At 36.0% G+C, this 72,089-nt stretch overlaps 1 non-coding gene across 1 annotated transcript; it reads right to left on the bottom strand.

Moving 5' to 3' along the window:
* Positions 1-32,939: 32,939 nt before the first annotated feature.
* LOC129061091 (U6 spliceosomal RNA) lies at positions 32,940-33,046 on the bottom strand. Its single transcript, XR_008528065.1, has one exon. It is a non-coding gene; the product is annotated as a U6 spliceosomal RNA (small nuclear RNA).
* Between the last annotated feature and the right edge of the window lie 39,043 nt (positions 33,047-72,089).

The following is a 72,089-nucleotide window of genomic DNA, read 5'->3' as shown; positions in this document are numbered from 1 at the left end:
TGGGAAAAATCTCTAATTGTACTGCTCTGGAGTTAAGGGTATGGGCAGCAGCTTGCTCCTCTTGGACTGACACCTGTGTTTTATGAGTTGGAGGCTGGGTGGCTCGGAGACAGTAGCTCTGGTTTTCTTTGCATGTCTCTCCCCGCGTGGCCTCTCTGCCCTGAGTGGACTGGGAAGAGGGTGATTGAGGACCTACAGTTCTGGCCTGTCACTCCTAAACTAGTGACTCCACCTTGAATTTAATCCCTGCAACACAGAGGTGAGAAGGTGGTGGGCACGGTCTGCGTGGGCCCACTCACACGGTGTGGGACTGCAAGCGGGAGGGACAGCAGCCTGTGGCTCAGCTGCCGCCGATTATTGCTTGTCTTACTGAGAGAGAGCAGGCTTTAAACGAAATGTTCTGCCTTTTGTGTGTGCCCTTATGACAATTTCTGGAGACTTTAAATAGTTGTTTTTAAATATAATTTTCATCTGTTATTAATGTTTCACTGGGGAGAGGGTCTATATAGCCTCTCATGCTGTCATTCCAAAAGCAGATTCTTTTTCATTTCTCTTCATTGTCTTCCATTTCCCTAGTTCCCTATTTAACTGCGAACAATATTTTTTAAAGATTTTAATTGCTGTGTGGTGTTTATTTCTCTAAGTTCCATACTTCATTTTCAAACATCTAAGCATTTTCTCATAATTACTAATCTCTACATTTTTTTAAGTTAGCTTCTAATTTTTTAAAACTTGATTATTATAGTTGTTCTATAATCTCTTACATATATATATTTGTAGTAAAATATAAATAACAAAATATTTACCATTTTAACCACTTTGAGTGTATAATTCAGTGGCATGAAGTATATTCATATCGTTGTACTTTCATAATTTTAATATCTCCTTCTCCCTTATGTTATTTGTTTATGGTGTCCCGTATGGTTTTTGTTTATAGTGTCTGTTTCATTATGTGTTTGATGAATTTTTAATAGAAGCCACTGGTTTTCTTGTAAATGTATTTATGAACATTGAGGCCTACAATAAAGTTCTGTTTCTCTACAAAAGTTTGTATTAGCTTCTTCCAGGTGCCTAAGAAAATATGCGATGAAGTACTTCCTGAGATATAACCACTTTAAATGAGTACACTATTTGAGGTTTGTTTGTTTTTTTTTTTTTGGTTGACGTCCTATGATTGGCGCTTGCAGACAGATGCCCCTGTCCTAATCCCTGGGAACCTGTGAATATGTAATCTCATTACCTGGGAAGAGGATTTTGCAAATAGAATTGATATAGAAATTCTGAGACAGAGGAAGTGTTCTCAGTTATCTTGTTGGGCTCCATGTAATTACAAGGGCCCTAATAGAATGGGGCAAGGGGATTAGTTATAAAAAAAGATGTGAGGATGGAAGCAGAGGTCAGATGAAAGAGATGATAGGCTCCTGGCTTTGAAGATTGAGTCAAGGAATTTAGATGGCCTTTGGAAGTTAGAAAAAGCAAGGAAACAGACTTTTCTTTTTTTTTTTTTTTTTTTTTAAATATATTTAAATAATTTTCTTGCCTTCCCTTCTACCTTCCTCCCTCCCCAATGTTCAAGCAGCACAATTTACAATAGCCAAGTGTTGGAAGCAACCTAAATGCCATAGTAGATGATTGGATCAAACATAAATGGAAACATGGAGCCTGAAGGAAGACCCTAACCCTCCATATGCCTTTTACACTTAAAGGATATTTAATTTGGATTCCCTCTAACTTGAAAGTTTTTGGAGTTCTTAAGTATTCTGAGGAAACTTCTCCTATGAAACTCTTCACTTGATCGGTTCTAAGATTTTAGCCTCCCCCAACCGGCCCCCCACACCCACTGAACTTTAAAATGCAGCTCATGTTTCATTGGTTTGGCAACTGTGCTCAAGAGAAAGTTCTTTGGGGGCCTTTCTTCATTCTTTCATTCTATTGTATAGAGACTGGCCCCCCTCTTGTCAGCTTACTGACACTTTTAAACTATTGTATTCTTTTGTTGCAATTTTGTTTTACTATTCAGCAGTTGTTTCATCTGCAATATTGGTATGGATAACCTAAACTGTCATTTTATCAGAAACCAGACAGTTGTATTATTTCTTCAGTCTTTCCTCCACTCTGATCTTTTTAAAGCAATTTTTTTAAAAGACTCTAATAAAATGAGTATTGGAGCTATTGTGTCTTCATGTCTCCTAACCCTTTTATAATTATATACCTCATATTTTATTTGTTTTTTAGGGAAATATCTGAATTTGGTTTTTAAAAATTTATTAATTTGCTTTTTAGTTAAGCATGTCTTACATATTTAAATATTTAGCTTTATTGTTAATATATTTTAAAATATCTAATATTTAACTTTCATATCATCCTGTAAAAAAATTTTATATAATGCAATGTTATCACCAATCTCCATACTTATTTAAAAGTCCTGTTCTGCTTGTCAGCTCAGTGCTGTGCTCTTGGCCGTAAATAGTTCCTTTTATTATTTGTTATCTTTTCCTTTTATGGGGATAACTCTCCTGGAATGGTTGTTGATTCTTTGCACTCATCACATGTTCAGACTGCTAACATTTGCTAAGAAGAGCTGCTATACAATGGCCTTTTTGGGGAACAGTAAGTCATGCTGCTGGTCTTTTCCCCATGGTGTTGGAGAAGGAAAATAAATGCTGATATATGGGATTCTCTAGTGGAGCCTACCTACATATTTGCATATGCAGTTTAATCAAACATTGAAAATTTGAGTCCAATGCCCCCATTTATTGACCTCTCTTAATTGTGGCACCTTAACTCTACTGTCAGTACCAAGGGGGCAAGACGGGGGCTGCACAGGGGATCATTCTCCTGGCAACCCCACGGGAACCCAACCTAAAAATAGTAAGATTTTTCGTCTGTGTCTCCTCCTATTCCTACAACCTACATCTTTAAGAAGGAAGGGAGAACTTGCTTGCGTTGGTCAATGGATCCTGTCTTCTCACCAACTTTTAGGAATTTTGAACAATTTCTGAGACACAGAGAAGTCTACCTTTTGCTTTCCAGCAGAAAATGATAATTAATTCATGTATTTTAATAGCTTTTGGAAAATACAAGTACAATATAGCATGTGTCTGGTCCAGTATCTTGAAATCAATGTATAGCATATTGAAATCAATATAAGATAAATTAAGTATATAAGGTATGACTTTGCAAGTCAGTGAGGTAAGAGTAAATTATTCAATAAATTGTGTTGGTACAATCGTTTAACTGTTTGAAAAAGTGGTAATTTGTCATATCATCATGTTTAAGAGGTCATGTTAAGAGTTCCTTTAATCATAAAAGAAACAGGAAAAATGATATATTGACAACATAAAAATTGAATATTTCATACATCAAAAAGACTATAAATAATCACACACAGAATTGAGAAAGATAAATTTAGAACCTATGTTTTCATTTTGGAGATGCTTAAGACACACAAGTATAGTGAAAGGTACAAATATCATATTTGAAAAAAATTATTCACAGAAAACAGTTGAATACAGTGATATTGTATATTGGTACCAACAGATGAAAATAGTTGAAATAACAATGGTAATTCAGTAACAGGTCTAATAATATTAATGTTTCAGATATTAACTTCCCTGTATATGATTCAATTTAAACATACTAATAAAGGAGCCCACTTGACCTAAGATCAAAAATATAAACTACCCAGTAAAAAATATTTATTTATTTATTTTAATATTTTTATTTATATTGTTCTATTACAGTTGTCCCAATTTTCCCCATGTTCTTCCCTGCTCCACCCACCCCCACCCCCGCAGTAAACCCCCACCCTGTTGTCCATGTCCATGGTTGATTTGACCCTTCCCTTTCTTTCCCCCCATCTCTCTCCCCACTCCCTTCTGGTAAATGTCAGCCTGTTCCTTGCCTCTGGTTCTATTTTGTTCATTTGTTTTGTTCATTATATTCCACTTACACGTGAGATCATATTGTAATTGTCTTTTGCCTCCTGGCTTATTTCACTTAGCATAATACTCTCCAGTTCCACCCATGATGCTGCAAAGGATAGGAGTCCCTTTTTTCTTTCTGCAGCGTAGTATTCCATTGTGCGAAGGTACCACATTTTTTTGATCCACTCATTTGCTGATGGGCACTTAGGCTCTTTCCAGTACCTGGCTATTGTAAATAATGCTGCTATGAACATAGAGGTGCACAGGTTCTTTTGGATTGGTGTTTCAGGATTCTTAGGGTATAATCCCAGCAGTGGAATTGCTGGATCAAAAGGCAATTCCATTTTTCATTTTTTGAGGAAATTTCATACTGTTTTCCAGAGTGGCTGTACCAGTCTGCATTCCAACCAACAGTGCACTAGATTTGCCTTTTCTCCACATCCTCACCAGCACTTGTTCATTGATCTGTTAATCATGGCCCTTCTAACCAGTATGAGGTGGTATCCCATTCTGGTTTTAATTTGCATCTCTCTGATGACTAGAGATGACTATGGACCCTCTGTATGTCCTCCTTAGAGAAGTGTCTATTCAGGTCCTTTGCTCATTTATTAATTGGATTGTTTGTTTTCCTGGTGTTGAGTCATATGAGTTCTTTATATATTTTGGAGATAAAACCCTTGTCCAAGGTGTCTTTTGCAAATGTTTTCCCATACAGATGGGTTCCTTTTTCACTCTGCTAATGTTTTCTTTAGTCCTGCAGGAGCTTTTTAATAGATGTAGTCTCATTTGTTTATTCTTTCCTTTATTTCCCTTGTCCTGGAGGATGTGTATCAGTGAAAACATTGCTGCTTGGGCTATCTGAAATTCTACTGCCTCTGTTTTCCTCTAGGATTTTTATGGTGTTGCAGCTTATGTTTAAATCTTTTCTCAATTTTGAGTTTAGTCCAGCGTATGGTGTAAGTTGGTGGTCTATTTTAATTTTTGAACATCTTAGATTCCAGATCTCCAAGCACTATTTGTTGAAGATCTATTTTTACTCCATTTTATGCTTCTGCCCCCTTTATCAAATATTAATTGACCATACAGACTTGGGTTTATTTCTCCGCTCTCTATTCTGTTCCATTGATCTGTGTGTGGTCTGTTCTTATTCCAATACTGTTTTGATTACAATGGCCTTGTAGTATAGTTTGATATCAGGTATTGTTATTCCTCCTATTTTGTATTTCTTTCTCAAGATTGCTGAGGCTATTATGGGTCATTTTTTTGGTTCCATATAAAATTTTGAAGTATTTCTTCTAAATCTCTGAAATATGTCCTTGGTATTTTAGTAGGGATTGCATAGAATCTATAGATTGCTTTAGGTAGCATGGACATTTTAATGATGTTGATTCTTCCAATCTATGAACATGGTACATGCATCCATTTGTTTGCATCTTCCTTAATTTCTTTCTTCAGTGCTCTGTAGTTTTCTGAGTACAGGTCTTTTACCTCCTTGGTTAAGTTTATTCTTAGGAACTTTATTTTTCTTGTTGCTATAGTAAATGGGATTTTTTTCCTAGTTCCTGTTTCTGGTATTTTTTGTTGGTGTACAAAAATGCCTTTGATTTTTTAATATTGACTCTATATCATGCTATTTTGCCAAATTCACATATTAAGTCAAGTAGTTTTTGGTGCAGCCTGTAGGGTTTTCTATGTACAGTGTCCTGCCATCTGCAAACAATGACAGTTTTACTTCCTCCTTTCCAATTTGGATGCCTTTTATTTTTTTTTTTCTTGTCTGATCACTGTAGCTAGAACTTCCAATACTATGTTGAATAAAAGTGGTGAAAGCAGACATCCTTGTCTTGCTCCCATCCTAGGGGGAAATCTTTTAGTTTTTTCCCATTGAAGTGTACAGGACCCATATGAAAAAAAAAACCCTGTAATTTATCTGAGAGAAATGAAAGAAAAATAGAAAAAATTAAAGCACTTTTAGACAATGAATGATACTGTAAATATATTAATTCTTCAAAAAATAAGACTATTTCCAATATTATTGCTTCTACAGTACAAGATAAAAAGAGATATTAAGGGAAGAAATGGAAAAATATTATTAAAGATTATCCAAAAAGATATAAAATCCTATGAAATATTAATAATGAAGGGAATTTGTTGTACTAAATATAAAAAAGTTAATGGTACAAAAGACAGTTAAAGCAGATTAATAAATCAAAGGATTGAAGAATAGATATATGGGAACTTAGAATATGCACTTTGCATCACTATGGTAAAGAAATGTATTCAATTAATAATGTTGGGGCAAGAGACTAACTCTTTGGGGAAAGATTATAAAGATAGTACTTCTACTAAAATTAGGTGTAGATGGCACCAAAATTTTAAATTAAAGAAATATGGAATAAGCAGAAATAATTGAATAATTATTTAATCTTCAATATTATACTACCTCTGTATCTTTGAAGATGTTGTAAAACTTAGACGCTGTAAGAATGTAAAGCTGCATTGAGATATACATAATAAAATCATCTACCTGGCCAAAATGACACCCTGATTAAATTCAAATACAAATTGAAAAAAATTTTTAAACACATAATGAGCAATGTTGTAATATCCAAAAATTCTTAAACATCATAAATAAAATAAGCTTAAATTTACCAATAAAATATTGAGAAAATTATATATTAGACAACATAGTAGGCAAATATCAATAACATTTATAAGAAAAAATCATTCAACTTTATTAAAACTTCAAAAATGCTAAAAGTAATGTTTAAAATATATAATTAAAACAGATTTACAATTACAATATGCAATGACACAAAAATTAGGGAAGGGAACAATCTCACTGGTATGTACATGGTAAAGAGGTAAACACAACAGCCTCTGTGGATGGCAGTTTATTCTTGCATATCAAGAAGCTTTAAAATAGTGAACTCAACTGACTCACCAGTTTTACTTTAATTCATCTGAATTAAGAGGTAATTCATCTGAAGGCATTTCAGTTCTTTACTAAATAGCATTTATAGAGTGTGTTCCATATGCCAGTCACTGTGATGAGCACATCACAAACATCACCATATCCAACATTTGCATTTCTGCTAGGAAGTGGGAAACTTGTTATATCCTTATTTGCACATGTGAACACAGAGACCCACAAGAGAAAAATATGTTTCTCAAATGTTGCACAGCTACTTGGATTAAGTAGAAGATGCGATTATATCTATATCTCTCTTTCTCTCTCTCTACACACATATGCACATATGTATATATACATACATACACATATATGTTTGTCCAGAAGGTATCCAGTCATGTGATATGAAAAACAGAGACCTTTACTGAAGGAGATAGAAGATACAAGAAACTTTGTGACCAATGATACTTCAGTGCCGTTCAAAGTAGGCAACTTGGGACCTCACACGGTTCTCCCAATCTCTATTAGCTGCTCTGTCGTATTTTCTTGAATCTCATCAATGGTCTGAAATCTCTTCCCTTTCAAAGTTGATTTTAATTTTTGGAAAAGCCAGAAGTCTTAGGGAACCAAATCTGGGCTCTAGGGGGAGTGAGTCAACTGGGTGATTGATGTTTCCACAAAACATCAAAATTGTGATGCATGAGGTGGTGTATTGTCATGATGAAGCTGCCAGCCACCAGTTGCCCATAAATATATGGCTTTCTGAACCATCCGAATAGTTTCCATGGAGGAATGTTCAAGCTTAATGGAAAATGTGATGCAAATTCATTGCTCTACTTGCTCAGTCATTTTGAATGTGACAGCTACACAGTGCCCATGCTCACTCAGTGACCTCTGCTGCCCCCACTGACTACTGCAGCAAAGTCATCATCATTCACACATGTGCATCCCAGCCCACTCTCCTTGGCTGCCAAGTTACACTGATGTTGCACACACCGTTCTCATTATATTAACAATGGCTGGCCTTTTTCCAGACAGATCTTGTCATGTATGTGTATGTGTATGTATCTTTTGATATATCATCTTGTATCACTTAACAAGCATATGTTCAGAGAGAAACCTTGTTACAGAATTTCAGCATCGTGCAAACATCATAGAGTGCATATATACCAACCTGTATAGCCTACTACACACCTAGGCTGTATGGTAGAACTTGTTGCTCCTAGGCTACAAACATGTATAGCATGTTACCCTACTGAATACTATAGGGTAGTAAAAATACAACATAAAAGATAAGTGATACATCTGTGTAGGGCATGTACCATGGATGGAGCTTCCAAGACTAGAAGTTGCTGTGAGTGAGTGGATGTGAAGGCCAAGGACATTGCTGTAAACTACTCCAGGCTTTATAAACAGTGTACACTAGATTGACAAAAAATTCCTCAGTCATAAATTAACAATTTACTCTAACATTTTTGCTTTATAAACTTTTAATTAAAAAAATTTGTAATGACACAGCTTAAAAGACAAACCCCTTGAGTAGCAGTACAAAAATATTTTCTTTAGAATTCTTATTCTATAAGCTTTTTTCTAGTTTTTAAATTTTTAATTTTATTTTTTACTTTCTAAACTTTTTGTTAAAAAAATACATAAATACACACATTAGCGCAGGCCTACACAAGGTCAGGATCATCAGTGTTGCTGTCTTCCACCTCCACATATGACTCTTTGGGGTCAATAATACACATGGAGCTGTCATTCCCTATGACAACTTACTACTTGTGGAACACCTCGTGAAGGGCCTGCCCGAGGCTCTGCTTGAGGAGGTGTCACTCTTTCCAGAGATATGTCCATGGTGGTTTACTCAGTTTGATTCTTTCTTTCATCATTAATTTGCTTGTAAGCAGATGCACTGTGGACAGTTCTCTCTATTAATGAGAACCTTTGGTGTCCATTTTTAAAACTTTTTAATGAACTTGTTGAGGCCTGCAAAATCTCCTCTAAACCTTTCACTGTGCATATCCTTGGGAATAATCCTTTTTCTTCTCTTGCAGTTTTCTTTTCTCTTGCTTCTTCAGCTATACCTTCCTGTTTCATTCCAACAACTCCTCATTAGTCAGTTCCTCAGGAACCACCTCTAGGAGCTCCTCAATGTCATAATCATCCAAATCCAGGTTAAAGTCATTTGCTGTCATAATCACAGACTTGTTGATACTTGCAACCTCTTCATCCTTGGTAAATAATTTGAAGCTATGGTCTATGACAACAGTGGGCAATAAGAATTTTTCAGTTCCATTATAATCTTATGGGACCACTGTCATATTGGCAAGAGTCCATCATTGACCAAAACATTATCATGATTAATTACAAACTGTATATGAGGAGAAATGCTCAGAGATAGACATATTATCTGAAGTATTATAGTAAAATTTAGGAAAGGAAAAGGAAAAGTATGAAAGCAAACTTGGTAGTTTATTGATTCCCAAGTTAGCAAGACCAGAAGAGTGAAAGAGGGACCAACGTTGTTCATACCCAGGGTTGAAACTGGAAAAGTATCATTCATGCTGCATGTCACAACCAGAACCGATAAATAGAGACGGGGGTTGAATCTTTATGGGTGGCAATCTAAGAAGACATCAGATTATGTACCCTAACAGACCATCTTACATTTCATTTCAAACCAGCCTTTTTTATAAAGAGGAATAAGTGTAGGTAAGGGGTTTCAAATTCAGGAAAAAAATGTGTAGGTAAGGGATTTGGAACTCAGGTTAAAAGGAACTTGGCCTTTTTGGAAACACGTTGATCACAGAAGCTGCAGTCGGGCACTTTCCCAGCATCCTTTCATCCATTGACTGGTGGTTCTTTATCTACATTCTGGGCATCTGTGTCCTGGGTGATTCTTCATCTGTGTCCTGTGCCCTGTGTCTTGGGCTGTGGGATGTTTCTCCTTGGAACACAATGGCTCAGATATCATCTTGATTGCTGACGTTCCCTCATGGGGCACAAAGGCCGAATTGCCTGTGGTCTCCTGGAGTTAGAGGGATCATATCTTCAGTTTCTGAAAAAATAAGTTTTTACAGCTATTCATTACTAAGCTTATCAACTATTACTTAAAACTAAAATTTTCCTAATCTTAAGAACTTCCATCAGGGTAATTACTGAAAAGCTTTCTGGAATATTCCCAAGCATCCTCTTTAATAGGTAATGATACTGAAGCCACTGAATTACTTCTTCCTGAAGACACATATTTAGCCAAGAGTAGGAAAGGGGAGGGAACTATTTCCATGTTTCTTTTTATCTTTACAGGATTCTAATATTTTATTGCAAGAATAACAATGATTAAAGCAATGTACAACAAAATGAAGGCTTCATTGAATTAGCAATTTAAACTTGTGCTATATTAGCATCATGTTGAATTATTACTCATCCTTGCTAATATAGCATTTATCAGGGAATTACACTGTCATGCCAGACTAGTGTAAAAAGAAACCCTAATGGGGCATGATGTAAAAGCTATTATAAAATAGACTCACTATTAGGAATACATGCAGTTTTTCCAATCATACAATTTTGGGTTTTCCCATAGGTATCTTCACTAAAGTGGGGAGCAGGAGTGGGCAGAGAATGTTGACAATGGGTAACAGAATTTGTATAGCTGAGTGTTGTCCTGAATAAGATTTCAAAGGGAAAACTAAATTATTTTTGTTATCCTCCCTTGGGAAATTTCAAGATATATTTCAAAATTAGGGGCTTCTCTTAACCTTTTGACTTTTAAAAAATTTCTCATTTTAAAATCAATGTCTTATTTTTCTATTCTAGTGTCAGGATTGCAAAAGGATTATTCTTAAACTCTTTGGATGTCCCTAAATATGTAGTATATTCTTGATCTAAATAAGGACTTTATGGTGAGCCAAATAACTCAGTGAATACTGATGTAGAGCTTAGTTTGGATCTGTAGCAAATGGTCCTTGGATTGCTTTCATTTATGTACAGAGCAGTTAATGTGGCATTGGATATCTGCTGATGCTGAAAAAATATGCTGTGGCCTCTTTCCAGGTGTTTAAAGGAGAAGATAGACAATGTTTGTTTTCTTTGGTGATCATTTAGTTTTGTGATCTGTATGAATGAAAAATCTTGAACATTTATTTGAATGTTAGTTTTAAAAATCTTGCAATAGTTCAGGACTCAACTTTATCACATCTTTAATATCACATCATATTATCTCCTTTTTTCTCTTTCACACGGTACCGAAGACTGCCATTCTCATTTCTCTTGTTTTTTGTATTTTTATCTGAGCCCCCATTCTTACAACCCTTATTGTCCTCAGAAGTTGGCACATATCTTGCCATTTTTGAAAACATCATCTACTTTTTTCTTTTATTTACCTGTTTCAAGAACTGATTTTAAATGATATTCCGTCAGAGAGATTTTCCCCATTTCTGTTGATTTTTTTACTCGGCACTCATATCCTTTCTCATCTTTCACTTGATATATAATACTTTCTTCTTTATAGGCTTGTGGTTGTCTTAAATCTTGGTCCCTGGATTTGCCTCAGTCTATTTGTTCTCATTGGCACTGATACCAGCCCCTCCCAGAGGTGGACTCGGCTTTGATGGAGCCAATTGATACAATTGCCAGGGGTTGGGGGTGGAGGGCTCCTTAGGAAAGAGAACACAGAATTATGAGTGAAATATTAGATATAAAACTAAGTCTTTATTCTGAATAATAAAATAAACCATGAAAAATATTATACTATTTTTATGAATGAACCACCTGCTATTACTTTATAATGCTTTTCAACCTATTTTTGGCTAAATATTCTTTAATTCTTTGATAGTGCCTTCATATACGTGGGAGTTGTTTTTGTGCTATCATCTGTAGAGGGAAGAGGAGGGTAACGCAATACTTTCTCTAGTATGGTTGCTTAAAATATGTTCTAAGTATTTGCAGTGGTAGTAACAGTATTAGCATTAATAGACGTAGAAGTTTAGGGGAATTTTCCTTCTACTTACAGCTCATTAAGAATAATGTTATTGTTTATAAATGTTGTCAATAAAAGCTTTATTAAATTTCTTTCATATATAAGTAGTAAAATTGCAGTGTATTCAAGTTTCTCATGTAATGATATAAATATGTTTTGAAATGACCACATACATAACCAATTAGTTGCCAGTGTCTTCATTTTACTGGTACATAAAAACTTTATGTTATCTGCATTGATCTTAATATTTGTATCAAATCAGCAAGAAGTTTATTTTTTAAATGTGTTCTCCTGTTTCATGCCTCTTTACTAGAGTTTTCAAACAATTTATGGGTTTAGTCATTACTTCTGTTTCAAAGTGGGGCTCTTACTGAACTGCTACTTTTATCGATCTAATCATTTTATGGGGTTACAATTGCTTCTCTGTTTAAGAGTATTTATCATTTTATTGTTTTGTGGTCTTTATATTCAATTTTTATCTAAGTCTTCTGTGTTTTGTTTATTAAATAAAGATGAGAATAAAAGCTACTCTTCATACGTCCAAATCAAAGTCTTCAAATTCTCATTTGTTCCACTGGAATGTTGACATCTTTCCGTACTGTCATTAAAGCAGTGTAGTTCTCAGCAGCCTTCTGCGGAGGTGGGTCCTGGCAGTGTTCAGTGCCCATACAAAGAGGCAAAAAGAGACGGGTCGTAACAAATTTGATTTAATTATTTTACATTCCAAATTTTTACAAAAACCTGCAAGCACACATGACCACATCCCTAGGTCTCCTACCAGAGCCTCAGAAGTGATCCATGTAAACGAGGAGACTGAAAGTGTCAGGTCTAATATGTCATCCCAAATCATTTGCCTCTGGTTCTTTCCATTTTGTGTGACATGACCTTTTAGCCTGAAGTAAAGAAGACAGAGATTAGTTGGGTTTAAAGAAGTTTAAGTGAACTCCTTCACCTTGTCAAAAATGTACCAAAAGTTTGTGTGCAGGGGATAAGCATATAAATGAACGTATCATTAGGCGAGAGCATGAATTTGTGAGTTTGTTTGTGAAGAACTGACTAAGCAGAGAATGCAAAAATGGCAATATCTAAGAGAATAAAAGTTTATGTGCATGCACTCAAAATGTTTTCTGAAAAATCATAGGATGTGATTGGGAGAATTTGAGAATAAGTCTGGGTATACATGAGAGTGGGAATACATCAGAATTTGGGTAACTGTATGAATTTACAGAAGATGCTGAGTATGGCACAATGTTACTTTGGAATGCATTGTGGTCAAGTAAAACAACCATAAGTAAAATAAAACAACAAATAAACCAAAACTTCCCGCTGCTGCCGAGTTCGTCTTCTGCCCATTACCATGACAACTTACAATACACAAAAAACATCCAGAACATGAGAAGAGATGGGAAGTTCAAGCTGCCAATGCAAATATTTCTGCTACTTGAATATGTATTTCATAAGATTTTATACTTTTCCTTCTTTGAACATCTTTGTTTTTCATTTCACTTATTTCATTATTCATAAAAACTTTATTTTGTTTAAATTAATGCGGCAACTCTTGATGCCTTATCACTAAGGGCATCTAACATGACTAGAGCAGATGAATTCCAAAATTACATAACATTTACATATCAAACAGCAGAGAGTTGCAGGTAGGATATTCCAAGATAAAATGGAGTATCTGTTATCAGTAGGTACGCAGCGATAGAGGGCAGTGGGCACCCCTGGAAGACAAAGGTTGGGCATGCTAAGTAAATAAATCACCTAGACTGTGGTCTCCCCAACCCCCACACACAATTCATACCAAAGTTCTAAAAAATCAGCTTCTGCTGCCTACAACAGAAAACCAACTATAGTTGCTTATAAAAGTTGGAAGTTTATTTTACTGTAACATAAAATAAATTCAGATGTAAGCAGCATAGGGCTAGCTTAGAAGAGTTAAGTCATCAGGGACCCAGGCTTTTTTTGGCTCAGCTCTTTGCTATCCTTAGGTCACCTACAGCAGATTAAAGATGGTACAAATTTTTTTTGCATTTCTCCCATTGTGAAATGAGATCTATGTCCCCACTCCTTCGACCTGGGCAGGATATGTGACTATTTTGAATAATAGAATATGGCAGGAGTGACACTCTGCCAATTTCCAGGCCCATGCCTCAGGCACTGTCAGTTTCTACTTCCTTTTTCTTGAAACATTTGCTCTTAGAGCTCTGAGCTGTCATGCAACAAATCCAGCTGCCCTGCTGGGGAGATTATCCAGACAGGTTGAAGGAAAGGCGCCCGCCACTGTTATCTCAATGCCAAAAAGAGAGTAAATGGTTGCAGTCCTTGCAGACCAGCCCTCCTGCCCCGGTAAATTCTAATGAGAGACCTCAATGTTATATGGAACAGAAGCATCCTCTGATATACAGAATTGGTATACACAATTAAATGTTTGGTTTTTCAAGCCACTCGGTTCTGGGATATTTTATATGTATCAGTAGACACCAGTATCATGTTATAGTGCAGGAAGGCCTTAAGCCATCATATCATGATGCAGGAAGCCATGCAACAAAAAGAAGAAAAGGACAAAAAATTGCATGGTCTCTCCCTTTGGGAAGATGTCCCAGAATTCACATATAACCCTCTGTTTATATACAGTTGGCTTAAACTCGGTCACGTGACCACATGCAGCTGCGAGTACTGGATAATGTAGTCTTTTGGATGGGCATATTGCCAACCTAAACAAATTCAGTTATTTTACCAAAGAGAAAGAGGAATGGATGTTTGGTTAGGCAACCAGACATCTATAATGCATCTCCTCAACTCTCTCATTAATATAATCAATTTTTTTCTCAAAGTGTTTTTTTTTTTAAAGATTTTAGTTTGTAGAGTAGAAATTTGTTCACAGCAAAATTGAAGAGAAGGTACAGACATTTTTCCATGTACCTTCTGCCCCCCACATGCATAGTCTCCTCCATTATGCCCGTCTCTTACTGGAGCTCTGCCTTTGTTACATTGATGAATTCCATAGACGCATCATTACTATCCAAAGTCTGTAGTTTATACTACAGTTCACTCTTGGTGTTTTACATGCTGTGGATTTGGACAAATTGTATCCACCATTATGGTATTGTAGAGAATATTTTCACTGCTCTAAAATCCTCTGTTTTCTACCTAGTTTTCCCTTACCCCCGCACCAACCCCTGGAAACCACTTCTGGAGAACTTTGTAGATCTTTTTACTGTCTCCATAGTTTTGTCTTTTCCAGAATGTCATATGGTTGGAATCATACAGTGTGCAGCCTTTTCAGATTAGAGTCCTTCACATAATAATATGCATTTAAGTTTCCTTCACGTCTTTTTATGGCTTGGTAGGCATTTTTAGCATTGAATAATACTCCATTATGTGAATGTACCACAGTGTGTTTATCCATTCACCTACTGAAAGACATTTTAGTTGCTTCTAAGTTTAGCAATTAGGAATAAAGCCTCTATAAACATACATATTGTGTGTGTGTGTGTGTGTGTGTAAGTTTTCACCTGCTTTGGGTACATACCAAGGTTACCAAACCTTATAGTAGGAGTATGATCCTTTGTAAGAAACTGCCAGATTGTCATCCAAAGAGCTAATTTTGCATTCCCAACAGCAATGTATGAGAGATCCTATTGCTCCACATTCTTCCAACATTTGATGTAGTCATTGTTATGGGTTTTGGCCATTCTAATGTGTACAAATCTAAGGTATACAGTGGTCTTTCATTGTTGTTTTAACTTGCATTTTCAGGATATAAACTATGAGAAAGTTGTTAGGAGCACCTTTTTATATATTTATTTGCCATCTGTATATATTTTTGCTGAGGTATTTGTTGAGGTCTTTGGCTCATTTTTTAGTTTGGTTGTTTTCTTGTTGAGTTTTAAAAATTCTTTGTGTGTTTTGGATCAAAGTTTTTTAAATAAGATTTGTCTTGCACATATTTTCTCCAAGTCTATGGCTGTCTTCTCATTCTACTGATGTTGTCATTTGCTGAACAGAATTTTTAACTTTATTAAAATTCACCTTATCAATTGTTTCTTTCATGGATAATGACTTCAGTGTCGTATCTAGAAAGATGTCACCCTGCCCAAAGTCATCTAATATTTCCCCTGTGTAATCTTGTTGGAGTTTTACATTTTACATTTAGGTCTAATGTCAATTTTGAGTTTATTTATATGAAGGGTATACAGTCCATGTGGATATTTTCTTCCTTCCTTCCTTCCTTTCTTGCTTCTTTTTTTCCTTCTTTCCTTCTTTTCTTCCTTGCATTGGACTCTCCAGTTGTTCAAGCACCATTTGTTGAAAAAACTGTCTTTGCTATATCTCAATGCCTTTGCTCCTTTGTCAAACATCAATTGATTATATTTATAGAAGTCTATTTCTGGGCTCTCTATCCTGTTCAAGTGATCTATTTGCTGTTCTTTTGCCATTACTACACTGTCTTGATCACTGTAGCTTTTGAATAATTCTCGAATTCTGATAGCATCAGTTTTCAACTTTGTCCTCCTCTTTCCATATTGTATTGACTGTTCTGGGATTTTTCCCTCTCCATATGTATTCTTTAGGATCAGTTTGTTGATTACCATAAAATAAATCACTGAGATTTTTATTGAGATTGCATTGAATCTATATATCAATTTTGGAACTGACATATTGACAATAATACTAAATTTTTGTATCCATGAACCAGGAATATCTCTCCATTAATTTAGTTTTCAATTTCATTCATCAGAATTTTATAGTTTTTCTCATATAGATTTTGTATATATTTTATAATATTTATATCTAAGTATTATATTTCTGGGGGTGCTAATTAAATGGTATTGTGCTTTTGTTTTTAATTTTAAATTTCACCTGTTTATATCTGGCATAAGTGACAGTGCTAAGTTTTGCACATTAATTTTATATCCTGAACATTTATTATATTCATTGATTAGTTCCAGGAGTTCTTTTGTCTATTCTTCTGAATTTTCTAAATAGACAATCATGTTATATATGAACAAAGTTTTATCTTTCTTCCCAATTGCTACACCTTTTATTTCCTTTTTTTTCTTATTGCATTAGCCAGAATTTCTAGGATAATGTTGAAAAGGAACGGCAAGAAGGGGGCTTCTTGCCTGTACCTGATCTTAGTGGGAAAGTATAGAGTTTCTCACTACATAGTGTTATCTGTAGGTTTTTGTATATTGTCTTTATTCAGTTGAAGGAGTTCTCCTCTATTCCTAATTTACTGAGAGTTTTTTCATAAATGGATACTGGGTTTTGTCAAACAATGTTCTTGCATCTAGTGATGTGATTATGCAATGATTCTAATTAATCTGTTGGTGTGATGGGTTATATTGATTGATTTTCAAATGTTAGATCAGCCATGCATACCTAGGATAAAAAACCACTTGACCATATTTTTTACATTCTTGCATTCAATTTGCTAATATTTTGAGGATTTTTGCATCTATGTTCGTAAAAGATATTGGTCTTTAGCTTTTTTTTCTTGTAATATCTTTATCTGGTTTGGGAATAAAGGTAATGCCAACATCACAGAATAAATTTGGAAGTATTTCTTTTCATTTATCTTCTGAAATAGACTGTGGATAATTGGTATAGTTTCTTCATTAAATGTTTGAAAGAATTTACCAGTGCACCCATATGGACCTGGTGCCTTATCTTTTGGAAGATTATTGATTATTGATTCAATTTATGTACTAGATATAGGGCTATTTAAGTTTTCTGTTTCATCTTTTGAGTTTTGACAGCCTTTGTTTTTCAATAAATTGTTCCATTTTACAGATAATTACTCAGAGGAATGATGTATCATCATATTCATAAGTTCTTTGTGGATCACAAATGAATATGTTTAGGGTGTCTATTTAAAACCTTCTGCCTACTATATAATTCAATATTATGTTAATATTTATATGAAAGTTAGCACTAAACCAAAGTATATGGCAAAAACAGAAGCTTGGGGAAAAACCTTGTTTTCAAATTTCTGCTCAGCTGGCCTTTGGGAGTACAGAAACTTTTTAGGCTTTCTCCCTCAAGTCTTTTTATTAAATAAAGGGGTCTTTTTAGATGTCTGTGCCTTTGCCACATTACTAAAAATTCCCTTTCCCATATGTGTGTTAGTGGCCATAAGAATCAATTCAACCATTATTTCCTCTACAAATTAATTTTTTCTCCCCCCTTGACCCCAGTCATATTGGTAATTCTCTTGTTTGTGCCTTCCTTATATGTTCCACAGACATTTATCCTGAATTATTACTAAAATTGTTCAGATTCTACTACTTCTATGAAACTGAAAACTTTAAGCATCATTAATGGATGTCTACAACATTTAGCCTTGATCATAAGGGATGAATATTTGCCGTATATTTGTTAACAAAAAGAGAAGCTGTGAGACTTCACGGCTAAATCAAGTGAGCTTTAGGAGGTCTCTGCCCTCCTACACAGATGAGTGGAGGAGTTCAGGGAGAGAGAAGCCTGCTTTCTCAAGCTGTAATTTAGACATTCCTTTGTGTTATTTTTCTACTGCTTGAACTTATTAATAACACTGAGAGGATTCTTGATTTTCTTCATGAATCTAGACATATATTTTATTTTTTCAAAATGACTCTTATACGATGTGCTAAATAATATATATTTAAAATGTTCACAGTTAAATCGAATTGTCTGTGTGAAGAGCTGGTTCCCAGTGCCATCATTTTCACTGTGTAGTTTTGGGCCATCACCCTCACTAAAAAATTAGGCATTGAGTTTCTATTATACACAAAATTGGTGTTGAGAAGATTGGGTAGAAGTTACAATGTATGTACTCAAGAATCTCAGACTTCAATGGGGGAAGCAGACAAGTAAGTGAAGCTGATGTTATTTGGCTTGGTTTTGTAATGGACAACCCAGGGACTATATGAGAAATAGAAATGGCATCTCTGATCTGACCAAAAGTGAGGGAAAGGTTTCTATGAGAAGTGATAGCAAAACTAAGTGTGGAAGGAGACGTGTGAGTCAGAGGGAAGTGTTGTTAGGGAAGGGAGTTTCAAGGAGAGTTTCCCTTCTCTGCAATAAGAGTACAAACATTGGCTGTTTGTAGCTTACAGGGTAATCAAGCTGCACTTGAGGGAGTAAACAGCAAACTGTTACTCTCCTTGCAGCTTTTGTAGTTAAACCTGCACCCCAAAAGGCATGATTATCATATAGACTATGTTGGAAATATTTATAAATAATAGTAAGAAAACATTGCGCTTACTTTTGATCCTAGACATATCTTTTATTTGTTAAAATTAGCTGCTAAATATTGTCCTACATTACTTTTTTTAAATTCCCACAATTAAATAGTTGATCAGGTACTTTAATTGCAAAGGGAAATTGAAGACGACTGTTATTAAATAGGAATGGCACACTGGTTACCTATAATGAAAAAACTCAGCAGACTGAATAATAGGGCTTCAACAGGCTTAAGAAACAATAGGTTGATGAGGCCAGAGTTTTGAATTGCTGCAGGTAATCAACTTTTCTGTAGGTCTGCTTGGAAAAGATTTTTTTTTCTGGCTGCACCTGAAGAGTTCTACGTTTGTCCTCCCTTTGACTTTGAATCTCTCCATGTAGTGGTTTTTAGAAATTAGCTTTTATGTGATCAAGCTGCTCGTTTTTGATTATGGAGTCAAAGCTTTTGCAATTATTTTCAGAACACTGTAAGAAAAAAAGTGTGAATGCATCTTTAATATATGGAGATTGGGAGATCAGTAGCCAAGTGAAACTCTGCCGCACTGGAGAGTGTGAAGGAGGTCAGTGGGACTGTTGAAAAGAATAGAAATGAGATCCTGTCAAAAAGAGTGGAAGAATTGGACTGCTCCTAAGAGCTGCCAAAGAGGAATTTAATAATGTATCCCTTTATTTGTGAAGACAGAATATTAGACACTTATAAGAGTGTGGACAGTTTGAAACTTGGCAATACCTACCACACACATACCCACCTGCCACTACCAAGTCATGAGGAATTCAATTACTGGGTATTTAAAACATTCCTGTTGCATGCACAGCAGTGACTGGGTATTAGCAGAAAGTACAGCAGTTCATGTTATATTTATGAATATCCATGACTGAAAAGAAAGAAGCATGTATGGGTAATATACATGAGGTCATGGGAAAGATTTTTGACCTCCAAAAATTAAAAAAAAAAAGCTGCATAATCAAACACTCCTTTAATTATGCACTATGGTGTGAAAACCAATGCGTGTCTGGGAGAAACAACTGTCTCTCACATTGGATGTATTTTTTAGTTTAAAAAAAATGAACCTTTTTGCAATAACCACCATAGCATATGCTCATTACCAAGGAAAATAAAGCAGTTATATGGCTAATTAGACTTCACCTTATCAGTTCAGGAAAAGCCTGACAACCCGCCCCTTGTTCTCATGAATTAATGACACCTCCCCACGTTACATGAAATGATCAGTGTGGTTCATTACAGCCATGTCGTCGTGCTCTGTAAATGTCAGGAGATTAAAAGTGAAAGTTTTAGCTTCACATTTTTTTTGTTGATGGATTTTTAAAAGTTCAATGTGGTCAGATTATTTTAAGATGACAGGGGCAGTTTCTTTGTGATCCCTAAATGTCTAGTAGAAAAGTCTAAAAACTTGTTCAAAAGCTTCTCTATGTTCTTACTTAGATTCATATCAAATTCTCTGTTTCATTGATTTTTTCACTATAATAATCTACTGACAAGATATGTCAATGTTTAAAGTTGTGCAAAAAAAAAAAAGACAATTTTGTGTCTCTCAGTTTATGGTGAACCAACTTTGTGCACAACAGAGCACTGCACTGTGCCCAGCTCACGCACAGAGACTGGCACTGTTCTTTAAAGATGCTCACAGCTCTCCGAAAGCCAATCACAGACTTGTTTGACTTAGTTTAGTTCAACATCTCCAAAGTTTTGTGCTGAAGGCAATCTCTCTGTGTGGATGGTAACTTTTTGTAGAGATACTGTTTTAGAAACAAACAATGAGAAAAACTGTTTTAGATTACACGCAGTGTGTTTGTGATCTATTCAACTATGTGTGAAAAGTGTTAACATCTCATCAGAATGGATTTTTATAATAATGAATTGAAGAGTCTGCAGTAGCCTTATTGCCAATTTAAGGCTTTTACTGTCACGGAAACACTGTCCTATTCCAGCTCCTTCTGGAATTCAGTAGCAAATTAGAGATCGTAGGGTAGGTGAGCGTGATGATTCTAGTCTTCCCTCATCTAGACAATGACAGAGTTTGATTAAACTATTTCTAACATTTTTTGTAGTTTTCACTCTGAGGTCTCAGCGACCTTACTCTGTGACTGACAGATTAATGACAAACGAAAATCACACTTCTTATATATTTTACCTACTTTATTATTATTTCTCAATATTCAATTATCTCAAAAGAAAGTACCAAAGGGTAAAGGGCGTGGAGTACACAAATCACTGGACAAAATAACTGTAACAAGAAAAAACATTTATTGATACATGTTTTAATATGTTACATGTTTATTTTAAGCGTAACTATACTTAATTGTGACTGGATGCTAAAAATCCTCATATCACAGATGAGACTGAAAAAAGTTTATGTAAACTGTTCTATAGCTTATACCTGGAAACAAAACAGTTTGGATGCAAATCCAGGTCAGGCTAATTTCAGTTTCATTTCTTTTTCATGTTATTATGCTGTTATTAGCATAAAAAATAACCATTTCGAGTTCAATAATGGGAAGGAAATGGAGGAAAATAACATTTTAAAAGAATAAAAATTGCTGAACAGAACCTGCATGCAGGTACCCACTACTGGCCCCTCAGCTATGACCATGGTGAATATAAACACTACTTATAGAGTTAACTTTGGATATTTTCTCATAAAGTCAGAAATACACATAAAATTATTGAGTTGAACACCTGATTTGTATTCAAACAATAAGATTTTAAGAGTGGTTTTTTTTCTTATTCATATTTTCATTTGTTATAAAAACTATCTTAATGTTTGGGAAACTATACATGTCACAAGGGAATAAGAAATATGTAATGGCTTTTTTTCCTGAATTTTAGAGAAAAATTGTCTGCTAGTATGATAGGCTCACACGGGAGGTAGGAATGTTCTTGAACTACAGACATGTAATGTATGATGAAGTGAAAATAATTTTACTGAAAAATCAATTGTTTGTAGACATTTAGTGTTTTTAAAAAATTTAGCTCAAAAATATTAGTGCTGCCTTCCTATTGAAGACAGCAATTTTATCATACTTTTTAAAAGAAATTACCTATAAATTTCCTCTCCATAAGAGAACTTTAAAAAGTGTATCAGTAATAGTGCAACTTTTCAGAGCAAAAAAAAATGCATTTATTTCAGGGGTGATTAGGAATCTGAAGAACCAAATTTTTTACTGTGATGTTATACGTGTTGCTAAGGAAGACAGTGATGGCCATGATGGAATGTGATAAAAGAGTTAAAATAAATGAGAAGAATTAAAAAGAAAATCCAGAGAGAAAAGAAAGCCACAAGAAAATAGGTTCACTAATGAATGAGGAAGGGCATGAAATTAATGATGAGTCTAAAACAGCCGAGTTATTGGACTCATTTTTTAAATCTGCCCTTAACAAGAGAAATGAAGCAAAGAAATATAGACAATTAGAGAGTAATGAAGACATTGCAAAAATTGTTCCAGGCAACATAAAGTTATGGAAACTCCTTACTTGGCAATCAATGGAAGACCTCCATCACCTTGAGTTATCAGGAGACTGGCCAGCATGTTTACCAACCTGTGATTGTTTATTTTTAGAAAATGAAAGAATGGTAGCATATTGGGGAATATGGAGCAGACTCTTTGAAAAGTATTAGAAATTTCTACAAGGGAAGGTGACCATCAGTACAATGTAGAATTTAATACACCTGAAAAATGTTAAGGAAAACTAGCAGAGTGCCTTCAAGAAGGATAGAGCAAACCATAAGAATTTATGGCTATTCCATCTCCAAGTCACTAAAGAAATTGAAAGAAAAATAGGAAAAGTCAAACATTTAGACCTTTGGATCATTTCTGATTTGGTGAGTCATGAAGAATTAATCACAGTGACTCAAAGAAAGGTGATTTAATCAGGATTTTGGAAGTAGGTTAAAGATCGCCATGAGTGATAAAAATACATGGCAAATTTTATAAATGACTAATAGGGCTCATGTGGGTTATTGGTGGTTCTGTTTTGTTTAAAGGATTTATTATTTATGATGAGCAAAATAATTGTTTAAGAGATTTAAAAATAATATTATTCCCTTAAGTCAGGGAAAATTTAAAACCGCCAAAGAGGCAAAGGGTCAAAGAAGGACTGAATCTGTAAGAGGAGCCTCACACTAGAAAAAAAAGGGGGGGGGTATGAGTTCTCAAAACTTCAAGGGTCTTAGCTAACAAACATACACAGCATCTTGCCATTCAACTGAGACAGACATCTAACAATGAGACAAGTACTGGCAAAAGAGATCATTGACCTTTCCCCCCTCGATCTCAGCTATCCTAAAATATTCTCAATGCTGGAAGGACCACTAAGTGTCTTTTCTTACGCAGTCTGTAAGCAGCATGCAAAACATTGCATCCTGAGAACTATAACGTCATAGTTCTGCCATGGAAAGCAGAAATGGACACAAAAGTGCTTGAAGATGAGTAAGTAAGAAGGTAGTCAAAAAATCAGATGACTAATGAGAACCTTAGTTAGCTCTGGGCTCTAAGGGGTTTTTAGAGGAAATTAAAGGAAGTGCCCAAATTAAAAAGTGGTAAGATTAGGAAAAGAAGATGAAAAAACTTTTGGTTAAGTTGGTGCTAATGTATCACAGATTAATGGAAAATACAAAATCAGAAAATCTGAAATGGAGTAAAGGGATGGAACAAGCAGTGATGATTTAGCATTTCAGAGGACTAACTCAACAGACAGACAATGTACACTTGCTGTTGTGAGGGAAAACAAAGATGTGACTGCAGTGACTTAACCTGTTAGTGTGACTTGGTGGGCTTGATACCTCTGATTTCACCCGTGAGATGGAGCGTATTCTGACTGCCCAGTTCAAGTGTTTTCAGTCCCTGCTATTGATGAAAGGCCACCACTTCTCAAATGGGATGCACTATATATTTTCCTTCTTTTACATGTAAACAAACCGCTTCCTCAATGTTAATGACAGCTCAACCCTATCAAACACGTGCAACATCTGACACACTGACCGTTACCACTACCACTCACATCATCCATCCAGGGTAGGCATATTATCCAGACATCACAACTAAGGAAACTGGCAACACCTTTACAGGGCATTTCCCGTGTCACACAGCATGGAAGTTGTAAGGCTGGACGACAAATCCAGGTGACAGGCTCCTGATCCTTTGCTCTTGCTCTACCCATGGCTCCACACACAGACTGACTAAAAAAGGCAGAATAAGCGGTTCCTCTCACTCTCTGTAAAAATCTATGGCTCCCGTGTTCTGGCATTGGCCTCAATGGAAAAGAGCTGAAATGAGTTCATCAGAGTGGGTGATTTGAATGACAGCAGCCTAAAGGGATGGCTAGTCATGAAGACATTTCACTCCCCTGAAAGCTCTGTATTACATCAGGCCAATGGTCATAATTCTCACCATGGCCTTTGATAACCTGCTTTTGATTCAAGGCATTTCCGCAGGTCTCCAAACACAGCCACTGTCTGTAACTCCTGTTTCAGGACTGTTGCAGTTTCTTTGCCCAACAGCTATGTTTTTCTTGAATGAGACCCAGCAAGAGAGATAAGGGAGTTTTGCTTTGTATCCCGTGCATGGCAGGTCTGTATACACTCTATCACATACCGGCATCTCATCTTGGCAGCCTGTGATTTCAAATTCTTAATTCAAGGTTTTGGGGGTTTGTGCCAGATGTCTAATTACTCAGAATATTTGCTGATAGAGCCTTAGATGTCATTAGGTTCCCTAGAAGTTCTGTGTCTTCCTGAGCATAGATGCAAATGAGAATATAATGTTAATTAACTAAGTAGTTCATTCATACAGAGGATCATTTTACATACATGCGCTAAAGTTTACTGATGACTTACCTGTTATATAAAGTAAATTCAAAATCTTCCTTTTAATAATATAGCTTTGACTCCCATGGTTCTAATATGCTTTCCTAAATGTGGAAGCAATTTAGTTATTGATTTAGGATAAGAGATAGCTTATATTATTGAATATGCTCTCAAGAGTATGTTGCATAAGTAAATTTGTGGTAAAAACAGAAAAAAAAATAAAGTTTAAAAACACTGATTATTGGGAAGAAATGCTTATAAATGACAGGGAAACCACCAGCAATGTATTGCATAAAGCACTATAACGCACAGAGCACACTGGGAAAAGTTTCCTACCAAAGGCAGAATTGGAAGTGGTCCATGAAAAAGGAATCAAAATGACAAACTGTACCAGTGCAATAGTGTAGGAGGGAGAAAAGGATTGGCGTTATGGATAGAAACAATGGTTTTCTGAATGGAGCACAAAGTTGATGAGCAAAGCACAGAGATTAGCCAAGTCAGGGGAGGAGGGTACCTGGGGGCATTTTAAAACCATGCTAAGGGTATTTGGCTTGCATGCATAGTCATTGGCAAGCCCACATACAACCGTAGGAAAGTTGAAGACATCACCATTTGTGTAAGGGTTTTTTTCAATTTGTGATTATGAGCTAGGTCATCTGGGGAAGAACAGCTTCTAGATTCTCTAAGTGTCGGCTCTCACAGTCCGGGCAATGTAAACCCCAACCCAAAACTGGTTCTACTTCAAGGGACAGTTGAGTCTAGTCCACCACAAAGTACATCCCTATGTCCATCATGCACTGGTTCAAAGATAAACTCCCAGGCCTTCAGTCCTCCACCACACCATCAACCCAAGCCATTCTAGCTAGATGCTCTGCCTCTCTCATAGCCTTTGATGCCACCTTCCACTCTCAAATACCCTTGAGGCTCTGCTTCTTAACTAGAAAATTCTCTTAGGTTCCTAACTCCTTCTCTGAGTGTTTCTGCACTAACTGAAACATGGCTATTATCCAGTCTACCTTTTCCTGCTGCACATCTTACCTATTTTAGTGAAAGGTGGGTCAGATTTGCAAACTGGAGTTTTAGCTGGTTACATTCAGCCCAGGAGAAAAGATCAGGGAAGTAAATGGGGAACAACCTGTTTAGGAAGGCCAACGTAGGCCGAGAGGGCCTAGAAATTAAGAAATGACATATTCTAAAAGAGACATAATAGTAAACAGACTTGAATCCTAATTGCAAATTATTAACTCTCTTCTTTTTCAGGATCCCATGACTTCTGTAAAAACTCCATATTTAAGGAAGTTTATTATGAAAGACAAGCGTGATATATTAATATTAAAACACTGTAAAATCTGCTGTAATTGATATATAAATGAAATGTAATGTCAATACATATACCCACGCCCCCCCCAAAAAAAGGTTTGTAAAATCCTTGATTTGCTTTCAAAGAGGTCCAGTTTGAACACAGAGCCCTCAAAATACTTGTTTTCTTGCTATAGTTATAGTGAATTCCCACCAATTCCCCAATGTGTCAAAATCTGTGTTTTTCCTTTTCTTCTGCCTGGACTGTCCTTTCCTGTCCAATACCTTTCTCACTGGGCTAACTCCTACTCACTCAGATTGCAGCTAAAATGTTCCTTAATCCTGACGTCACACTGTGCACTTCCCCTCATGTTGGTTCGGTCATGCCATGCTGCCATTGCTCATTCAGCGCTCCTTGCTTTCCAAAACCCAGGACAGTGCTTGGCATCATGAGTGTTCATTACGTGATTATCGGGTGACTAAATTAGCTGAACAAATATTTGATTGAATGGGTGAAGGGATAAAATCATTGGATTGATGGATATATAGATACTTGCTGCTGGCTTCTGACGGTGAGTCATACCACAGAGAAAATTACTGTGTATGAAAAGAATGAAGTCAAGAGAACTCAGTATCTGACCAAGAGAAACATACTGAAGTAATACTTTAAATATTTTTGTATCATTTATTCATCAAATATTTACTGAATGCCTAGCTGTTATGTCAAAAGTTACCCTTATTTTTTAAATTTATTCAAATACTTGTTGGATGTCTACTAGTTATGTAACAAATTATTTTGGCTTCTTTGTTCCAACAGCTTGCTTGTTGTTTTTCATATATTTTAAAAGCCAATAATGAACTAACCCAGTTTTAAAAACTGCCAGTTGTGCATAAAGAACACGTTTAAAAGCTTGATAGATATTTTTTTCTCTGTTCCTTCAAAGGAATTTTAAAGCAAAGAATAATTGTCCAACTAGGCCCAATGTGTGCTTTTCATTAAAAATTAACCTGCATGTGAACATACAAAATCAGCAATTATAAGTGAATAGGGAAATTAGCCCCTGTTCTCTCTGTGTGGGGACCCCGTTGGTAGTGGAACGATCAGCACTCAGATCAGCCATGGGCCTGGGAAGGCGGTAAAGCTCTGCTCATGCACAGGGTGTTACGAGCACTAATATCCCCTAAGAACTCCTTCAAAAGTTGAAATTGTTTATTTTGGTTAAGAATTTTTGTAAAAATCAAGGGGAAACTGGACACATGGAAAACGCAATGTTTATGTTAAATTAAAGCTGAGCTTCTAGATTTCTAGACAAATCAAGTGTGTTGTCCTGAAAGTGGAGGAAGGTTTCTGGGCAGAAAGAGAATCCCTGAAGGTTCCAGACTCCATTCCTCATAAACCCTATGCCTTGTGGCACCAGCACTGATATTCTCCCTGAGTTCGGAGTTGGTTCACTACCTGTTGCAAATGACTTACTGATAATGCTTGCTGTACTTACCAAGGCATTAGCATTTAGGAGAAAATCAGCCTTCCTTTGTGACCTTCACCTTCAATCTGTGGATGTTTGTCTTTGGAGGCCTCCCATTCTTTTTCATGAGAGGTTTTGGCAGCTTAGATCATTATGCACCTACTTAAAATCAGGGAAAATTATCCAGATGGAACTAGGTGTTACCAACATTTTGACATTATGCATATTACTGCTCTTCCTTCTATACAGACTCAACAGACCAGAAAAACAAAATTAAAGAAAAAGTCTTTTATGCTATTTGAATAGCCGAAAGTCAGTGGAGAGTGAGCCATGTTCATATAAAGGAAAAAAGCAATCCAGGCAGGAGAAACCAAGGATGCACGGATGTTTGACAACGGCACGGAAATGGAGGTGGCAGGGGTAGAGAGCGAGGGGAAGTCTCCCAAGTGGAGGCTGTGCCCCCAGGAGCATGTATGTTTGTAAGGATTGTAAGTGTGGGTCTGAGTGACATGAGATCCCACTGAAGCAAATTTTTTAATCCTCACCCAAGGATATGTTTATTGATTTTAGAGAGAGGGGATGGTGGAGAGAGAGAGGTCGGGGGAGTCTATCTGTTGCTTCCCATACTGTGCCCCAACTGGGAATCAAACCTGCAGCCTTTTGGGGTATGAGATGACGCTCCAATCAACAGAGCCAACTGGCCAGGGCTGGAGCAATTTTTAAGTTGAGATGAATCTCACATCTCACATAATTTTGAACATTTTATTGTGAACAATTCAGTGACTTTTTTTTTATATTACAACTATTCTGGATCATTTCCTGTACATGAAGTCCTAGAATAAGTAACATTTTATGACTGGCTTCTTTCATTTAGTAAACTGCTTCTGACTCTCTTGACTAGACTATCAATGTCACATTGCAAAGGGGTCTGCAAAGTCAGGGAAAAATTGTTAGGTTTCTTTTTCCTTTCTTTCTTTATGTTTTCATAATCTATCACATCATGAAAGTGAAGATATTGAGAACATCTTCAGTTACATGCTCCTGACATTCAGGAGAGAAGACTGTGCTGGAGGTAAGTGTATAGGCTGATGAACAAAGAATCTCTCCAAAGCCTTGAGGTTGTCCAATAATTTAAAAACCAGTGAAATAAGGAGAAAACAGAAAAGTGAATTAAATGGGTGAGTGAGGTAGAAGGAAACCTCAAGAAAGTTGTATCCAAGAAATTAAATTTAGCATTGAAATATACCAAAATGGGCATTTATTGTTAATGTAGTAGGTAATGGCTTTTCCTACAATTAAGCATCTTTAAAGTTATCTGACCATTTTGTATTGGCGACTGTTTTCTCTCTAGCCCTAGGCAAAGAAACAGCAGTGGTTTATGTGAATACCAAAATTCTTCCTGTATTAAGCTCATTAAAAGATCTAAATTTCCATTAATATCCAGGGAAACTAGGCCAGAAATCGTCTGCAATGCTAATAGAAGCTATGAATTTAAATTTTCATTGAAGTAATAGGGCCAGGTGTTTCAAACACTGGCAAAACTCCGTGGTGAGGGCAGCTGAAAGACATTTGCTTTATAACCATGTTGAAACATGTAATACTTATTAAACATCTTCTTGTATATAAAATCATTCTAGGTCCTCACAGATATGCAAAGTTGAATGAAGCACTTGATCTCATTTTTCAGATGAGTTGCCATTTAAATAAGACACCATAGCTGAGATAATACATTTTATAAAATGCTAATGGGCAGGAAAGAGCAATGCTGTTCACACAGAGACATGTCTGCGTAAAGCATGGAAAGATGTACTTAGCAACAGAGAGCAGGAGAGAAGCCATAGGAAAGAAAAGAATAAGCAACAGGGGGCCAGAACAAAATCTCTACCAATTAGTAGTGTATGTAAACAAATCTCTTAGTCTAGTAAAAACCCCAGCTGCCGTTTATGGTTTTTATAATGTGCCAAGCACCATTTTAAGTACATCCATTTCAATTGACTGAGTCCTCATAGCAACCTATAAGGCGGGAGCCATTTTTTGGGGCTGTATCACATTTAACTGACCTGCTTGTTTTCAGTGCTGTCTGTCTGCACCTCCCCACAAATGCATCCTATGGTGATTCTGCTTCTCTACCTTTCAGATTGTCCCTAAAGCCTTAGAAAACCAATCAGCTTGCATGCAGATGCAGTTTGGAAGCAGTCCTCAACCACTGGGGGACAGGAGTCAATGGATACATACTTTGTCTTTACTTGCCTTGGAGGGATCATTTTGAGATGCAGTCTGTGTGGCTCCTTGGGCAATCCCCAAGGTGATGGATGGAACTTTCGTTCCACCATAGAAACTAGCTCACAGAGGCACCTTCCATTGCCCTCTTCCCTTCCTGTTTCATCATCCTTCCTTCTGCACTCTGCTTTCTGTAATTCCCTCCCTATAAACTCGCTGCAAGCAAACCCATGTCTCAGGCACTTTTTATGGAGACCCACACTTTTTACACACACACACACACACACACACACACACACTTCAGAAAGGATAAAATCGAGATTTGATCCCTAATATTCCAGGTTAAGTAATACTAACTCTCTTGGAGTTAAGGTTTCCCTTATTTAATTGTTATAAATAAATAAAATACTTATAGAATCAACTATGGAATTCTATGATTCTAAATTATAACTTCTTACACAGAAAAGGAAAGAAATAATTTCTGGTAAGAATTTAAGACCTAGAACACTGAATATTCTGGGCAAGAAAAGTTCTCTTATCCTAATAGTTTAATCTCTGAATGTTTTATTTCAATAGACAATGCATTGAAAAACTCTATTTTTTAGTATTTTATAAAAAAATGTCTGTTGTGTTCTCTGACTCTTGGTTAAGGACCTTCCTCCCAAGTTTATGGGGACTTAGATGACAATTATAGCCTTCATTTGGATGGTATTTTACTGTTTAGAGTGCTTGCACATATGCTGTTCCATTAACTGTTAGAACTGTATTCCATGAGCTACATGGAATCATTTTACAGATCAGGAAGCTTACTGCATTGATTGCATCTTGCCCAGGCTGATGTACTTGGCACGCGGCAGAACCAGGTAATGAATCTACATCCTCTTGTATCCAAGGCAGGCTTTGTCTTCCTCAGCATCACCATTTATGAAGTCTTCAACTGCAGTCAATGCTGAGGAAAGCAGTAAAGAATGAACTCTCTGGGTGAACTGTGTGGAAAGGAAATTGTTTAAATGTATTTATAAATAGCTGCTTCCCATTAATTGACATGTTTTATTCTCTACATTTCCACAGCACATGTAGATGCACAAAGAAGGTTGATTCTAATAAAAGTTATAGAATCATAGTGGAGTACCAAGGAGTCAAGTTAAAGAGCAATAGGCAATTATTCAGCTCCTCTACTGGTGGTTCCTACCACTCTTTTGTCTTCAATCTCTTGACCCTCAATTTGTTTAAAGTAGTATTGATAATCTAGTATCAAATAAGAATATAAACAAACTTACATTGAAACCATAAAAAAAGAAATCAACAGAGACAAGAGGGAAGGGGGGGCAGGGAAAGGGAAGGGAAGGGGAAAGTCAAGGAACATATAGCAAGGACTCATGGACAAAACCAAAGGGGAAGAGCTGAGGGAGGGAAGGTGGGAGGGGGCAAGGGAAAGAGGTGGGGGGAAGGCAGAGACAAATGTATTTAAAAAGTAAATAAATTAATTTAAAAAAAAAAAAGAAACCATAAAACAGAGTCAGATCATAAATTGCTGTTTGACCACCTTTTGCTAATTTCAAGCTGTGGGCTCACAGCTCACTTGAAATGGGGAAGATAAGAATCTGTGTAGGAGGAGTCAGCAATTTGCCCCTTCTTAGTCAGGGAAACCATCTTTTTTTTTCATTAGTTTTTCTCAATCTGAGGCATTTGCAGAGGGTAGGATTTCCTACAGTCTTGATCTCTTCATCCATCTGAGAAGCAACAAATCCTTCAAACCTGCACATTTCCATGTGGTCTTAACAGGTCAACATACCTAACTCTTCTACCTGATGTACAGTGTCCCAAACTCTGTTCTGATCTGTGGATGTCATGTCCTTTTCCTCTCTGCAAGTTGTTGATACTTTTATTTTTTTCATTGTGCTGAAATAAGGCATTTCATAAAAATCTATCATCTTAATAATTCTAAGTTGACAGTTCAGTAGTATTAAGTACATTCGCGTTATTATGCAAGTATTACCACCATCCATTCTCATAACTATTTTCTTTCTTTAAAACTGACACTCTATACCTATTAAACAATAACATACCATTCTCCACTCCCAACAGCCCCTGGCACCAACTATCCTACTTTCTGCCTCTTTGAATTTGACTATTCCAATTACCTCAACCGTTATCACCATCCATTCCCACAATTATTTTCTTTTTCAAAAAACTCACTTCTGTACCCATTAAAGCATAGGAAATATAGTAAATAATATTCTAATAACTATTTGTGGTGTCACATAGGCACTAGACTTATTGGGGTGATCAATTCCTAAGGTATATTAATGTCTAATCACTCTGTTGTGCATCTAAATTTAATATAATATATTATGTCAACGGTAATTGAAACATAAATTTTAAAAACATTAACTCCCCATTTCTCCCTCACAAAGCTTCTGGCAACCACTGTTCTATTTTGTTCATGCATTGGACTATTCTAAATACCTTATATAAGTGGAATCACACACTATTTGTCTTTTTGTGACTGGCTTATTTCATTTAGTATAACATCGTCATGATTCATTTTAATGTGGCATGTAACAGAATTTCCTTTCTTTTTGAAGGCTGAATAATATTCCATTGTGTGTATATACTACATTTTGTTTATTCGTCACTCCATTGATGAACACTTTGATTGTTTAAACCTCTCAGCTATTGTGAATAGTGCTGCTCTGACCATGTGTGAATAATACTCTTTTTGATATCCTGCTTTCATTTTTTTTTGGACATGAAGTGAACTGGATGGATCATCTGGTAGTTCTATTTTAAATTTTTGAGGAAATTCTATACTTTTTTCCCATAGCATTAGCACCATTTTTTCTTATTCCAGCCAATGATATGCAAGAGTTATAATCTCTTTACACCCTCACCAACACTTGTTATTTCCTGGCTCTCCGCGTACTTTTTTAAAAATAGCTAGTAATAAGTGTGAGGTGATTGAAGTTTTGATTTGCCTCTCCTTAATGATTAGTGATATTGAGCATCTTTTCATATTCTTGCTGGCCATTTGAATAACATCTTTGGAGGAATGTCTATTGAAGTCCTTTGCACATTTTTAAGAATACAAAATACTCCATGGTGCTTAATATGTCATCCTTACACAGGAGCGATGTTCATCTTCTTTGTATCTTTCCAATTTTAGTATATGTCCTGCCAAAGCAGGCACATATAGTTGTTGTTTCTTAATGAGAATTCAATATTTTATTAATATATTTTCCTCTTCTCAGTAAACCATCCCCCATTATGCACCAGTGTTTTTGTCCATAAAAAATATAGAAGGGGATTTGTATTTATTCTTAAAACTTCTGTTTTGCTCCTCTCAGGTCATCTGCTCTTTACATTCCTTGATCACTGGTAGTCTTTGTGGTTTTTGGGTTTTGTTTTGTTCTGTATTTGCTCATGTTCCTAGATTTGTGGGAGAGAATACATTTAAGGTCTGGTTTAACTCTGCCACCTTAAACAACTTGATCAAGGTAGAGATGAGTAAGGAGCAATATTTCAACCTTGCAACTAAAGAGGATATAAATCTTGCCCTTTTTTTAAATTTTAATCAGAAGTTCTTAATTTTCTCACCATTGATGTACAAATCATTTATGCTTGCACTGCAACCAACATAAATCATTAACACAAAAGAATAGTAAGCAACCTTTAATCAATATCACTTCCTTCTATGTGACACTGTGAGAATGAAAGAATACAATTTGTCATTGATTCTAAGTCTCACAAACATTTAGCCAAGGACTGGTATCTTTCCAGCACTTACCTTGCTCCAGCCAAACAGGCCTTCCTTATGTTTTTAGGGCAAGTCAAGGTCATTTCTGCCACCAAAACTTTGCGCATCTTGTTCTTTGCATCATTTCATCATTGAGGTCTTAGCTTAATACCCTCTCCTTGGAGACGCCCTCCTGACACCTTACCCCATGATGCTGCCTCCAGACTGTCACTTTCTATTATTGCATCCATTGCATTTTCTTCACAGCACAAATCACTTTCTGAAATTAAGGTATTAAATTATTTACTTGTGTGTTTGTTTATTGTCAGCTATGACCCCCAGGCATTCAAATATAAGTTCCATGATTGCCAAATCCTGTTGCTTTGGTTGACCTGTATATACTCAGTGCCTATTAATAGAAGATATATAATAAATACTAGTATATGTTGAATGAATACATGACGACAATGTCAATCAAGGGTCAGCAAACTTTTTCTGTGCAAAGCCATGTGATCTCTGTTGCAACTGCTGAACTCTTCTGCTGTAATATAAAAACAATCAAAGACAACACAAAAACAAATTAGCATGACTGTGTTGCAATAATATTTTATTTATAGAAACAGAGGTTGGGCTAGATTTGGCCTGTGAACCATTGTGTGCTAACTGCTGGAGTAGATCATTTGTTAGTAATTTGGGTGTCAGGCAGGTCACTCTAGGATGTTGATTCAGATGCTGGCATTTGCCAGAAAATGTGTTAGTAATAATAAAGAGCCAAATATAAAACTGGATTTACTTCAAATATATAGACAATAATTAAGATAAAGATTAAGAGAATAATCCAGATTTTCTACTTATAATTATGACTGTTATTCCCTCAGAGACTTCAGTGGGATATTTTGGCATTGAATATAATATGTAGGTGAAAGAAGATGTTTGAAATCACCTCTCACATACAGCAATGGTCCTCACGCTAGTATGCATAAGAATTACTAGTCATTGCCTGGCTGTACCCACAGAGTTTCTGATCCAGTTCATCTGGGGTAGTGCCGGAGAGTTTGTATTTCTCTGTAGTTCCGGTGCTGCTGATGCTGGTGAGATAGAGGCTGGGAAGTAGAAAGAAAAATGAATGTTAAGATGTGAGTGAGGGCATATAGCTGCTAGTAGGGGTTATGAAAATGGTAAGTAGTGCACAAACAAAAGGAATCTATCCAGAAGAGTAGCATAAATATGGGTTAAAGATGAATTGGTTGTACAGATAAGGGAAAAATAAGAACCACATTACTATAACATTGTTATCTGGGGGAACTAGATGAATAACAATTCATTAATTAAAATAACGGGACTGTGGATGAGGTATGAAGGAAAGATCATAAGTTCTTATTTGTATATACTGCATTTGTGGTACTTCCATCCATCCAATTGGATTGAATAAGAGGCCTTTGGAAATATGGAAATATGGACAAAGCTCAGAAATGACTTCTGGCATCAAGACATATACTTTTGTTAGCAGTCAGGAAATGGATGGTCATTGAATTTGTGGGAAAATGTGAAATAACTCTTAGTGGATATGAGGGACAAGAAGAGAAGAAAATCTCAGGGATTCTAAACTGTGCCAGGCTAAGTAAGTTTCCTTCTTTAATAGAAGTGCTAGACTGGTAGGCATAAAGCTGCACTTGATTAGCATGGCACTTGCCAATATATTTGTTGTTATTAGATAAAATGAACTGTTCACTTTGACAGTGTATGGTATTAATACCTGGTTTTATGAATGTAGACAAAGGATATTGACATAAGAACGAAACAATATGGAGGAGGATGCCCAACGGTATGTCAGCAGTCTCTCCCCTCAGCTGCATCCCCATTGATAGGTCTCTCAGGGCAGATAAGTTGATGCTTTTGACATAAAACAGAAGGAAAGGTGTTGGAATGAGGGAATATACTTGCTAAGATGGGGGGAAAGGTTAGATCGTATAGTACCAAAAGAATTTTTTAAAAGTAAGTCTAGCTTTGCATTAAAAAGTGATAAAAAGGAAGAGAGAATCGAAGAACATATGGAGCTAACATATCAAAACTAAGATGGGAGACGTCAATTCAAATGTTCATATAACCTCATAAAGTGTAAATGGACCAAACCTTTCAATTAAAAAGCCGAGAAGGGAACCCTAGCACTCTGTTGGTGGGAATACAGACTGGTGCAGCCGCTGTGGAAAACAGTATGGAATTTTATCAAAAAACTAAAAATGGAACTGCCTTTTGACCTGGCAATTCCACTGCTGGGATTATACCCTAACAATCCTGAAACCCCAGTCAAAAGAACCTATGTACCCCAATGTTTATAGCAGCACAATTTGCAATGGCCAAGTGCTAGAAACAGTCTAAATGCCCATCAGTAAATGAGTGGATTAAGAAACTATGGTACATTTACACAATGGAATACTACGCAGCAGAAAGAAGGAACTCCTACGCTTCACAACAGCATGAATGGGACTGGAGAGCATTATGCTAAGAGAAATAAGCCAGGGGGTGAAAGACAAATACCGTATGATCTCATCTATAAGTGGAACCTAATGAACAAAACAAACAAGTGACCAAAATAGAACCAGAGACATGGAAAGAAGAAACAATCTGACAGTAATCAGAGGGGCGGGAGGAGGAGGATAACGGGGAAAGAAAGGGAAGGGTTGACAAGGAACATGTATAAAGAATCCATGGACGAAGACAGAGGAGGGGGAGGATTGAATGTGGCAGGTGGGGTGGGTAGGGCAGGGGGAAAGTAATGAGGGGGAAATGGGGACCACTGTAATTGAACAACAATAAAAAGGAAAGAAAAGGCAGAGGACTTCAGACGACACCAAAATAAAAATTGAGACCAAACCCTGTGCTATTTATAAGATGAAAACAAACAAACAAAAAAGACATGGCATGCACACTATAACAATAAGAAGACAAATTAGACAAAGTAGACTTTAGAACAAGGATTATTATCCGAAATAAAGTGGGCATTCTATAGTGATTAAAATAACACTTCACCAGGAAGATATACTAATATTTAACATAAACATACCTAATAAGAGAGATTCAATATGCATACAGCAGAAAAATTACTAGTTCAAAGGGAGAAATAGAAAAATCCATAATTAATCTTAATTGATTTTCATTTTTCTCTCAGTCATTATTAGAACAACTAGGCAAACAATTCAGTAAATATACGTTAGACTTAAACAACAAAACCTCAGCTTAAACTAGTTGGCATTTAGAGAATTTCCTTTTAAGGATGAAGGCCACAAGTTTGGAGGAAAGGCAGCAAACCTCCAAGGAGTTCTTCCACATTTCTGAAAATCAGAAAATCAGAAATGGCTTTTGGGATATAAGTCCTTTTGCAGGCCTGTGCACCGTTTGTGGCCACTTCCTGCTGAGGCCTATGTTCAGACTTACCAAAAAATAACAATTTTTAGATGAAGCTAGTGTTCTCTGGCAACTTAATTTCTTCAAGACCTTATTAGTTTTATGACTTAGTTACTTCTAGTTAGTTTCATGATTGGGTAGCCACATAAAAAGTTCTTTTTGAAACTGTTCTCTGATAGTGATATTTCCTTGCTTCCTGGTTTCTTCATATATCTCAACAAAATTTAACTACCTTGAGTAAATGAGGCCTACATAGGAAACATTACAAATGTGGTCACTTTATGGGGATTTTGCATTCATGTCTGTAGGGAAAAAATAAAAAAACACTTTAAAGAATTTCATCTGATGCTTAGGACCTAGAATCTGTCCATCTTTCCAGTCTCTGAGGCCTTACATAGGTGGTCTCTTTCCTTTTATTTTTGCTTCTATGCTGCTTGTCTCATTTCTTAGTTGCTAAACACATACAACGGCCATCAACACATATTAAAATGATCTTTTTCAACTTCTTTCCCCAGCTTAGGATCATTTTTTTCAGTCTTAAAAATTATTTCAGATAATAGGTTTACCAAATATTTTGCATCTGAATGGCATAGATAAGGAGCTTGTGGAGATGGTTGAATGCCTTGTCTTATCTTCCATTCAGTCACTGGGCCAGTGTTGCATAGTGAAAAACGTTTTTGCATGTCATTCCAGTTCAGGTATTAATTTCTGTTAATAACAATAAGCCAGGATGGCTGCTGAAACAGACAATACAGAATCTCAGTGGTTCTCAATAATTAGGCTATTTGGTGTACGTGCATGTGTGTGCACGCACAGGCCCACACGCATAGCAGGGAGGGAGGAGGCAGAGGGAAGGAGAAGGAGAAGGAAAACAGGTAGCTCTGATCTGTGCTGGTATCTTTAGGAAGATGGATTTTCAAGGGCTGATAAAAGCTAAAAACTGGATCCTATTGCTACTTGAATTCTAACAGCTGCTGCCAGCTTGAAGAGCTATGGCTGATGTGCTGCTTATAGGAACCATAAACCAACCTAGAAAGAGCTGATCACTACTTCTTCTGCCTGGTGCCCTTACTGGCACAAGAAGCAGGAAGCCAGCTTAAAGTGAGAAATGTAATTGTAGATTCCTGGACCCAGCATTAGGGATAACACTACAGGATGGGTGGATTTTGACTTGAGGTGCAGTATTTCCTGACCTATTAATTGTACAAGTATTCTTGCATCTTATCCCAGTTCTGGTAACTGCAAACTAATGATATCAACTCATAAAATTATACAGAGCATTGTAACTTAAAGATTAATGATTTCTCAAATACCATTCCATGAGTCCAGATCTCTAATTGGTAATATGATTAGGACTCTGGTTATGCTGAGAGGAGATTGTTGCATTGCTTTTGCCAACACATACATTACTCAACCCTCTCTACAACCACTAGGGATGGATTTCATGATGGGGGCCCTGATCAGACCAGTACTTTTTTTCCCCCAGTGACAACCCTTGGCTTGGAAAACTGAACACGTGTAAATTAATCATGTCATTCGAAGTAGCATCTTCTGCTGTTTGACTTTAAATCTGCTCATCTCAGGAGTTGGTGTTGTTCAAATGTCCAATTTCTAGTTTACTCTCAACAATGGAGTTGCTGAGGGAAGTTCCACATCCAAAAATAATTATATTTTCCAATTGCTGGCAAAGTTGGTGAGTTCTTAACAGTGTTCCATTTATCCATTGCTTTAAAAACAACTAGTTTCAAATAACAATTTTATTAGGTTACATAATTTTACACATTAGGATTTGGGCAGGGCTCAGATGAGCAGTTCTGCTCATGTGTTATCCACATAAGTTACTCGGTGCCTTTTAACTGAGGGCTGGGTTTGTCTGGAGGGTCCAAGATAGCTTCATTCATATAGCTGTCATCCTCTAGGCTGATATCAGAGGGAACCTCTCCCTGTCAGTGGAGTTACAGAGATCCTATTTTATCTCTTCAGCAGGCTAATGGGGGCATTTTACATGGTGGCTGAGGTCTCAAAGAGACCACAACACAAACCATCAGTCTTAAAGGCTAGACTCAGAAATGATAGAGTCACTTCTCCCAATGCAAAGGAAATATGTTCTCCAAGTTGCCTATATCTCTTGTAGGAGATAATTTGTTAAAGGAGACATCTTTCCACAAACTTGCAAGCAGAATTAATCAGATTAGCATATGCTAATGAAATGACTAATTAAGCTTTCTTAAGTATGTCAGCATTTTCAGAAACAGAAAACAAACAGAAACTGGGCTTGGAAGCATGAAGTTCTGCTTTCCTGGTGATTTCATTTCAAACACTAGGAAAAATAAGAAACATTGCCCTTGTGCTCAGACAATTTCTCAAACAGTGGTCTAAAATTATATCTTAATTTGAAGATTGAGAAGTTGAGCCCAGCCATACGTGAAACTCCACCTGGGAGCAACCCAAAGGAAAGGCTATTTAGTTCAGTCCTGTGTTTAAATTTTGTGCCTTTCCCCCAACAGTGCAGAGAATCTGTTTTTCTTTAATGTTAATATACTAATGATCCAATTTGAGCTGTGAAATCTGAAGTCTTTTACCTTGTATCTGAACTATATGCAACCACTCACCCTTTAACTTGCAACACCCTTGACTTGTTCCTTGTCTGAGCTCGCTAACCTTCCTGATATAGCCCCATCCTTCTTTTAAGAAGCTTATCATTATCATTATTATTATCTTGCTTTAGTTAGATGTGGGAAAGAAGTCTTCATTATGTAAAATGTGATATATAAATCTATGGGGAGTGCTTCTAAAAGTAGAATGTCTGCCAAGCTCTCTAGCAAATTTACCAGTATGTAATTAAGAACTCATTTAAACTATAGTTTTTGTTTGTGTGAAGAGAGAGTGTGGAACTCAGAAATAGAAGTTGTTGTAGGGTAGTTTTTCTTTCTGTATTTTCAAATTGTATGTTAGACTCTGGTTTTGACAGCAGTGACTTTTAAAGGAACAAAACTTGATTTTTACTTCTAGTAATATGGTGGCCTAGATGACCCAAAAATACCCTATTGGTGCAGAATACATAAAATGTTCTAGATCAAGTATAAGATTGAGTGTGAAATAAGACAATCTTCAGAGGCTAGAGGCTGAGAATAAAAGGAAGTTTAAAACAATACTTAGAATTGATATGGCATATATTCTGAAGCATCTGATTATATCCAATGGCTTAGAGCTAAATATTTAAATCCATGCTTTTTGGGGTAGACTGGAGAGAAAACCTGAGACCTGTGCTGTGCAGGTAGGTATGATACAAGACCCCAGTACTAAGTCTGCATTTATGAAGTCAACAGAAACAGTAAACTGAAGGAAAAATATACAAGACAGCTGTGTGTTTCATCCTTGACTTTGAATAGCTGGTAAAATAAAAATATATATGTATAAATTGTGTATACATATATGTATATATGTGCACACAGACACATACTTGATTCTTTGAGAATTGCTTTAAAAAAGGATGATCCTGTATAAGTTACTTAGAAATTTATATATCTGTGTGATTAAAACCCTCTCTTGGTTTAAGGGCATTCCATATTACTTAAGTGCCTCTGAGTTGAGAAGAATAGAAATACTCTCTTGTGAAACATAATATGAACCCCAGGAGTCAAAGATGTTTTACAGATGGTGTTTCAAAAAGTATGAACTTGAAGATAATTTATGGTTCCATATACATTTTTGAAATATTCGTTCTATATCTGTGAAATATGACACTGGTATTTTCATAGGGATTGTGTTGAATCTATAGATTGCTTTGAGTAACATGACATTTTAATGATGTTAATTCTTCCAATTCATGAACATGGTACATGCATCCATTTGTTTGTATCTTCCTTAACTTCTTTCTTCAGTGTTTTATAGTTTTCTGAGTACAGGTCTTTTACCACCTTGGTTAAGTTTATTCCTAGATACTTTATTTTTCTTGTTGTATAGTAAATTGGATTTTTTTCTAGTTTCTGTTTCTGATATTTCATTTTTGGTATACAAAAATGCCTTCGATTTATGAATATTGACTTTGTATCTCACTGTATTGCTAAATTCATTTATTAGGTTGAGCTGTTTATTTGAGTGACCCTATGAGTTTTTCTATGTACACTATCATGTCGTCTGCAAACACTGACAGTTTTACTTCATAATAAATAAAACAAACAATTGAGCAAAGTAGAACCAAAGACATGGAAATAAGGAACAAACTGACAGCACCCAGAGGGGTGAGGGGAGAGGGATAACAGAGGAAAGAAGGGGAAGGGTCTAGTCAAGGAACATATATAAAGGACTCATGGATATGGACAACAGGATGGGGACTGACTGAGGGAGCAGAGGGGGTGGTGGGTGGAGTTGGGGAGAGCAACTGGGGAAAAATTGGGACAACTGTACCTGAACAATAAAATAACTGTGATCTTCACAATAGCAACCAAAAAAGAATAAATTTTAAAAATCCAGTATACAAGAAAGACACTATGAATAGAGATTATGGGGAAAGTTAAAACAAAATGAAATAGTTCAATCAGATATATAAGATAACAGGCCTTGAATTGATTAGATAGAAATGTTTTATTTAAACTTATTAATATGACTATTTAAAGATTGTATTATATGTATGAAGAAGGAATAAGTAACTATCAAATTAACAGATGTATTTGTAAGACCTAATTTTCCCTCTATTTCCTTTAACATAATACTCATAGTTTTAAGTGGCCTAGGTATATTGTTAGTTCTTTCATTCAATAATAGATATTTATTTTATTTCATTTATGCATATCTAGTAATTTTTAATTTAATGCCAGACATTGTATTAAAAAGTCATGGAGGCTATAGAATGCTGTATTCGATCAGTGAAAGTCCTGTTTACTTTTGTTAGGAAAAGTGATAAAAAGATGGGTTATAATTTAAGACTCAGGCTGGCTTACTCATTCATTCATTCATTCATTCATTTTTGCCTAACCTCAGATGAACCCAACAAGAATTTTGATAAATTCTGGTCAGTCGCAGTGACTTCAGCCTTGGGGGACAGGAAAGGTGGAAACTGCAGGAGACAGTTGCTCTGTCATTTAGACTTTTCAGCTCAGGTTCCAGTCTCCTTCTAATCCTTGTAGCTTTAATTTGTAGAAAAGTCTTGAGAGAAAACAGAAATTGTATTTGATACAGGACTTCTGCCCTGTAGGCCTTTGCTTCCTAAGAAACACAAGGTTTTCTCTTAAATCTCTAGTTTCCCAAGCCACCAGAGCACCCAGGAAATATCCTGTGGGAAAAGAATGACTATGGTTTTTGTTCCCTCAAATTTCTAATTTTGTTTTGTTAGCACCAATAACTGTTAAATCCTTCCCATATTTTTGTTATCTCTAGCAGTGCTGCTCTGCCTCAGCTGGATCCTCAACTTGGATCCAGAAACAGAAATTCTACCCCACCCCCAAAATTTAAAAGCTGTAAATTTTTAACTTGATTTAGAGATGTTCTTCTCTCTCCAGAATTTTAATTTCTAATGTTCATTGCTCCAATAGCTCTATTATACCTTTAAACTATGAGATTTATAAATTTTCCAGTTGTTGCTAGGTGTTGTTATTATTGTCCTGGCATGAATTTCTATCTCTTACCTGTAATTCTTGCATGTCCCTGATGACAAATGATGTTGAGCACATTTTCATAGATTTATTGGCCATTTGGATGTCCTCTTTCATTTGTCTTGCCCAGTTTTTCATTGTTCCTTATAACTTTTCTTCTTGATTTATAGGGTATTTTTATATACTAAATAATTCTTTTGATGTCTACATATATATATATATATATATATATATATATATATTTCAAGTAACTTCTCCTGGTTTAAAGCATAACTGTTTGTTAATTGATAAACAGAAATTTATAACTATAATTTAATGAACATATAATTATACTTATAGTTCAAATTTATAAATCATTTTTGTTATAGCTAGTGATATTTGATATACCTCTTTTTATTCCTTAATCATTAGTATATCCTTTGATGGTAAACTTCTTGGAAATTTATTGTTTTTTCCTTACATATGGATAAAAAATAGCCACTGGTTATTTTTACGTGGGATGATCTAGTTATGTTACATTGGTTTTCACTTGACACATCCAAATGATCCAACAGAGTATGGTGAAAAGACTATCGTTTCCCTACTGTTCTACTTGCCAACTGTATCATAAATCAAAAGTTAATATGTTACCAAATTCTATTGTCTCATTTGTTGCCTTAATTACTATAAATTTATTATGAATTTTAATATGTGACATAATTAAATCTTCTAACTTAGTTATCCTCAATACTGTTATACCTTGTCATAGTTCATTTCTGTTTGTGAATGGGTTGAAGTATTATCTCATCAAAAAATAGTCTATTCATGGTCCCCTTAAATCTGGGGTGACCTTATAACTTGCATAGCCAATAAGATGCAGCAGAAGTGTCGCTGTGCCAGACTAAGCCTAGGCCTCAGGAGGCCTTGCAAGCTTCCACCCTGTCTCATGAACCTCTTCATTGCCCTGAAACCATTGCCAGGCTAATTTATTGGAGGGATATAAGAGCAGAGACAAGGTACTCGAGCCAACAGTCAGCCAGTCCCTGAAAACAAAACTGTCTAATTGATTGTAGAAGCATGACTGAGCTTAGCTTACATAAAGAGTATCCACCTAGACCCATAGGCCAACAAGCAGGATAAGGAGCTACACAGGACATTGCATATGTTACAGGATATCGTGTATAGGACTTCATGTCACTATATTTTGGAGGTATTTTTTTCACAGTATTTCAAATAGATGGCCAATAGAGGTTTGCATTATAAATCAATTTGAGTATAACCATCTTATTTACAATATTAAATTGTGCTTCGTGAGTATAGATTATCTTTTGTTAATTCAGTCTTTCATTTCTCTCAGTAAAATGGTAGGGGTATATGTATGTATGTATAGAGGTCTTAGATTCTTTTAGATTTATTTCTAGGTATTTGATTATTGATATGCTATGTCTAATTGTCTTTTAAATTTATTTAATGATCATTATTACAATATGAAAATATATTAGTATTTGTAGATTGACATCGTATTTTCATAAATTCCTAAATTCACTTAATTGTAACAATATACCTAAATACCTTGTTATTTTGTATATAAAAAAATATTTGCAATTAATGACAGTCTTTTTTCTTTGTTTCCAAACCACGTCTTTTAATTATTCTACTTGCTTCTTTCTACAGACTATTATTTGTCAGTCATTTACCGCTATTCTATATAAAGTTACGAAAGTGCTATTTTGTTTTGAATTTTCTAAGAGGTATTTCTTTAATAAATTTCTGATAAATTGTATCAAATATTCTTTTTGTATCTATGGGGTGATCATATTATTTTGCATCTATGTCCATGGGAGAAGTTGATCTGAATTTCTCCTCTTTTCTAATGTCTTCTTCAGGCTTTGAGTGTTGGGCTTCTGCTGCCCCCATAGCCACCTAAGAAGATTCATAGACCTGTTGGTAGAAGTTACTCCTGAACGTATGTAAACATGGAGATTTGTATGTTGGAATGCCTCAATTGTAGACCCAATTAAGTAGTTGTAGCATAAGCTGATATTTTCTTTATCCTTATATTAGTTTTCTTTTTTTTATTTTTCAGTCAGTTGTAAAACACATTTCTATGCTTCATAACATTTCTGTATCTTTCTAATTTAAGTAGAATCAATATTTGTGCCTCTATTTTTCTTCCACTATTGATCTCTTTAAAAAATATTTTTCTTGCCAAGGGTTTATGACTTTTAGTAGTGTTTTGGAGTATAGTCATCTGTTTTTGGTGGTCTTTTCTAGTGATGATCTATATTTTATTAATATCAAATTCTATATTATTTTCTTCTTTCTGTTTAAGTTCAATTTGCTATTCTATTTCTATCTCCTGTAGATGATTGATTTTTTTTAACTTTTTTTCCCTTATAATGTATAAGTACATCATTAAGTCCTTTCCAACTTTTTTATTTATAGTTTTCTTTCACTGACTTTAATGTTTAAAATATTATCTAAATTTTATCACTAATTTTTTACCCATTTATCATTTGGAAGTTTGTTTTAATTTTAAATTATTTCTGATTATTTATGTTATTTTCTTATCAATTTTTAACCGGATTCCATTTTCATAAGGGGAAATCTCAGTATATCAGTCATTTGAAATTTGTTTTGTGGTATAGATCTTAACAATTTTTGTAAATGTTTAATGTGCACTTGAAAAATGTATATTTTGCAGTTTTGAGATGTGGCAATTTATGTATCAATTACATATATTCATGTTGCTCAAATCTAGTACAGGGCTTAATGTTTTGCATTTGATGAGTTACTGAGATGTGTTAATATCATCCACTATGTCTTCACTTGCTATGGTCAGAAGAGAGAATGACAAAGAACTACAATGAAACTTTCAGGAGAGATAGAGCAATGTTCATTATTGTGATTGTAGTCATGGTCTCAAGAGTTGTATGTGTGTGTGTGTGTAGTCATGGTCTCAAGTGTGTGTGTGTTGTCAGCTAGAAAGAAACTTTATAAGCTACTGCTCAAATGCAACAATTAGTTATTTTTCAATTTAATTTCAGTATAAATTAACTTATTTCTGTGCAGGTGGCATTAGAGCTAATAACCCTAAAAGGATTAAGATCAGAAGACAATGCTGCCAGTGACAAAGCTCATTAATGGCCTGTATCACTACAAGCTGATGAACTACATCTAGGATAATTGGCATAATTATAATACATGCATTTCTTTAACTAGGTATTCTTCATTTCAGTCTCTATTGATTATTTATGGGTCTCCATTTGGCCGATTAAATTCTCCTTTCACTCTATCCATGTCTAAAATTGGTAGTATAGACCTCAGGTGTCAGTATACCTGTGCTCTATGTAGTTAAAAGCAGCATTAAGGAGACAAGAAACAGAGAAGCAAAAAGAGCTTTATCCTAGAGTGCAGGTGATAAAAACAAGATATACAGTGAATAATAATTCTTTTTGGGTTTCCACTTATTTCTTTTAAGTGGAGCTGCTGGAAGGTATTTAAAACCTAATTATGTCATATAGCCCTGATATATTCTAGTTGATTCATTCACATAAAGTACTTGTATTTTATTTTCATGATAAGTAATAGAGCACCCAAATAAAAGTAACAAAACAAAAAATGTTATTTTGTGTAAGACATAGCTTGGAATTAGAGAGTTTCACATTTGGAAAAGTAGGTAGTGAATATCTTGAAGGATATTTTTGCTTGGCTTCTACACTTCCATCCTCAGGATATCAGTTTTTTTGTTTCTCATACTTTATAGGCCCTCATTGTTTTAAGATGATTTCCATAAGGACCCCATTCAAAGGCTCAAAACAAGATAGAAACTAGGAGAGTAAACATGAATTACCACATGATTCTCTCTTCTATTATCAGAAAAGAAAAACAGTCCCAGACAACCTTCTCTTATTTCTAATTGGCCAAAAATTGATTAATATATTCATGTCTACATAAGAGAGAGATTTGGGATATTCCTGGATTTTCTGTCAATTTTTAGTAAGCAAGCCATGGATAATAGCTTTTGAGTATCCAACTACAAATATATTTAAGAGGAAGAATGTCCATTTTCTGGTAAGTGGAACTCTCTATGGAACTTTATTTCTCCATATTTATCCTGAGTGTGCCATGTAAATTTCATGGAGGGACAAATTTGAATTCAAGTACTTGGAGTTATATCAGTATTTCCAGCTGAGTTCTAATTGAACATGAGGGTCTACTATAAAGAGAATGATCCAGGAATTCATTGTCCGGAATGCACATGTTTAAGAGTGAAATGGGGACCACTGATAATTACTCTTGGACAACTGAAAGCTCAGTAATATCCCAAGCAAACTGGGATGTATGATCACCCTATTTTTAAAAAAGTTTTATTGCAAATTTTCCATTACCATTTAGTCCCCTGACACCCCTCAGCCACCTGTAATCAATACGCTGTTGTACATGTCCATGAGTCCTCTTTCCTTTTTGCTCGATCCCTCCACCTGCTAACCTCCTCCACTTAGCTGTCATCTTGCTCTCTATGAGTCTGTCCCCATTTTCCCTGTTAATTCAGTTGGCTTATTAGATTCCACATATGAGTGAAATCATATGGCAGTCATCATTCTCTGACTGGATTATTTCACTTAGTATAACATTCTCCAGGTCCATCCATTATTGTCAGAAAGGGTAAAGCTTTCTTCTTCTTTACGGCCAAGTAGTATTCCATTGTGTGAATGTCCCACGATTGTTTTATCCACTCATTTACTGATCGATGCTTGGGCTGCTTCCATACCTTGGAGATTGTAAATAAGGCTGCAGTGAACACTGGGGTGCTTTCAAATTAGTGTTTTGGGTTCCTTTGGAGAATTTTTTGCCATATGGCATCTATTAATGCCCTTAATCATTTATTGATGGAAATTTAACTGCCCTTTTCCTCTATTTTCACTATTGTTATCAGTATGTCAATTATGTCATGATAATGATACAGAATTATAAAATTACCTCTCCCCAATTTGACAGGCATAAAATAAATAAAAGTAGAAGCTATGTTTGAAGTATTCTGTTTACTCTCCTCACCAAAAACAGTGGTCTGAGGTAAAACAAGTGAAAAAAATTCTCTAAGTTTTCACAGATAGTTTCAAGTAAGATGGGTGGAAGAGTGAGGGGGGAGTCCGGGGGGGAAATTACAATGCTTTTTTCTTATAGAAAACTCTATTCTTTCACATGATTCTCTGTCTGTTTAAAATTAGTGTTCCTACTTCTTTCACAGGGTAAGTTGTTATTTCTTATTTGATTATATCTTAAAACCTCACTTTCCTAAATAAAATAAAAGTTCTTTATCAAATGATCATTTTCTTACACATATTCAGAGATTATGTATCCATCTTCCAGAATACCTAACACAGCAGTTGTGTTGGTATTATTTGTTGATTATTTGATTATTGTATTTTTACTCTACACTGTAAGTTCTCTATAATGACAGTTAAATAATCAATTTGCCAAGTATTTATTGAATGCTTGGTTTATAAGTATAATGAATATTTAAAGAAAAGCTATATAACAAAATTTAAAAATGTGTGTGTGCAAAGGAATACAGAGTACCAATACATGGATAGAAGAAAATAGCATGTCAAATAAATTTAAATGTACTCATTTCTCTATCTTTCATAGTATGTTATAAATTTAAAAGTTGATAAGCTAAAAAATAAATATTTGGGTCTATTTTTAAAAATGTAAAGACAACTAGTAATAAATTAAAATTACACTCAATAAACTGCAAATGACTAAAAGAAGAAACAAAAGGAAGGGAAGTATAAATAGTACAGCAAATATAAACATGACAAAAGATAGATATAAAGTGTGTAAAGCTTTTTTCAACTTTTCAGTAAACTAGAAAAATTGGCAAAGTAAATGGGAAAATAAGAAATATTTTTGTTTTGTAAAAGAGATACATGTAAAAGAAAATGACAGAGTATTAGTGAAAATAATAAGTATTGGCAAAAATACACAAGACAAATGTGAACACATATTAGGCTGGTGTCCTAGCGTTAACATTATATGATGGCTTAATTAAAGGCCAAAAGCATTATATATGAGACAAATGTAGTATCTTGTAATTATATATTCCATTTCAAAATATATAACAGTTATTAATGTTTTATACACCAAATAACTTGACATCAAAAACAGATCCAAAACTGGATGAAATTAAAGGAAAACTAAAAATTCAATACTTTTGGCCATATTAGATAAAAAACATTAAAATAAGTAAGACTAAAGGGGCTTTGATTAATAATTCTTCAAATAAAATACATACTCTTTTAAAGCATACTTAAAATATTTTAAAAATGTTTGTGCATTAAGCCACAAAAACATCACAACAAATTCCCAAAACTTTAAGCTATATATTACAACCTTTCTGAAAATTAATAGGAAAAGGTAGTAGCAAATTAACTAAGAATTTTATGCAGTTTAAAAGTATTTCTCAAAGAACTCTTAATTTAAAGAACTTAAATTTTATAATTTGTTTATTGACTTTAAGGACAATTTTTAGAGCCATTTTAAATTGAGTATAAAATTGAAAGGAAGGCACAGATTTCTCATGTACCACTGCCTTCACATATGGATAGGCTTCCCATTGTCAAATCGCTGACTAGAATGCTACTTTCTTTTTTTTAACCAATGATGAACCTGCACTGACACATCATAGTTGCCTAAAGCCCATAGTTTATCTTGGGGTTCACTCTTTGTGTTGCATATTCTTTGAGTGTGGATAAATGTATAATGGCATATACCCTTCACCGTAGCATCATGCAGAGTATTTTCTCTGTCTTAATACTCTTCCATGCTCAGTCTGTTCTTCTCTCTCTGCCTCCAACAATTTACTTTTTGCTATAAGTGATATGTAGTCAAACCCACAGAGTAAAGCTAAATTCAGTCTAAAAGGACAAATTTTTACTTCAAACATTTATGCAGCTAAAAGAAAAGAATTGAAATTTGTAATGTAGCAAATGCAATTTGTTTGAAATGAAAGAAGAAAGAAAGAAAAAGTTAGGATGAAGGAATTAGTAAGTATAAAAATAAATTTTGATTTATTTAGAGACAAAATGATTATAACAAATAATTTAAAGTACAGGTAATTCTTAAGGGAACAAAGCAATTAAACAAGTCACTAAATGAATCAAAAGAAAGATAAAGCAGTTTTCAGAATAGAACTGAGAATGCAGAAATATTCAAAGGTTATGGAAAGAAGTGGTGAGAAGAATTCTTCATAGTCACACATTCAAATAAATTTGAAAATCTGTATGAAATAGAAGATTTCTCAGAAAACATCAATGACAAAGAAATGACTCTGGAGAGAAAAGAAAATATAACCATATAAATAATTATAGAATATGTTAAGGAAGTTAGAAATAGTGCCAAGCAAAGGTGCTTTCACAGTTATTTCAAGTCTCCAAAGAACAGGTATTTTAAGCACTAAGCAGGACATAGGAAGACAGCTTTGAAGAATATTTCTAGAAAAGCAAGAGAGAACAAAAAATTATTGAAATTAGCCAATAAAAAACTGTAGACCTGCACTAGCCTACATGGTGATCACTAGCCTTGTGTGGCTATTGAAATTTAATTGAAGATTCAGTTTGTCAGTTGCGCTAATCCATGTCACATTTCATTTGCTTAACCCCTACACTTGTCTAGTGGTTACCATGCTGGACAAGGCAGAAATAGACCATTTTAGACTTCATAGGTAGTTCTGGGGGAAAAAAGCCCCAGTGTGTTTCTCCACCTGGAATACATCGCTGAGGGGGAAAAACAAAAAAACAAACAAACAAAAAACAACCAACAACAGACTGCCACAGATTAATGGGCTAAACCTGACCCATGTACCCACCTCGGAGGCCGGGGAACAAGGAGACAGGGAGACACTGTGATTTATGGCTCCTGTAGACTCACAAGAGAAGATAAACAATCCATCTCAGCACACACTTTCAAATACATTATACTGCTTTGGTACAATAGCTTTCAGAGATGGATAGATGTTATACTAGTCTCAGAATGGAAAGGAGACTCACAGTGAACTGGCTCAAGTTCACTCTGCCAATAAATGCCAATAGTAGGTCTTAAATGCAGCTCTTCTGAGTACAGGCCCACTGTAGCTTTCACATTTATCAACAAATTCTTGCTCAAAGCAGGTGCTGTGGCATTCTCTGGGTGCTGAGACTTATTGGTACAGCACTACGTCCATGTAACTGAAAGAGAATCTGTAATTCACATGAGCCTGCAAAGTCTAAGGGCTTGCTATATCAAGTGCTCAGCCTGCAGATTTTCAGGAATTGATATTAGCAGTTGTTATTTGCCAGGGTTGATAAACATTATAATATTTTATATACAGCATACAAACAGGAAGAGAAAGACAGAGGAGAGGATGGAAATAATTTGCTTAAAATAATATAAAGTAGATCAGAGAACATAAGTTTGAGCCAATTTTATATGGAGACTGATAGATTGTTTGGGAAAACAGAAAAAAAACATTCATTGTAAAGTATCTAGCACAGTTGCTTACACATAGTAGGTACTCAAAAAAGAATGTTTCTGGCTGTGTGCTGATGTTAAAACTTAGAGCCGAAATGGTAACCCCCACGCTATGAACAAACAATGCCTGCTGTTCTTAGAAACCAGATATCTAAAATAGGGCCTAAGAAGAAATCAAGGAACAAACATACTATAAATGTCATATTTATCACTCTGGTGGCCTCCCTTTTGGTTTTATTATGTAGGACTCAGTGTCAGCGGAATATTTAGATAGAAGTGAGAAGGACCACAAACAAATCTGTAAGTAAAATATCCCCATTGTAATCTGCTGCTGTTCATCTTAGTGAGCAGCATCCGTTGAGATGACAGATCTGATTCTAGTGCAGTGGAGAGAAGACTCACAGAGTACCACGCTCATTTAATGCCTTTATGCCTGTTCTCAGTGATGGTGTTGACCTAACTTCAGACTGGAATACCAGGAAGCCCACTTCTGTAGGAGGGCCCAGGATGGGTTTCTGTGTAGGCATCAGTAGGAGGTGTAGGAGCACTGCTAACTCTGAAACTAACTGGAAAATTGGGGTCAGGAAAGGTTATTGGTTCCAAGGGGGACAAAGTTCATCACCCTGAAAAATTGGGAATTGCCCCTCTGAGGTCTTGGGCATGGTTCAGGAAAATACTAAACTGACAGTGTTTTTGCCAAGTAGCTTGGAGAAGGGAGTGTCCTAGACAGGAAACCAGTGAGAAATCTAACTGAGTTTTAAAGCATGTCACAATGGGAGTGAGAAGGACAGAAGGGTGCAGAGATGTTAGCACTTCGATAAACTGATTTATTCATCCAACCAAACCTGAATATTTCCTATCACAAGTCTCAGTTTTCAGTGAGCTGGTACAGCAGAGATAGAAAATAATAATAAAAATAACCAAAACCTGGTACCTGTGTTTCAACTAGTCAAAGGCTAAAGTGGATAAAGATATGTCAACAAATAGTAAAACTACACTAATAATGTCCATTTGGTAAAACTGGGGATGCATGACAAAAAAGCAAATATGATAATGAAAGGTTTCTAGGCCTGTGGTGGGAACTGACCAGGCAAAAAAGCAGGTGTCCTGTGGCAAGAGATAAGGAATTTGCATCTGTGTGCAAGTTTAAGTTGCCAGAACAGTGATGGGTGTTAAGAGTGTGATAAGAGGAGGAGACAGAAATATGATGAACCTAAAAAGCCAAATCAACATAAAAAAGCCAAGAAGTTTTGTTTTAGCTAATTTTAACACAGAATGTTACTTTTGAAGTACCAGGAAAGAGCACATATTTTTGTTAGTATCTAATAGCGAGATGGAAATATTTATGGCATAATAAATATATGCAGTCCTAATGATATGGATTATAACCTGAAAGCAAGTGCTTATTAACTGTAAAAATTCACTTTGAAATCATGAAATGAAGGGAGTCAACTATGCAATTCTTGTGAGTAAGGAAAGTTAAATGCTACTCAGGAAAAATAGGCCCTTGTGGTGAATCCAAGCTATGCCACTTGTATGTTGTGATCATAAGCAATGCATTTCTCTGCTATAGCATCTTTTTCTACAGGTGTAAGAAAAAGAAGAAGTGGGAATCAGTGTACTCAAAAACTTTAAAAGCTGTATAAAATGAAGATAGCAGTGCAATTACTTAGCAACATTTTAAAACTGAAAATAGTTATCTCATATGCCAGGCATTGTACTTAGGCAATGGGTGTTCAAAGATGAATAGAAGACAGTCCAACTCCTCAAAAGTCCAGTAGAGAATAAATGCACACATTGACAATTTATGTATTGAAAAGCAAAGAGCTTTGTTAAATGCATTTGTCTGGTTACAAAACACAAAACACATTTTCTGTCTTTATTTCATTTGATCGTTATACTAATGCTGTGAGATAACAATTTAGTATTATTAGATTTATCATCCCTATCTTGGGATACCGATGATGAAACTGAGTCATAGAGAGTTTATTGACTGGACTATAGTTAGAATTTTGAAGGACAATAATCCAGGTTTTCTAACTGCGAATGATTGATTTTTGCATTCAAGTAATAGTCTTCCAAAGAAAAAAGAAATGGATTTTTTCCCCTGTTGTTGAAATGGTGGAGATACAAAACAAGACACCCTCTCTATAGAAAACCAAAAAATCAATCACTCTAATCAATGATTCAGTAAATTATCTGGAAATGTGGTCCCCATGATGTTATTTATCTGCTCCTTATTGTCCGCTCCTTTTACTGATTGGACCAAACGTTCTGGCATGACCTCAACATAGACTTATCGCCTAACACGCTGGAGAAATATTTCACTCAATGACTCAAAATGTCACTTACATAATCTGCCCAGTTTGCCTTGCTGCCACTAACACATTTTCCTAAAATGCAATCTATCAGATAGGGCAACAAGCACTGCATAATTCATGCATATACTTAGTAATGATAAAGATTAAGCTTTACTCAACCTTAGTTCTAATTTAATGATGGCAGAGAAGAGAGAAGGTAGTGAGGGCACGAAAGAGACAACCAGGGATCTCCAGCTCTGCATGCCCCAGGTTACCTCAGAGCGAAGCTCAGTTATGATACATCGGTCATTCTTTGGGTAACTTTGGGCAAAAGTTTTTACTTAAATCTAAAGATTGATATGGGGGAATACTCCCAAAAGTTGTCCTCAGAATTGACAATTCTGAGATAATGAGACATATTTGCTAAGTTTCTATTGCATGTTAGTCGCTTTTACCCACTTAAAGCATTGCATTACAAAGGTACATTTTTGGAGATGGGATCTGAGTCTCATGGGCATTATTCACCTATGACCAAGTTGTAATTAATAGTAAAGGAAGTTCTCCCTTAATCTTGACAGTTCCTACAGTGCTAATGTGCAAACTGCTTCTGAAGGGCCTAGTTGAGAAGAAGCTCATGAAAAACTCACTAGGATGAAAGCTGGCACTAAAGATGCAGGAACTACCTAAAACAGTGAAGAAAAAACAACTAAGGATTATAAACAATGAGTGAGATTGGGAGTCAGGGTTAGAGGGTGATGTACATTTGGAGTCACAGACTCAAGGGCTGAGACAGTTCAACTCCACATTTAGTTCAAGTAGACATTTAATACTTGAATTCCCTCCATAAGATCCACCAAACTGTCACCCTGCTGAGTAAGTAGCTCTACTTTAGGCTCCTGTATTATTTAGCACCGCATCTGTCCCCTCTTGTGCCACACCTCATTCCTCTCAATCCCCCTTTATTTCATCCATTGCTGCAACGATTGACTTCTTGCAGGGTTAACTGGGAACTTTCTGTCTCTGCTGTCGGTGTGCAAATGTTTCTTCCATCAGCGTTCTCAAAGGCTGTAGCCACAGAACTACAGGAACTCATACACACATACAGAAATAGGGGGAGTGTCACACCTCTTGTGGCAACTCTGACTGATGGGGCATGAGAGCTAGCAGGTAAATGCCTCATTCCTTGAGGAGAAAATTCTGAGGCAAGTTATATGGGAATGTTTAGAGGCATCCAGAGGATTAAGTCCAGTTGCCAGAGCAGAGTCAAGCTCAACAATACCCCCTTGTATTTGCTTTCTCTCTTTTTCTCTTTCATACTTGCCTTCTTCCCATTCCTGTGCCCTTGCATTACTTTCAAAAGTAATGTGCAGTTTTTGTCTGTATTTTCTGAGAAGCCCAAACTGAGAAAGGGCACTCATGGGCCAGTGTGAGTAGAGGCACTTTCTAGTCCTGACCTAACATGCAGAGTGGCCTGAAGACTTTCTGTTTCATTTACTTGTACCTGATTAATCTCTATATATTTAGCACATGACACAGACTTTAGTACCATAAAAGGAATCCATGATGTATTCATGATGTATCCGATGGATGGATGGATGGATGCATAAACCAGTGGAGTAAATATGGCTACGATTAGTGTATTTTGAATTGATCTCTAGGGTTGAAGAAAAGAGCCCCAAGTAATGACCTCCAAAACTAGTAACAGGCAAAGTGGGAAACATGAAGAGGCATAGGGTTCATTCGGTCCCCATCATAGCACTTCAGGACTCCAGTAATCTGACACTAGTACAAAAATCAGTGAATCTTATCAGTGAATCAGTGAATGTTAGTCATAAGAATACTGATTTTTGTATATATTGAATATTTATATTTTAAAGGCATATTTTAAATAAATGATTCAAAGACTGGCCAGGAAATCCTCAGGGATGCTCTCTTTGGATATACAAGTTGACATAGGTAAAAAGAGTAAAAATGGAAATATGAGGAAACTGTAAAAGGTAGAACTCTTGTGAGATTAACACATATGCCTATTTATTTATATCTGAGAAAGACAGTTGCTAGTCTTGGGTCTACATATAGCTATGTCTGTGCTAATCCTATTGAAACTTGAGGTAGTGTTATAAAAATATCTCTGATCTTGACACTTGGAAATGTGCCCACTAGGCAATAGTCATTAACTGTTGGGTTGTACATCTACCAACTAAAGTCAATGCAAAAAAATAAGGTATATTCAAGATCCTGGATTCCACCTAAAAGGACAGAATTTTCTGGACTTTGAATCAAAATATTTGGTTTGAGTAGCTGTGTCTTAGACAAGTCACAGTCTCCTCAAGGCCTTCCTTTGCTATGATAGAAGAGGGTGTTAATTCTTGGTCTACCTGTCCTAAAGGGTTGATGATGGTCTCAAGTGAATAAGTGTGTGATAAGGAATTTTAATCATCCAATCACATATGTATTTGAAGTATTATTGCTTATGTGAGCTGATCAGGCAACATGCTTGATGTCCATATTTTCCAGGGCACCTGGAGCAGGCTTCTGTAGAAGTGAAGCTGTTTTGATTGAGTCCTCAGCAGACTGAGGAAATAATTCAAAGGCTGAAGGGACTGATCTACAGGGCAAGATTAAAGGAAGACGTGTAGTTCATCATTCTGTTAGGCAACACCTAATGGAGGGTCAGAACTGCAAAGATATATATGAAAGGGGTAAACAGCAAAGATGAGGAAGAATTATTTCTGTTGAGACATAAAGAAATATGTAAGACCATTGAAAGTGAAATGAAAAATATCTGGATACCAGAAAATGGTCAAAGTTCTGTTATTTGGAGCCTTTAAGCTAATATTAAAAAGCCTAGATTTTTCCCTCTTTACTCCATTTTATCATTTATGTGGTCTTCAAAGCCTAACATATATTTCCTTATATCACTCTCCCCTTTCCCATATTAGATAGACATTCATCCTAAATCACTATCTTATCTTTTGAATTCAGCTGTTCATGGGAGAAATATCATCGTTACAAAAATATATTGTTTTCCAAGGTGCCAAATTCTTTTCTACTGTCCTTTAAAAATTTTCTTACCCACCATGAACTTTTCAATTCATAGTTTCCTTGGGGAATGCTTCTGCGACTGTATGAGTGGAACTAATTGAAAAGATCAAATTTAATAGAATTTAAACTTACTGAAGGGGGAGATAAGTTTAGTTGCAGTAGTATCAGGGGAAATGCTACAAGACCAAGTGAGATCCTGAAAGCTAAACACTGGAACGGCTCCGTAAATTCAGTGCAGGCACAAGTCTGTTTTTATTTGACCTGGAAGAAGATAGAAGTTATTCAGTCTAAGATGTTATGCATTTTTTTTAATCCAAAGGGACACACATCAGTATTTTTTTTGCTAGCAAAGAAATTTGATCCAAAGGTGAGAAGAAAAAAAAATATTAAATTCTCCCCCTTCTGAAAACAGCAAGACTATGTTTTCTTCATGTTTAATAAGAATTGGCATTTCACTAGGACAAGGCAGTAGTTTGATCTTTTTCAAAGGAGGGACCATAAGCAAATTTGTGACATTGGGGAAGTTTGTCTTCAAAATCACTTAGAACGTATCCTGAGCTGGTCTTGAGCCTTTTACTTCTTTACTTTTTACATGTCTTGGAGTCACTTCCTTGAATTGCTGTGTAGACCTGTTCTTACCGGACTGGGCCTGCTGGTAATAATTGACGATAAGGTCTTGATCTACAGCTTAGAGTAGTCCCATGTATATTGATTTTCCATTAACACTAGGAATTTGATTCCTGATCCAGGAGTTCCTCTCCCACTCCTCTTATGCTCAAGTCCTCATGTTCTGGTTCTTTGGATACTGGCGTTGTCATTTCCATCAAAAGTGCCCATTCTGCAAGTCTTTTAGTCTGCATACTATCATCTTGGAGGATGTAGGGATTTGCCAATACTCAGTTGTAAATTCTTGCATCATTTAATTACCCTCTTTGACTCTGTTTCCTCATTTGTCTAATATGATAATTTCAAACCTATCACCTGACTTTAAATCAGGATTTCTCAACCTCAGAACTTTTGACATTCGGGACTTGATAATCCTCTATGGTTAGAGGATGACCTGTACATAACAGGACATGTGCCAACACCCCTGACCTCTATACAGTAGATAGCAGTAACAAACAAGACCCCTCCGTAGACATGGAAAATGTCTCCAGACATTGACAATATTCTCTGGGGAGCAGATCACCTACTGGCTAGAGCGACCATTCTGACAGTATCAACAAAAGCATTTCCCCCTACAGCATGCTAACACAGGTTTCATGCAGTTATCTCAACGAAATTCCTTAAGCATAAGCTGACCTAAAATATTAATTCCATATTTAGTAGAATTCCATTGCCCTCTACCATTCCTGCAGTTCAGCAGATACTGGCTCTTCTCTTGCTTCCCTGTTGAAATGCCGCCTTTGCGTCCCCAGATGTGGTCTGATCAAGGCTGCCCTGACAGCGTGCGCCCTGAGCCAGCAGCATGCCGCAGCTGGTGCTGCGACATTCAGGTACAGGCTCTCTGTGTGGTTGCAGGCAGGTGTGGCTCAGCGTCTGTCTTGTGCCATCTGGTTGTGCCTCTCTCCTCCCTGAAATTCTATCTGCACACCCACCCCCCACCCTGCCCCCAACACCTGAAAGAGATTTGCTGTTCATATTTGTGGTTTACCTCCCCCCACCCACGGGGACAACTGGTGGCTGCTGAGAGGAGGCACACCATTGAAGAGCTGTTTCTGCACCTGGACTGTGTCTGAGAGCGTGAGAGCGGCCGTGCTGCCACGTTCCCTGGGTGTCCGCAGCTCTGCGCTGTGCCCTGCGAGAAACTATGAGTAACAATCAGCCCCAGGGCAGCCTGATCTGGGAGTGGGGCGTCTGAAGATCCAGGCCTCAGATTTGCACCCTTTGTGGCACTCTAATTCAAGGGATGCTATATGATGCCAAAGTTAAAAATTATTCATAATCATTATTTTATATATTTGCTATTAGCCATGTACTGATTAGGAATATATTGATACCTGTTGAAGACAGAACAAAAGCTTTTGTTTCCATGTTGCCAGCAGCACCAACCATTTGGGCTCTTCAAATAATCATGTATTCCCTTTGTAGAAACCTGTGTGAGAGATCGTTTCATTTGCATTGCCAGGGGGCAAAGTTGTAGTCTCTGGAAACATGATATGGACAGATTTATTCAATGTGACAATCAGGCCATGTGGTTTTTCAGACAAAAGAGATCTTCACCTACCTTGAGACTTGATAAGCTGTGGAACCTCTGACATGCAGCAATACCTCCCCTCCGCAGGCCCTCCTTCCTGTAACTCCTAAACTTCCACTGGCAAATACTGATGGGAACTGTGGAAATTATCACAGTAAATGCACTGGTGTGTCTTAGCATGACAATGGCATTTAATAATTTCAGAATAAATGATGGTCTCTTTGCATTATGGAGCCTGCTCCAAGGCCAGGCTAACTGGGACTGGACTTCTATTTCATTTTCTTTGGGGAACAGCCTGCTCAGGACCCTGCAGAAACCAAGGATTATGCCTGGCACATGATGGGGTCCTCTGTCTGAACAATAAGAAGCAGAAGCTTAATATCTGTTCTTAATTCCTCAACTCTACATGCAAAGAACTCCTTCAGGGAATCTTCAGTCTAATAAGCACAAAACACCAAAGGACACATACAATGAAAACTCAGTAATGTATGTTCTCATCCTGGCCCAGTTCATCATTAGATGGGATGACCCACCTGATAACTGGAGATTTTGGACATGGAGAAGATAACACTAAGTAGGGTCCATTTTCAAAGATCAACAAATGATTCTGTTTTTAAAATCCAGCTAGAGTATTTTTGATCTCTATAAAAGGGCCCTCACCATGTATATAGTCTGCTGGCCATTCTTAAACAACATTTTGTATAGCATCTGTGTTGAGATATCATGCACAGTCCATTACAGTTTACTCATGTACAGTGTATAATTCAGTGGTCTCTGGTATATTATGTTATTAAATTTTTAAGTTGTGGTAAAATATATGTAATAAAATTTGCCATTCTTACTATTTTAGGTATATAATTCATTGGCATTAATTACATTCACAATGTTATGCAGTCATCACTTCTGTTCATGAAAATTTCTTATCAAACCAAACAGAAAAGCTAGAGTCATTAAATAGTAACTCCCCATTTCTTCCTTCCTCCCCCACCCCAGCCTCTGTGGAAGAAGACTCACCTTTCTGTTTCCAAAGACTTGCCTATTTTGGATATTTCAGATAAGGGTAATCATACACTACTGTCCTTCTATGTCTGGCTTAGAATAAGATTTTCAAGGTTCATCCATGTCCTAACATGTACCACTACTTTATTCCTTTTTATGACTAAGTAGTAGTCCATTATATGCATACACCACACATCATTTATTGGTTCATCTGTTGATGAAAACTCAGGTTGTATTTTTGAGTAATACTGCAGTTAACTTTAACAAATAAGTATTTTTTGAAGTCCTCCTTTTAGTTCCTTTGATTGTATACCTAGGAATGGAATTTCTGGGTCATGGGTAATGCTAAGGTTAGCTTTTCGTGAGACTACCAGGTTTTTTTCATCATGGGTGCACCATTTTACACTCCCTTCAGCAATGCATAGAGATTCCAATTTTTCTGTATCCTTACTGACTCTTATTTTCTTTTTTATTATGGCTATCCTGATAGATGTGAAGAAGTATCACATTGTAGTTTTGATTTGCATTCTTCTACTGCTCAGTGATGCTGAACATATTTTTATATGCTTATTGGTAAAATTTGTATATAGTCTTTGGAGAAATGTCTCTTCAAATCCTCTGCTCATTTTTAAACTGGATTGTCTTTTTGTTTTTGAATAGTAGGAGTTCTTGATATATTCTCAATACTAAGCCCTTATTAGATACATGATTTTGAAATATTTTCTTTCCATTCTGTAGGGTTTCTTTTTATATTCTTGATAGTACTTTGATGCACAATATTTTTATTTTGATGAAGTTTAATTTATTTCTATTGAATAACTTTTAATAAAACAAGAGTTAAATAGAAGATGTTATGGGACTTCTATTTTCTATAATTTTTGAACAAAGTTATTTTTAGGTTACTGTTCCACCAGCTAATCAAAAACTAATAGCTTGTATTATAGTAACCAATGGAAAGGTCAAGCTATTTCCCAGCCACATAATCCAACATTGTTATGGTCATCTTTTGTTCTACAAATATTATTTAAGTATACCAAGGGCTCAGGCACTGAGGGAGAAAGCATACAGAGTAGCAGAGAGGATACATAAGGGGGTATATACATAAAAATGTACATAAAGCATTACTTCTACTCTAAAAAAAAACACAGATTAGCAGAGGGGAGAGATACATAAACAACCTTCTCAAAAGCCAAGGTATAAATGCTACTGTTGACATTTTATAAAGTACAAAATAAAAACAGATAATAAACAATCAAAATCCAGATGTTGGAGAAAGCAGAGAAGTGACATCATAGAAAAAGGTCTTTAGATTACAAGGCGGACAATAGGGAAAAGTCATCTAAGCTAAAAGGACAAATCTGAGCAAAGTCTTTGGTTACCTTGGAGGGATTGGCTGGACATTGCTAATGTTGATAAAGCAACAAACCTTTACTCTTGGGCTTTTCAATTTGACATCTTGATGACTTTTTTTTTAAAAGACATATTTGTTAATATATAATTCATGTTTCAAAAATCCATTAATGTGCACCATTTTAATGTGTTTTAGTACATCCAAAGATTTTTACAACCATCATCAAAAACTAAGTTTAGAACTTCCATTCAGAAGAAATACCAAACCCATTATCAACAACTACACATTCTTACCTCTCACCTCCCAGTCCTTGGCAACCACAAACTTACTTTTTGTCTCCATGGATTTCCCTATTCTGGCTATTTTAAATACATGGAATTGTACAATTGTGTGATCTTTTGTGACTTGCCTCCTTCACTTTGCATAATGGGTTTATCATGCTTCAATGTGAATCAGTGTTTGATTCCTTTTAACTGCTGAACAATAGCCCAGTCATTTTTAATGTTATGATGGATTTGGATGTATTTGCATCTGCCATTTTGCTTATTGTTTCCTATATGTGTCATGTTTTGTTTATTCCTTTATTCCTCTTTTACTATTTTCTTTTGTATTAGTGAATATTTTATAATGTAACATGTTAATACCTTCAAATACCTTCAATGATGTGTTAAATACATTTTAAGTCATTTTCTAGTGATTGCACAAGGACTTTCAATAAATATATTAACTTATCAAAATCTACTTCATATTTATACTTTTACTGGAACTCTTGGACTTCAATTACTGCCTGAGTTTGTTTTCAGCCTGGAAAACTTCCCTTCGTATTTCCTATGGATCAGGACTCTGATAGCAACAACTCTACAGTTCTGTTTTTCCGTGACTGTCTTCATTTTGTCTTCTTTTTTGGAGAATGCTTTTTTTGGATATAAGATTCTTCGTTGAGAGTTTTTTACATTCAGCATCTTAAATGCCTGTTCCACTGCCTCTGACTTTCCCTGTTTCAAATGTGAAGTCAGCTGTTAATCTTATTGGAGTTCCCTTGTGCATGTTAAATCATATTTCTCTTAGCACCTTTAAGATTTTCTCTTTCTCTGGCTTTCAAAATTTTTATTATGGGGTTCCTGAATCTGTTTTCACCCTGCTTGGAATCTAATGCACTTACTGTAAATGTAGATTAATGTTTTTTCATCAGATTTGTGGCGTGTTTCCTATTATTTCCTTGACTATCCTCTCTGTACCTTTCACTACCTTATCTCTTTTTGTTAGACCAGTTATAAATATGTTGCTGTGCTTAATTATGCCCAAATTTCCTGGAGTTCTGTTCATTTTACCTCATTTTTTCCCTCTGTTCTCCATATTTCATAATCTATTTTTAAGTTTGTTGATATTTTCCTCTGCTACCTCAGATCTATTGTTGAGCCTCTTTATCAATTTTTAAAATTTTAGTTATAATAACTTTCAACTCCAGAATTTTCTGCTGTATATACATAGAAATAGATGTAGGTATATAGATATAGATGATATAGATATAGATGTGTAGATATAATTGTAGATACATAGTTTTTTTCTCTTCATTAATGCTTTCTAATTGATGCAACATTGTAATTATATAATCTTTTAATTCTTTAGATGTGATTTTGTTAAGTTCTTTCAGCTTATTTATAAAAGCTTCTGTGAACTCTCTGTCTGCTAATTTAGACATTTGCTCCCCCAACCCCCAGGGGTAGGTTTGCTTTCTTTTGTTACTGTGTATTGGGCATACCTTCCTATTTCTTGGCATTCCTTTTAATTTTTGATAAAAACAGAGCTTTCAGAAAACATGGCAACTCTTATATCTGGTTTAGTATAACATTTTCAAGGTTCATCCATGTTCTAATATGTACCACTGCTTTATTCCTTTTTATGGCTAAGTAATATTCCATTGTATGCATATACCACCAATAATGATTTCTTAGCCCCTCTCTAGAATTTATATTTGTTAATCTAAATATAAAAGGCCAAAGTAAGAGGCAACAAGTATTTTTATTTGAGAGCCAAAAGAATTCAGGAAGTGCTGGTTCTGGCAGAAACCCAAATAGTATTTCAATTAGGAGGTGAAGGCAAGGGGTATTTTATAAGAAAAGGAATAGGAACAATTACATCAATTGAAGAAAGGGATTTATACAAATGCACATAAGTTAACACAGTGTTGTTAATTCTAAAGAATATTTTAAATTTTCAGTCTGGTAGTCTTTAGACCAGTCATTGTAATATCTGCTTTCTCGTTATCTTTCTAAACAGTAACTTGAGATACAATGTTGCTTTAGGCCCATTCCAAATGTTATTTTACTTTGTTTTAACATTCCAGAGGTTGGAGTATTAAGACATGCAAGGCAGTTCCTCTAGAATGGCAGTCCCACTCCATTTTAAAGATATATTTTTACATGTTGTTATTTTTTGCTTAGTCATTTACTGTTTATTGACTTGGCTGAATTAATTCTGTGAACTTTATTTCCCTCACTGCATACAGCCTCTGATGTCCCTGTTCAGATTTTTTTCTTGTTTTCATCTTTTGGTCTGGCTATTTAAGTGTTGCCCCTGGGTCAACATAAAAATGAGCCATTTGTTGAAAGGTTGTCCTTGAGTCTTCTAGCTATTTATTTTATTTATTTTATTTTTACTGTTGGATGTTTGTGGCTTTGGAGCTGCTATCCTATTTTATTTACATTCTTGCCCCCGTGTTCAGCCAGGGGATAGATGCTTGGAAGCTCTCTCTCCAATTGCTCCTGAGAGAGAAGACTGGGGCATGCACCACATCTTACAGACCAAGAGAATGAGAGAGAGAGACAGAGAGACAGAGACAGAGAGAGAGAGAGAGAGAGAGAGAGAGAGAGAGAGAGAGTATAAGTTGGCCTTTGTAGAAGTTTTCAATGGATAAGAGCAGCTTATTATTCAGCCAGTATTTAATTAAAGGCTGTGCTTAATTTCGTGTCCGTGAGGCTTCACCCTGTGTTGATGGATCTGTGTGTGTCTTGGGGAGAGCTTGCACATCTGTCCCAGGTCTTGCCCTGATGGCTTCTGAGTGGATGAAGCCTCACACAGTGCATAACCCTATCAGTCTCCGGGGTTGTCTGGGATCCCAGGAGGGATCTTCTTTGCGATCTCTTTCCCTGGTTCTCTCTGCTAAACTTCTGGCTGCTCTGCCGTGTTACATGTTGTTACCTATAGCACCCTCTGCTCCTCCCCTCCAAGATGCCATTGTGTAGAAATGTGATTCTTTACATGATGTTTCAAATAAAGGCATTCCCCTAAGTAAAGATGCAGAGCACTCTATCCTTAAGACCTGCCTCTTACCCTTGGCCACAAATCCTATGCCAATAAACTAGAGCTGGGAGTATGAACAGTGAACCCTGCTCTTCAAGTGGGTGTTAGAGCTCGCTATTCTCAGTTTGCCCTTCCTGAAATGAACCTTTGCCCTAGTAGGTACCTGTGGTCAGGGGATATTCAGGGTTTCAGCTTGCCATGTCTCAAGATATTGTTCACCCTATGAGTAGGGGCTGTGAAGGAGAAAGGAATCCCCACTATTTCATCACAGCCTCTGGAACAGAGCTTCTGCAACACAAGACTGGGGAAGGGATTGGTGTTTGAGAGACACCAGTGGTCTGCTTCTCCTACGTTCAAACTGCATAGCTCTAGATTGGGAGCTAAGATGAGAGGGAGCCCCTGTCTTTTTGGCTGTATCCACCAGTTTCTTTAACATGAAGCAGAGGTGGGGGATGAGGGAGAAGGGCATGGATGTGGCTCCAAGGCCACCGATTCCTGGTGTTGGACTGACATTTAGTAGATTTCCTCAAAAAAAGTATGTCTCTATTTTCTGTGTTCATTTAGGAAACTTTTCAGAAATTTTAAGTAATTGTTTTTGCATGATTTTCACCAGATAAATTATTGTTTTATTTGATAGAGGTTCTGCAGAACTCCTCCCTCCTCTGTTCTGGAAGCCCCACCCCTCAGTCAGTTGTTTCTAACATATAGTCAAAGAAAATTGTTCTGCTTAATTATTATCCTCTCTCAATATCTAATTTTCTCCTGACCTCACTGAGAACATAAATAGAATGATCATAAATTTGGTAGATACCCATTCCTTCAGGTTTCCTGTTTTGGCCATATTGCCCCAACCTCTTTATTTCTATTGTATCTATTATTTAAATTTTGGTTTTCCTAGTTCTTTCACATCTTTGTTAATCTTCAGTCTGATTCTCTAATATAGCCGTAAGGGTAGTATGATGACATATGCTTTCATTAGTACAACTAAAGGGATCATCATGTACCCTGTCAAAGGCACCCCACGTCCATTGTCCTTAAGATGAGCCTCGTCCTCTTGTCCAGAAGGGTGACAGCTAGGGAATCTCAAATTCTATGGGGAGGGGACCTCAGTTGCACTTCAGTTAATTTGGCCTTTAAATTGGTAATCATTTATTAAGGCACTAAATTTCTTGTGAAAATAGACAACATTTTCAGTATTTTTTTTCTGATGAAAGCTTTATGCTCAGTGTTTTTAACAGACATTTGCCGGTTATTCTTGTGTTTTTAAATTTTCCATCAGCCTGGAGCATCCTTAAGATGTGAAAAAAAATTAACATTAATAATAATGTTCTTAAAATAATTAACATTGGCAACTGTTCATCATCAGGTATTTGCTTCATAACAGCTCTATGAAGTATATTTTGTACCATTTTTTTTTTCTGATGAGGCAATTTCAGTGTAGATCATGGTTCAGTTCTGCAAGCCGGTGGCAGAAGTCTGTTTGAAGCCTGTCCCCAAAGCCTGTCCTCTTCACAACCGTATTCTCAAGGGATTGTTAGAAGAGTACCTTGCCTTCAACACTTCACACACCTGAAAAAGAGGTAGCTGAAACCATGCGCAGAGGCACTGAGGGACTGAGAACTGGCTGCATGGCAACCATCTGCTTGTAGACAGTGGCCGCTGAAGCCCATGCAAGGCATCAGACTCCTGTCCAAGGGGCCTTGGGTATTATCAGAAGCCCATGGAAACTAATTCTTTTAGAAAATACCCAACCATTACACCCACAGTAAGACATTAATTGATTCAAACATTTGTGCCACAGTCATCATCTCTTCTGCCCCGGTCATCTTGGCCCCTGTCCTCTTCACTTGGCTGACGTGTACTTTCTTCACATCTCTCTTAGGGCTCCCTGCTCTGCTCCGTTGTTTTATCTCACCGTATTCACCCTCACGATTCTGATCACATGACATAAGATTTTCTGTTTATTGTTTCCATGCTTCTTCTGGATGGTGAGGTCTGTTAGGACAATCCCTGAAGTTACGCTAATGCATGGTAGGTAATCAATACAAATTTGATCAATAAAACCATGAACAAAAATATCCCTTGACATTATGAACTGCTGAAGACTATTGCAGATCTCTTAAAGCTTTTGTGTATCTGTAAAAACACTTGCAGCATGTTCTTCTTTCTCCTTGTCTTTCCTTCTAATTATTTTTTTTTAACCTTTCCCTACATTTAGATCTTAGTAGTGAAGTTACTTGGCTTTTCTTTGTAAGACATATCTCTTTGCTTTAATGTAGTATACTCATATAATGGAGATATTACAGATTTGCCTGACTATCCAGCTAGAATATGAACTTAGATTTTAATGATGAATATGTAATCTTTTCTCTCTTACGCTAACCACATATCCCTTGATTTTTTAAGAATGCAATTCTGAAAGCCTTTCTTTTGTCTTGTATTAATAAATACCCACCTTTTCTGTCTAATGCACATTTATTAATGGCAATAATGTGAAAAGCAGTGTGGTTGGTGATGCCGGTGATTGAATGGCATGCAGGATTGGCATATGTTCCACAGGTTCTCACTATCACAGGGAAACCAGACAAAACATAAATTACATCCACACAGCAAGCTGTTACGAGTGTTCTAAAAGGTAATCTTCGGTAAAACAAGTTGCTCTGTGATTGAACATTAAAACCCGTGTCTCTTGATCCCATGCATAGTACGTGATAGGAAAAATATATGATTCTTGGCTCCAGGCAGATAGGTCCTGAAAATACCGTAACCTCAAGAAAGCAAAGTGAAAGTCATCTGACATTGGAATATTTACTGAAAAGAAACATGGGGTGGGGGGTAGGCACTACGTTTTTGGAGACTGGAGCAGGAGAGCCACTTTCTTTATTTTTGCCATAAACTTTTATATATCTTCCTTTTTAGAGGAACTCCATTTTCTTGACCTGATACCGTAGTGGACGCTCCCAAAAGAATAACAACTATCTATATGCTTATGGTAAAAGCTATATAAATCTATACTTCCTGCTTTAGAATTCTTTATTTCATGATGAACTTCTGTGCTATTTGTTGTTTCTTTTCACCTGCGTTTGCATTAAGCTTTCAACCTGTTCTTTCAACTTGGGTACATTCAAACCTGATGCAGCTTTTAGATCAGCGCGTAGCCTGCTCCTCCATCTCTTCTGGGACCATTCCCCAGGACACCTGTAACAAGGCTCTCCCAGATGTGCTTGCATGATTCAGAGTCAGTCTTCTGCCCTGGGTTTGGGAAGTATTAAAATCACTCTAAGCCATTTCCTCACTACACAGGGTGGGGCAAAAGTAGGTTTACAGTTGTTCACATAGAAATGAGTACAATAATTAATAAATAAGAATATATGAATAAACTGTTTTCATGTACTCAGAACTATAAACCTACTTTTGCCACACCCTGTACACAGTAACAATGAAGGCCTGTTCTCAACTGAAACTTCCAGGAAACATATATATAAACATTAAAAACAAAACAAAGTAGAACTAAGGTTGAATGTTAAAGGCAGAAACCATTTTTTTTATTACTCTTGGGTTTCTTGGTTATCTATTTAGTGGTTTAAAATTATATGCAGTCTGCTTCTCAGAAATCAGGGCCCCATTTTTTCCTTGTTATTATAGTTTTTGATGCACAAAACAGATTTGGAGTTTGATTTTTCTCTTTTCTATACTTAAAGCCATAGTGCTTTAGTTCAGCTTCATTGTTTGGCTGGATCCTAAAAGGTTAAGAGTATCTTTTCCAAGAAATAGGGATCCTCAATTTCACTCACTTTCATCTTCAGCATTGAGATTCCTATTTCTTCTATACCAGTAAATTCAGTTTTACTCCTATTAGAGCAATAATTCAATAAGTTGTTTTTTGTTGTTAAATCCAAAATTAAAAGACTATTGAAAATCCTGGAGCTATAAATGTATCTATCAGTGAACATGTAGCTGTATCTTGAAACTTCTAGCCTTAGAAAGTCTTCAGATAGTATTTCACTTTGAGAAACTACTCTTTAAATCCTATGTTGTGTTGTATTTACTTATTTAATTTGGAATAAGTTGAAACTACCTTTCAGTGCTTTTAGTGATTTATTATAAATAATGGCTGGAAGCATACTAGGATCTGTAATATAAACAGGAATAATTTCACAGAGGGCTGTGGCTCACATTTAGACTAAGTAGAAGCTATGTATATCAGAAGTGCACATCATTATCAGAGAAGAGAACTGTCCAAGTGTATTTCAAGAAAACTACTAAAATGTAGGTGAGAGCTTAAAATTTACCATTTTTTTCCACTTCTTCCCCCGCTCCGCCTCAACATCATGTCTCTGTGTTGCTCCTGCTTTAACATGGAAGTAGTGAACTCACCATACTACATGCAGTTCTTAAATCTGTGGACTCCTCTAGACTGACAGACCACTGTGGTATTTATCCCAAGTTCCAGGTGGCAAGTGGTTTAAAAAGAGAAAGAAGATGCACCCTCAAGTGTAATGGAAGGGAAGATCCCTCATGCTTGAATCTCTGCTGTTATCTATAAAAAAATGCAGTTTATACTGTTAATCCCTAATTCTTCTTTTAAATGAAGCAGAATAACAAAGAGCTATTTTTAAAGAAATATTGCACACCGGTTAGCAGCATGTTAAAGGAATCCATTGTTTTAAATGTTTGAGAGTGCTGAGTGATAGTATTTCTTGCCTTGTGAAGCATGGATAATATACAGAATGCTGACTAAAATCCTGCCAATCTGGTACCTCCAGATGGCTGGGAGATAGAAATTTATCAAGTGGATTGCTACCTTTACTGAATACGTCACACATTTGCCAGCCATTTTTCTCCTTATAATATGCCTCGTTAAGTAAAGTGTTTTAAAGGTGCCTGGATAAAATTGTGCATAAATTCACATCCAGGTGTCCAGAATAATGTGACTCAATTTCCCTGTGAGTCTGATTTATAATTGGGAATTTTATCAGACTCTTTAATATGCTAGTTCTCTGAATATTTGAGGCACTAACTAGTGCATATGTGTTCCTTTAGGCAAAGTTGGAGAATATTAAATTGATTTGGAAATATAAGTCCATCTTCTCGTGCAATGCCATTTAGTTAAAACCTTTGCTATGTTATGCTCTAAATCAAATATATCTATAAATACACATGGCTTTTATATATGGAATACAGCAAGAGATTTTGTTGAAAATTGGTTGAAGTGACTTTTGAAATTTTAAAGAGAGTAAATGTAATGCAGCCACAGCACATAATTACATTACTCATTGTCCTACTACCCAATAATTAAGTGACATAAGTGACAGTGACACAAATTAAAGTTTCTATTTGTAGCTTAATATACATGTGCTCTCATTCAAAAAGAGATGGATGAAAGTGAAACTGAACTTTGAAAAGAATATTATGGCTATTAAGTTTCATCAGGGAATGTAGAAGAACTGATCATCACACATCAAGCAGAACTACATGATGAACTTCCTTCTAAATCTAGTTCCATAAGCTTTGAATTCAATTTTCTAAAAACTTGATTCAAGTAAATGAGTATATAGGACCCCTGATGTCATCAGTTATTTCCCTGGCACACTTAAGATGAGTAAATAACGTCTGTTTAAGAGAAACCAACAGGGAATAGTGAAGCATCTTGGGGTAAAAAACAGAGGGAAGCAATTGTCAAACCTAAGCCTGATAGGATGATGCATAGGAAGAGGGAGTTTCTAGAACATAAAAGAATTGTAAAGCAGGACCCCTGGCAAGACAGGCGACCTATGAGGAGGAAACACACCCACTGCCGCTCCATGATGTAGGCAGCAGAGATCCAAGGGGATGAATTCCCAAAACTATGTCTCTCTGTTGTTCTGATCACCTGCTGTGCCTCCCATTGACTGCATGAAGCCTGATGTCAGAGGAGGAAATGTCACTCCCAGATGAGGAAAAAGAGTGGGTGGGACATGTGAAAAACAGATTTTGTATTTGAAGTTTCAAAAAGAGTAAATTCTAATCACAAGTTGTTGTTGTTGTTGTTGTTGTTGGTAATGTGGTGATGGATATTAACTAAACTTATTGTAGTAATCATCTCACATTATATATGTATGTCAAGCTATTAAGCTGATGCCTTAAACTTATATAGTATTGTGCATCAGTTGTATCTCAACCACACTGGAAAAGAATTAAAAAAAAATAGATATGATGTGGTAAATGAAGAATGATACCCAGGCTCAGGGACTCTACTGATTCACAATCGCAGATGTGGCTTGCATGCATCTTCCACATGATAGTCATGAAGGTAAATTTTGTCTGACTCATTACTGTTTATAGAAATTCCATTTATAGTTATGCAAAGGTGGCCTCTGTTCTCTATGCCCCACATCCTGAAAGCAAAAATAGGGTTACAGTAACAGCTGCAAAATATACTTTTTACAATCCACTCAAATATCCATACTGCTTTCTCTTTTCCATGAAGTATCTTCTGCCTCATGATTCACAGTAGCTCACTGAGCTGAGGCAAATGAGGCCCTCACATCAAATGTAAATTTAAGAGAGTAGCAAAATCTCAGTAATTAATACTTTAATCCAATACATTAGAGCAATATTTTAAATGATCAACACAATGCAAAAATTTATAATGAACAAATATCACGATTTTAGATTAAGACAAGATCCGGTCCTGTTCTTGAACAATGCTGCCTCGCGTGCCTTACCCTACTCCTTGTCCAATGACACAGACATCTGTCTTCCTGTTTCCCCTAAACTGAATTTTAATGGCAAAAGTGCATTTTAAGGATGAAACCAAAAGAACTATAAAATAGGGAGGAATATGAGAAAAGTTGTCAAATAGTTAGAAGACAGAAAGTGGATGGGATCAATGTTAAGGGAAAAAAATCACATTAAATTAGCCTACTACACTAGAAGTAAAATTTATGAGCAGATTTCCAAGCAATAGAAAAGAGCATATGATGAAATTTTAATAAGAAAAAAACAAGTGATGAAAAACAATGCAGCCTAAACAAAAGAATAATTCAAGAAATAAAAACTAAATTTGATATATTCTAGAGGATATTGCAAAAATAAAAGGTACAATGGAAAGTAGCAAAGAAAAGCATCTTAGAAATTAACATTGTAATTGCCAAAATTATTTAAAATATAACACATGAGTTGAATAAATGCTGACAACTAAATTATTTATCAGAAAGGTAAATTCAGTCATATTACCAGAATCCAGATTTAAAAGACAAGGAGTACTTGTCAATATAATCCAAACAAGCTTCTGTATAAAACAACTTTGCCTAAAATCCAGGTACTTCATAAGTCAGAACTTCTGGAAAGCTCTTTCTTAACCCTGACTCAGGAACCTGACCTTCTGCTATCTTTGGTTCACCCTCTCATGGCTTCCAAGTGGCATCGGCACCTGTCGGCCTGCAGATGCATGCAAGAGACAACAGGAGTTGGAACACTGGATACTTATATCACATGGCACCAGAAAGGACATGCAGAACTTTGCTAACTGTCCATTGTCCAGAACTCACCTATGTGGACCCTAAGTGTTTCCATGAAAGGGATGCTGGGAGAGAATGTTTTATTGTTGTGATGGTTTAGTGACCCTGGAATGTTGTATGTGCCACAGAAGGAGATAGATAATTTGAAAGGGGAACTGAGAGGTGTGTGGGAATGGTCAATCAGTCCGTATCCATCTAACAAGAATTCAATATGGAGAGGAACAGAGACAAATGAAAAGAAGTGATACAGTAAATTAGCAGTCAACTGTTCTGAAATGAAGAATCATTTTTTTAACTGCTACATTGAGT

This window comes from Pteronotus mesoamericanus, unplaced genomic scaffold, assembly GCF_021234165.1.
Source record: "Pteronotus mesoamericanus isolate MK-2021 breed Mesoamerican mustached bat unplaced genomic scaffold, CSHL_Meso_final scaffold_54, whole genome shotgun sequence".
Taxonomy (NCBI): domain Eukaryota; kingdom Metazoa; phylum Chordata; class Mammalia; order Chiroptera; family Mormoopidae; genus Pteronotus; species Pteronotus mesoamericanus.
The sequence above is the reverse complement of the archived record's forward strand: the minus strand, read 5'-3'. Positions and strand labels throughout refer to the sequence as shown.